At 31.7% G+C, this 72,089-nt stretch overlaps 2 protein-coding genes across 2 annotated transcripts; one reads left to right on the top strand and one right to left on the bottom strand.

Moving 5' to 3' along the window:
• The first annotated feature begins 11,895 nt into the window (after positions 1-11,895).
• On the top strand, positions 11,896-13,140 carry LOC110101356 (uncharacterized mitochondrial protein AtMg00810-like). The gene has a single exon (XM_020829218.1). It carries the CDS (start codon positions 11,896-11,898, stop codon positions 13,138-13,140), a length of 1,245 nt encoding a protein of 414 aa, XP_020684877.1.
• A 5,825-nt stretch (positions 13,141-18,965) lies between these two features.
• LOC110101357 (serine carboxypeptidase-like 16) lies at positions 18,966-43,692 on the bottom strand. Its single transcript, XM_028697037.1, has 16 exons — positions 43,562-43,692; positions 38,706-38,827; positions 38,550-38,610; positions 37,607-37,752; positions 36,823-36,899; positions 36,174-36,296; positions 35,969-36,071; positions 33,798-33,835; positions 33,090-33,194; positions 32,880-32,963; positions 32,404-32,553; positions 27,722-27,793; positions 20,186-20,310; positions 19,627-19,740; positions 19,435-19,480; positions 18,966-19,049 (listed from the first exon to the last, which is right to left on the bottom strand). The coding sequence occupies exons 1-16, from the start codon at positions 43,690-43,692 to the stop codon at positions 18,966-18,968; spliced, it is 1,581 nt and encodes a 526-aa protein (XP_028552870.1).
• Between the last annotated feature and the right edge of the window lie 28,397 nt (positions 43,693-72,089).

The raw sequence follows: 72,089 nt of genomic DNA, 5'->3' as shown, positions 1-72,089 counted from the left end.
GAAAATAGGAATATCTGAATAAAGTGGGGTATTAAGTGCGGACAATTGATTTTATATTGTGGATAAGAAATAAGAAAATTAATTTTTAAATTTTAAATAAGTAAAAAATTTAAATATAAGAAATTAAATTTAAAAAAATCATAAAATATTTAAGAAACGCATGTTGGACACGTGTGTCCAATTTTTATTTAATTTTTTTTTAATCAGACACATTTTGAACGTGTCTGACACGTGTCAAAGAAGTGTCGGACGCGTGTCGTGTTTAATATGTGTCAGACACTGAACATCTCTTTGAGGAGAAGTGTTTGTGCATCATAAGATAGTCCTAGAAAGCTTAGTTAGAAAATATTAGAAATAACTTTTCTTTATTAGATTTAAATGATAATTTGACTCTTAAAAGGACAATGGAGAAAATGGATTCATGTAGTTGACCCCATGTAGTGGGACAAATGTTTCATATTGTTGTTGTTTGCTGTTGTAAATACCCCATCTGTGACAATAAAAATTTATTTGGATGTCCCATTGAACCTAGAAGGAAGATTATATGAGGGATATGTAAATGAATGAATTTAAAGATTATGGAAAATTAATGTTACCCGTTAGTTGTCTCCTCTTGAAACCTGTACACGAAAAAATATATTTCTCAAGTCTATAAAACTAGTCAAAGACTAATACATGATTAATCTAATTGAATCAATATATTCAGTCCAATTTTTAAAGCCCCTGATAAATATAAAATAATAAAATAATAGACCACTTGAAGTGATTACCACTGACTAGTACACCTTGATGTCAACTCACTTGTAAAGTGATAAAAATTGATTGTTGTTAACTGCATTTTCTTAGATTACTTCATCTAAATGTTGAGTAGTTAAATAAGGAAAAATAAAATTAAATTACTTTTATAGAAAAGATCTTCCAAAGAGTAATCACAATTTACTCTATTTTGTAGTAGGGCTTCTTAAAACTATAAAAATAAATATATAATTCATAAACGGAACTCTATTTCAATGTGAATGCTATATGTGACAAGTACAAAATTCTCAATTCTCAGGGATAAAATTTTCTTTCTTTTCATAATAGGAAATGTAAATACAGAATGTTAGTACCAATTTACGAGATCAAAATTTATTCAAAAATCAGAAATTGAAGTGATAGGTTTTTTATAATCAATAAACAATCACAGAAACCAGGTGGAAATTCTCTCAAAGCTTTCTTAATAATAACTATCCGTTGTAATATTGCAACATAGTGTATACAGTCTTAATTATTGTTAAAGCGAAGAGAAGCAAATCTCCGAGTAGTGAGGTGAAGACCCTAAGCTTTTTAAGATATGTTCCATCAAAATTTTCTCTCCACCGGTGCATTCTCTTCTTACAATAGGTATTGAGCTTGCTGTTTTCACCGATTATGCCATCTGAGACACCCGCTAGTGTCGCTTCCTTGGTAATCTTGTTAACCATTTTGGAAATATTTCCATCATTTCTTAATAGAGATACATTATCCGCAGTATTGATGAGGCCATCCATAAAATAAAGACGGTGTCACTTCGTTACTTGTAGTCGCATATAAATACTCGAAAGTCTTGAGATTGAGCAATGATGATTCAATGATGTCATCAACTTTTGGTTGGGTAAGAGATAGAATGTCGCCATCGTCTAATTATAATTACTCGACTACGATCCATTCGATATTTTCTGCTCAATTATAGTTTTTTGTACCATAATCATCCACCTACAATCCATTAACCTACAATCTTCTAATCATTATTGCATAACTACTATGACATTTATAGACTTCATCATCTACTATCACTAATAATGTCAACACACATCGTCACTCATAAGACTGATGCATGTCATCAATATTAACTCTGAATTCTAACTTCAACACTTTGTTTTATGTTAAATTCTTTCCTAAGAGCTCTTCCAACCTCAATATTATAGTATATACTTTATTATTCTCTTCCCTTAATGGATGGAGCACTTGTAATCAAACACAAACGATATTGGAACATTTTTATTGTTTTTTTTTTCTTTTTTGAGTTTTTCATATAAAAATTTTGATTTCCCTTGCAATCATTGCACTTCTCTTTTTATCTCTGTATATACTAAATTTTTGTAGAAAGATAAAACATTAAACTCTTTATATCTCTACAACCATGATCGTTCTAGTACGTAACAGTTCTAAATAAAAATGAGATATGATATTTTGATTATTTTCACGATACTGTGTATAACTATACGGTTATACAAATATTTGCAAAAATATTTAAAGCCCTAACATTAAAATATAATGTCAATGAAAATAAACTTTAGAAAAAATTTTACCACCATGACTTCCTCTACTTAAAAGCTATTGAAGTTCATAGTGTTGATAGTTTAGAAATTTGGGTATATAAATTTTAGTAAGTTTTTCATCTAAACATTTCATTTTTAATTTTTTTTTATCAAAATCAAATGAACAAATTAAGCAATATTAGGAGTGAGTGATTCATAAAAAAATCAATCAATTCACTAATTCTCCATTTCAACTATTAGATCTAACTGATTTGAATCAATTGCATGTAAAAATAGTTCTAGGATTGGACCAAACTTGTCAAAAAATTAATCCACTATTAATCCGGTTGAATTGATTTATTCAGTCCAATTTTCAAAGTCTTATGATTAATATAAAATAATAAAATTATAGGTCAGTTGAAGTGGTTATCACTGACCAGTACATCTTGATATTAACTTATTTATAAACTGATAAAAATTGATTATTGTCAGCTGTCTTTTCTTAGATTCCTTTCTCTAAATATTGAGTAGCTAAATAAGGAAAAACAAAATTGAATTCATTTCTATAAGAAATATCTTCCAAAGATTAATTACAACTTACCCTATTTTGCTATAGAGCTTTTTAAAACTATAACACTAGCCATGTAATACATAAAAGGAACTCTTTTCGAATGTGAATAATATCGCAACAAGTATAAAATTCTCAATTATTTAAGAATTTTTTTTTCACAATAGGAAATGCAAAGATATAACATAGTACCAATCTATAAGATCAAATTTTATTTAAAAATAAAAAATTGAAGCGATAAATTTTAGATAATCAACTAATAAGTACTGAAACTAAGTAAAAAAATTTTTAATGTTTTCTTAATAATAACTACACGTTGTAATATTGCAGCTTGTACACAGTCTTAATTATTATGAGAGCCAAAAGAAGAAAACCTCCGAGTAGTGAGATGAAGACCAAATGATTTTTAAGATATGTCTCAACAAAATTTACTGTCTACCAGTGCATTTTATTCTTAAAATAATATTAACCTTTTAAATTACACCGACTTATATCTTTTCTTGGAAACCCGCCAGTATCACTTCCTTGATAATCTTTTTAAATATTTTGAAAATATTTTCATCACTCCTATCAAGCCCTTAATAATATCTTCATTTTTCAATAGATCTACATCATCCACAGTATTGATGAGGCCATCCATAAAGAACACATAGGGTGTCACTTCATTACTTGTAGTCCCATGTAAGATCTCGAAGGCTATGAGATTAAAACCTTGTTGATCAATATAAAATAATAAAATAATAGCCCAGATGAAGTGGTTACTACTGACTAGTACACCTTGATGTCAATTTACTTGTAAATTGATAGAAATTGATTACTGTCAACTACCTTTTCTCAGCTTACTTTTTCATAATGCTGAGTAGCTAAATAATGAAAAATAAAATTGAATTCCTTCCTATAAAAAAATATACTCCAAAGAGTATCCTCAACTTACCCTATTTTGTAGCATAGTTTCTTAAAATTATAACACTAAAAAAAACAATTTTCCAATGTGAATATTATCTCAACAATTACAAAATTCTCAATTTTCTAGAAAAAAAAAAAACTTTCCTTTTTTTCACAATAAAAAAATGTAAAGATAGAATGTTGGTAACATTCAATAAGATCGAACTTTTAAAAATTAGAAATTGAAGTGATAAATTGTATATAATTAATAAACATGCACTAAAACCAAGTGATTAGCTTAGATGTTGGTAACAATTTTCTATGCAGTCCTCGTCATCTTTCTCGACTTGAAGGACATCGTAGGAAGCGATGAGAAAGGTGGAGCCCTTTCTCATCTCTTTCAAAGACAGCTTTCAAGTCGAGGAGGATGATAATGATTGCTTAGAACATGGCTGATTCTTCCGTTGTGATTAGCTTAAGAAAAAAGGATGAGTTCCTCAATATTATTATCGTCGACGGTAGCTTTGCCTTAAAAATTATGCTTGTTGATAAGAGATCCGATGTTGGGGAGCAAGACGAATACAATTCTCACGATCTAATATTTGAAACTGTGAGAATGATTTATGTTGTTTTGGATCTGAAATAAGATATGCTTTTCCTTAAGAATTAGCTCCCATTTTTAGTGCTCACTACATATGTAGTCATCGATGGATCAAGAGAAATATTTTAATTCATTATCTTTATTAATATTCATTTTTAAAGAATAAATCAATCATTTTTATTAAATTTATCACTTCAAATTAGATATGTGAATACTCTAATTGAACTTTTCTATAACCCCTCTTCAATTTCACTAAAAGATTAGATAATCAAAGAATGATTTCACGTTTAGACCTGTATAAAAAAATATTGACATCTGGGAGAGAGTATCTGCCAAGCTACGAGAAGAACATACAGTAAGCTACATAGCTTAAAAATGCTCGAGTATCATTCTGTAAGAACAAAATTAATTCTTTTAGATATATTAGTTTTAATTACGACATTTTATCTCTTCCACAGCTAAAAGTTGATGATACTACTTAGTCATCGTTGCTCAATCTTATAGCCTTCGAGCATTTATATGAGACTGTGTGTAATGAAATGACAGCCTAAGCCTTTTTGGATGATCTCATCAATATTACGAAATATGTAATTCTGTTGGAAAATGAGGAAATTATTAAGGGCTTGGTGGGCAATGATAAAAATATTTCCAATAAATTTAATAAAATTTACAAGGAAGTGACATTGACGGGTTTCATGAATAGCATAAGTTGTGTGAACAGTAAGCTAAATAACTATTGTAAGAAGAATATGCACTAGTCAAGAGTAAATTTTGTTAAGACATATCTTAAGAATATTTAGGTCTTCACCTCATAACTCGGAGGTTTGCTTTACTTAACTCTCATAATAATAAAGATTGTATATACTATGCTGTAATATTACAACACGTAGTTATTATTAAAAGAGGAATGAGATAATTTCTACTTGATTTTAATGCTTGTATATTAATTATCTAAAATTTATCACTTCAGTTTCTACTTTTTGAAAAAGATTTGATCTTGTACACTAATACTAACATTCTATCTTTAAATTTCCTATTGTGAAAAGAATGAAAGTTTTTTTTTTATTTTTTTGTAGAATTAAAAATTCTGTACTTGCCACATACAGTATTCATATTGAAAAAATGTCCTTTTATATTTATGTAACTAGTGTTATAATTTTAAGAAGTTCTATTAAAAAATATCGTAAGTTGTGGTTACTCTTTAGTGGATTTTTTTTATAGAAATGAATTCAATTTTGTTTTTTCTTTTTTAGCTATTCAACATTTGGTGGAAGTAATATAAGGAAAGATAATTTATAGTAATCAATTTCTATCAGTTTACAAGAAAGTTGACATCAAGGTGTATTGACCAGTAATAACAACTTCAATTGATTTATTATTTTATTATGTTATACTGATCAACAAGATTTTAAAAATTGGATAGTATAGATTGATTGCACGGATTTTATCGTGGATCTGTTCTTTGACTAGTTCATTCCATTCCTAAAGCTATTTTTGTATGTAATTAGTTTGAATTGGTTAGATCTCATAGTTAAAATGAGGAATTATGAATTTGTTAGATTTTTGATAAATTATCACTTCTAATATTGCTTAATTTATTCCTTTTCTTTTAATTAAATAAGTAGAAATGAAAGGTTTAAATTAAAAAACTACTGAAATCTATATATCCAAATTTTGTAAACTCTTAACTCTTTAAAGTTAAATAGTAGTTCTTAAGTAAAGGAAGACATGGTGAAATTTGTCTAAATTTTGTTGTCATTGAGATTATATTTTAATGTTAGTGTTTTAAATATTTTTTGCATATATTTGTATAAACGTATAACTATATATAGAATATCATAAAAATAATCAAAATATTATATGTATAGCTCATGTTATGAACATTAATTTAGAAAATATTATGAAAATACGTTACTTAATCTAGTAAAGAATCTTATCTATTATCTCTAAATATTTATAATCGTTGTTTTGGATACATCACTAATTTCATTACATTCAAAATATTTTGTATTGTTTCCTTATAAGACTTAAGTTATAATAAACAATCTTTATTTTAAAATATTATGAAATGTAGCCCATAACTACTTTTAGCCTTTTCCTACTTGTAGCCTTAAAATTTAAAATGTCAGCACTAAACCTTTTCCTACTTGTAGCCCATAACTACTAAGTGGCTAACAAATCATTCTTAATTAGATGAGCCCTCTCTAGTAACTAAGAGAAATCAATAATGTGAAATAGAACTAGTGGCTTACTCGAACTATATCGAAGCTCTCTTAGAAACATGCAACAATTTTCCTTGGATGTGCAAATCAACTATAGAGCATACCTAGCTAGGGTAGAAAACTTTGTTTAATACTGCATAATTTTCTTGCTCCCCCTGAACTAGCCTAACAAAATCTCTTGCATCTATTACCGTGTAGATGGAGGTACAAAACATGTTCAAAAAACATCTATAAACTCATCCTGATTGATAAGGGAGATTAGCCACCCTTGAAAGTTTTTCTTATGCTAGCCCAACTAACAACACTCAGCTTAACCATCAAATAAAAATACATCCAATGACATCTTCCTCTCTGTAAGACATTGCATCAACATTTTCTTTAATCTTATCTACCAGCCCTCTACTGCTCTAGACTTAATTGCTCCCTCAAACCTTCGAGGCTTCTACCTCAAAAGCGTTTGTAAATGCATTTAATTTAATGATTAATTGAAGTTTTTAATAATTTAATAATTTATTGATGATTTGTTATTTTTAAAATGATTTATTAAATTTTTAATTAGCTTATTAAATTGTTAATGATTTATTAAATTTATTATGTTTTTATTTAATTTTTTAATAATTTATTATATATGCATCTTAAATCTAAGTTCTCTAAGACTCATCTTTAATTTTTATCCTTAAGTGTGACTAAAGTTATATGAAATAAAAAATATTATTCCAAACCCATTGGACATAAAAGCACATGTTAATGAATTTTGGGTTCTAAATAATAGAATAAAATCTAAATAACATAACAAAAATAGCTTGCAAGTAATTTTTAATCTAAAATGCTTAATAATAAAACTATGGTTTCTACAGGGCCTTAAGATTGGAAATTCGCAAAACACAATAAGGATTTTGGGCCTTAAAGCTATCTAAGTTTTCAAAATACTCGCATACATTGGAGCCCCTGTAATATCTAGCCATAGCACCTCTACCCAGTGGGATAAAGGTGACAGACACTTTTAGTCTATTTTGATCGGTACCATTCCTCGTAGTTCATGCAAACAAAGAGAATAAAATAGACATTATAAGCATGTTTAATAATAAAAAAGAAAATAATTAAAAATAATAATATTTAAATTAAAACATACCTTTTTTAGGCTTGTACACCGATTTCTTGATTGTCTTGTGAACTTTTCACTTTTGAAAACATACTTTGTATTTTTCTAACATTCACCCCGAGGCACAAGAAAGAAGAAGAAGAAGAAGAGAGAGAGAGGTAGAGAGGGAAAGAGAGCCCATGCTTTTCAATAATTTCACTTTCTAATAAACATTCAACTAACCCACTCTCCAATACAAACCACTTTCACTTCCTTTCCAAAAACTCACATACTTTCCTCTTTCAAGACATACAGTTCTTCCTTTTCCAATACACACTTTACTTTCCTACATTTATATTTCTCAATTCTCAAAATTTATACAAACTCCACAATTCCAATTTTCAAACACACCTACACATGTCACTTTACCTCTCAAAAATCAAACACTTTACTTTTACCTTTCTCACACAATACCTTCCCACCATACATTTTCACCTTTCAAAATGCACAATTCACCATTCAAAGATCACACACTACACCTTACTTTTCACATACACAATTTTCACCATTCCAAAACACACACAAGTTTACTCTCATATGAACTCCACATCACCACCTTCCTAAAACACACACAATTTCTACTTTTCAATGCACACATGCAAGTCACTTTTCCTTAACAAACACATGTTATTTTCCAAGGACACATATACTTTTACTTTTTCATAATATACACTTTTCATTTTACAAAATGTACAAATTCCTCTTTCCCAAAAATTTTCACAATTCACCTTTCAAATCTTTTCAAAGTCACACTTTTCATTATTTAAAATTCATATATTCCACTATTCAACAAACACCCTTCACCACTCAAAGATCACACACTTCACCCTTAGCACTCACATTCACAAATCACCCTTCAAAACATACACCTTTTACCTTTCCAAATCACACAACACCTCTTAAAGCACACACATGTCACTTCTAGATTTGCACGCAAAGAACACTTTTCAAAACACACACACTTTACTTTTCACATACACGCCATTTTTCCAAAACATAAACCTACCACTTTACTTTTCCATATTTACACATTTTCACCTTTTCACATATACTTTCACCTTTCATCCTTTATGCACCCCTTAAGCAAATCAAAGCAAATGCTTTTCTCTAACCCCTTGCTTTTCCCAAAATATGAGAAGAAAATATATATGCATAAAATGAAACACAACTATGTGCACATCTCACTCCCGTAATCAATATTGGCTAAATGCACACATACACTTTTCACCTTCATTACAAATCCAACATACAACGAAAAGAAACCAATGTAGTATAGAAAGATAGGCAATGAGATATTTGAGTGAAAGATAAGATTCATTTTCATTCTCCATATAGGTACGTTTGGAAGGCATCCATATTTACAAAATTCTTTACATAACTCAAAACAACTTGTTTTTCTAATACAGGAATTTAAAAGAAAAGTAAAGAGAAGGAAAAAAATCCACCAGGCACCTTTCTTTTTAAAAAATTTCAACATCGCAACAAAATTATCGCAACGTCTCAAATATCTCTTCAAAACCCAACTAGACATGTTTAGAAAAGAAACTTGGACTAATGCAAGAGAAGCATTACATTTGCTTATATAAACCCAATTGTTGTAATTTCAAACCTTTGTATTTACCAACTAAACAATACATTTAATCTACTAAAAAGTGATCTCCAATCTCTAAGATCACGAAAGAAACCTAATGTAATATATCAAAGAAATAATCTTGGGAAAGCACACTGTGAAGAAAATCCAACGCATGATGTTAACAATGGCAATGAAAATCTGAGATCAAAACACCTCTCTATTCATTGAACCTTTTTTTTTTATAATCCAGAATACTAATCTCCCAAACATAAATAAATAGAAAATATGACAAGAAATCATCCACAAACTCAAGAAACAGATCAGCAATGTGTCACATTATTTCCATGAGTAAGCTTAAACGGATCACTCAATCTTGAAACTAATCCAACAATTATATAGAGAAGATAGGGATATTCGTTGGAGATCAAGAAATCTTTCAAAAAGGAAGATAAATAAGGAGAAGTATACCTGCACAAGTGGAGGACGATCAGAGGGACTTTGCATGCCTGGAATCGAATAATTCGATTAGGGATTGCGAACAAGAGAGGGGGAGAAGGACTGAGCATCGTTCGTTCTCTGCGAATTAGAGAAGGGGAGCTTCGACCTTGGCGTCGTATGAACAGAGAGGCGACGGGATGAGGGCGGTTTCACCTACGTTCGTCGCGCGCGCGCGCGCGCGAGAGAGAGAGAGAGACAGAGAGAGAGGAGGGGCTTGACTGGGATCTTCTGACGTGAACTGTGAGAGGAGTGACAGGGGAAGGGAGGCCTTGGGGTTTTGTTTCTTGCGAATGGAGAGGGAGACCAAGAGCCTGGGGGTTTCGCCTTGGTGTCGCATGAAGAAGAGAGCGAGACGAAGGATTTTGCGAAATGCAGAGCGTGGGAGAGCTTTGGTCCGTGCGAATAATTAGGAAATAGTGGGGTTGGTTTTCCGAATAGAGAGGGGGAGGAGATGGATCGTGGGGGTTCTGTTTAAACCGGTCCAACCGAACTTCACCTTAGGTATAGCCCAAACCACCTCTTAGCCTTCTCTAAACAATTACTTTATTAGTTAACTTTTCATGATATATAAATTTAAATTTTAATGAAATTTATTATTGATTAAAAAATTCAATTTAAATTAATTTGAATTAATTCAATTTATTTGATTAATCTTAATTAGAATTCAAATAACTCACGATGAGTCGGGTTGGGCTTCTCGAGATTGATTCTGGCTATTAGAATTCAAAAGCTCAATAGTGTGCCGATCTGCATCCAATTATGTTCGATTAATGTTAATTTTGATGAGTTTAATTTTTTTATTAACTTTACATGGCGTGATTTGGGTGAAATTAGGAGACTGAGTCAAAGTTACATAAGTGGGCTTCAACCTAAGGGAAATCTTGGAATAATTAATCTAAGAATAATGAGGTCGAAGACCTAAGAGCTAAGAGCTCGAGATTGATTCTGGAGAAATTGACCTCGAATAATGAGGTCAACAATAACCTTAGATATGATAAATATTTTTAGTGAATTTTTTTAACCTCTTTCATACATATTAATATCATCAAATAATATTCTAATAAATAAACTCAATTTGTTCAAAAATTCTTGATGGATTTCTTATTTTTTTCACACACGTTAATATTATTTAGTGATATTTTGACAAATAGCCGCATACTGATAAGGATAAGTCGCCTAAAATCATCATGAAGCCAAACTCCTCACTGCAAAAATTTCATTGAGAAACAACTACAATATCCTATACGCACTCTTAGAACCGATGGTGGTGGAGAATTATTGAACAGCACCTTGCACATTTTTCTCTCCAAAAATGGAATCAATCATCAATATACCTGTCCTCATACTCCTCAGCAAAATGATATTGCGGAACGAAAACATCGTCATCTGCATGATATTGTTCGCACACTTCTCATTGATTCAAATATTTCTGCATCTTTTTGGCTTGATGTTATACTTACAGCAGTATACTTAATCAATCGTTTACCATCACCAACAACCCTCTTGGTATCACCCTACCAGCTTCTATACAAAACATTACCAAATTATCAACATTTACGCAAATTCGACTATCGTTGCTATCCATGGCTTCGCCCATATACTTCTCATAAACTTGCCCCACGATCCGCGGAATGCATCCTTCTTGGCTATGCTACATTGCAAAAAGGTTATATATGTTTCAATCCTCTCACAAACCGCACCCTTGTTTCTAGGCATGTCATTTTTTATGAAGCTTCTATTCCAACTTCTACCCCTGTTTCATCTACTACTACCTACTCTCCTCATACAACGCTTCCACCCTTTCCTCCTCATCCACCACAAAATCTTCAAAATTCTTTACCATTGACTTCTACAAACCTGCCATCTCCACAAATTTCTTGCTCCACAAAATCTACTCCTACTGCTGCATCAAATTAATCCGAGAAGAACAATTCCATTCATGTTTCTTCCTCCACATCACCAACTGTTAGCTCTATCGAACCTACACCGCCTCAACGTCATCCTATGACAACACGTCTCCATACAGGTCATTTGAAACCCCCGTCAAATTTTAGAGCTTTAACACACTATCTCATCTACCCCTACTTGTTATACCACCGCCGCCAAACTTCCTCAATGGCGTGCAGCTATGTCTTCTGAGTTCAATGCTCTTCAATCTCAAGGAACTTGGTCTCTTGTCCCTCCGCCATCAAACCAAATCATAATTGGCTTCAAATGGATCTATAGAATCAAACATCATGCCAACGGGACAATTGCTCGTTACAAAGCTCGATTAGTTGCTCAAGGTTTCAAACAGGAATACGGCATCGACTATCAAGAAACATTCAGCCCTGTGGTCAAATTCTCGACCATCAGAATGTTTCTCCTAGTTGCTTTACATCATGGGTGGTCTATATTACAACTCGATGTTGTTAGTGCTTTTTTACACGGAAATCTCACCGAGACAGTTTATATGGCTCAACCACAAGGTTTCCAAGATCTCCAACATCCCTCTCATGTTTGTAGATTACACAAAGCAATTTATGACCTCAAACAGGCCCTAAGACAGTGGTTTACAACTTTGTCAACATTTCTTCTTTCCAGAAATTTTAAAATCAGCTCTGCCGATCCATCATTCTTCATTTATGATCATAAGCAGAATACAATTTATTTACTAATTTACTTTGACGATATTTTGCTTTGCGAAAATGATTCACATTTTATTTCTAGCTTGCTACAGCAACTTCAACAAAATTTTCATATTAGAAACCTTGGTGAACTGTCTCGCTTCCTTGGCATTGACTTCACCCGAACACCAGGTGGCTACCATTTGTCTCAACAAAGCTATGTTGAACAACTTTTGTCAACCGCAGCCATGTCCAATTGCAAACCACTAGCTACGCCATTACCTGCAAAATGGTCATCCTCACCGGGACTTCAGATTCCTTACAGTCAACTAGACTTCTACCGTCAAATAGCTGGATCATTACAATATTTAACCAATACACGACCGGATCTTGCCTTCGCATTGAACAAACTATGTCAATTTATGCATCAACCATTAATCTGCCATTTTCAGCTTTTAAAGCATATTCTTCGATATCTCAAAGGCACGATATATGTTCGTCTTTTTCTACCCAAGTCTGATCTCACTCTCACTGCATATGCCGACTCTGATTGGGCAGGCGACGTTACCGATCGCAAATCAACTACAGGTTCTTGCATATTTCTTGGTTCAGCACTTCTTTCGTGGTCAGTCAAGAAGCAATCTACCGTAGCTCGCTCCTCCACTGAAGCAGAATATCGCTCTCTCACTGCTCCAGCTATCGTCATTATTTGGGTTTGTCGCTTATGTGCTGATTTCTCCATCAAGCTTTCCTCTACTCCACTTTGATGTGATAATATTTCAGCATTATCCTTAGCCTCAAATCCAATTTTTCATGCATGAACCAAACATATTGAGATTGACCATCACTTCATTAGAGGCTGTGTTCAAGATCAGAGTATCATAGTCCATCTTGTCTCCAGTGTGGATCAGCTTGCTGATGTGTTCACAAAGTCCTTACACTCTCAACGCTTGCATCTCCTATGTTCCAAACTGTTGATTCAACCTCCCATCAGTTTGAGGGGGGCTGATAAGGATAAGCTGCCTGAAATCATCATGAAGCCAAACTCCTCACTGCTCCATTCCGTTGAGACCACAACTGAGGCGGCAGAGGAAGCTGAATATTCAGAACCACTTTACAGCTTTATGTAACTACCTTTGGGTAGTTTAGTAATTCCAAAACAAATGTACACTTGGATAAATAGCCTTGAACTGTATTCACAAAATCATCAATGAAATGACCACATCTCATACACCTTGCTCTACTACTATTCATCTTCTTCCTCTTTACTGTTTTACTGTTTTATTGATCTTACAGTTGCAGAGCATTGTAGCCGTGACTTTCAACACATACAACTTCAAAATATTTGTGGATATCGTTAGATGTTTCCCATCACAAGTTAAGGTTTAGGTTGGTATTCCATTCTAGCAACCAAAGCAAGGTACAATTATTCATTAAAATAGTTGCATTAATAAAGCTTGTCATTACAATAAAAATTTTCAATCAAGCTCAAAGAAATAGGCATCCAAATGGATTATGTCCTCTCCATGGAGCAATTTCCTAGATCATTGGATCACTATTACACAAAAAATTGAGATTTCATTAGTTATTATCGTTAGTTCTAGCCCCTTGCTTGTAAACAATAATTAAACTTGCATAATATATGAAGAAATATATATTTATGGGTTATATAATAATAACTCTTATTTAATAAACACATATAGAATTATTAAATATATATGATATCAACACATTCTTTATCAACATCATAAGTGATTTTAAGAAGTTTCTTCACTCTTCAAGTTCTTATCCTAGTTTTCAAGGCGGCCTCTTCTCCCATAAAACTTGTTGTAGCTTTAAAAAATTTTTGCTTTATCCATAATGTCTCAAATGATTCCAATATTATTAAATATAACACTAATACTTGGTATCATTATTGTCATCACTTTTTTTTTCAATGAAAGATCAAATCATTACCATGAAAATTATGATCCATAACACCTTTATACGCTATTCATCCAATGATGACAATCAAAACCTTTTTCAAGGTAATAAAAGAGCCTCATCATAGTTATTGCAGGCCTTGACTGCCTCTAAACTTGATCCATCTAATGAAGCCTATCAACACATTTTTAAAGGAATCCTAAAGTTTTTATTTATGGACTATATGCCTTGATCACTTGTAAATTTTATTTATCTGATAATGAGCATGAGGCCACTTTCAATAGGGGTGTAAATATTGGATGCGACCCAAAAACTTGACTGAAACCTGACACAAAAATTTTGGGTTCGGGTCAACCCAAACTAGAACTGGGTCGGGCTCAGATTAGAGATTTTTACCCATTTGCAAAAATGGGTTGGGTTCGGGTTGACCCGAAAATCTAAAATCAACATGATATGACCCGTACAATCTGTTTCCTGCTCTTTGTCTGTCCCATCACATCCATAATCCATCCAGTTGTCGTGACGTCTCGTCAAGCAATCGTTTCTGCGTCAGCCTTGCGTCCATCTAGCCATCCTGTCCATCCATGATTCAACGTCAAGCAGTATCACTGCGAGACCTCTTACATCTAACGAATGACATCCCTTTCCCGCTCATAGGGTTGTCAATTGTCGCCTCTCTATTCATGCCATCCTCGTCATCCCACTACCAAGCACCGCGACAACGGTCCCCAATTGCTGGCTCAGCTGTTCACCAGCCGGTCAACGATCGAAGGTCGCTATCTTCTTGAGCTTCTTCAGCCAAATCCCCAAATCCATGTCGAGACGGGTTGAACCAAACCCGAAGCATGTTTTGTTTGGATCCCAAAAATCGACATGTTTTCAAAAATGGGTTGGGTTAGGGTTGACTCGAATAGTGCCAGGTTGGTTTTGGGTTCGACCCAAATCTGACTTGTGACCGGAAATTGTCTCCCCTAATTTTCAAGCGAATGTTATAGTCTCACCAAAGGGACTATGAGCCTTGACCGCCTCCGCACACTATCCATTCAATGAGGATAGTTAACATCTTTTTAAAGGGATAATAGAGCCTTTCTGTAGTGTCTACTATCCTTGTCCACATCTAAACCTAATTTCTCTGATGAGGACAATCAACACCTTTTTTAAGGGACAATCATATCCTCATAATAAGGATTGTTGACCATGATCACTTCTGAACTTGATTTCTCTAAGGAAAACTGACAACACATTTTTAAAAGGAAGAGTTGAGTCTAACCATAAGGATTATAAGCATTGGTCACCTCTGATAGCTTTTAAACTTTGTAGGATAATTTTCCCTTCCTGCATAAAAAAAAAATTGCCTACTAAGAGAGCCATGGCTCTTATCTAGCCCCAAGTGGGATATTTATAAACTCAAGAGGGAGATTTTTTTTAATAATTTCTTAGATTTTTAAAATGTTTTTGAAGTAAGAAATATTTTTTTTTCTTTTGTTATGCAATTTAAAAATAATTAAATTAAGAATCTTCTCTTCATTTGCTTGAAGATGTGCACCACACTTCTGAACATGCCTATAAAAGGAGTAGGGAAAAAAACTAGCGCCGATTTGGTGATGTACAAATGCCTAATGAGCACAATTTTGATGCCACATGATTCAAATGAGCCGCTATAACCAACTTAAAGTAATTTTTAAGAATTTGGCAGTAACATTTTACCAATCTTTGCTCCTATCAATGCATCAACATTAACAAATGCTAAGATTATAGTTTGAGATATATCACTTAGTTGATGCCACTAAGTGGAGGTCTACACCAACATTTAATGAGTGATCTAAACGTATATTTTAAGATGACAAAAGCTTTAACATTCAGATATTGGGGGCAATTCATATATCATAAAATTTATTTTTGATTATGCATGAATTTTGATGTCTATTTGAGTTAGAAACTTTTGAAATTAAATTGGTGATTCATTGAAATCTAATTTGGGCAAACTTATTGTTTAACTAAACTTCTCGATGTGATGAAGCTATTGACACTAAAAGCTGTTTGACTTGATTCCAAATGAGTCTAAATCAATTATTTTTAGCATATTCAAAACTTTTGAAAATAAATTAAAGAACCTAACTACCTCCAAATCTCACATGCATATGATCAAATCGAGCTTCTCAATGAGTTGAATTCAACAAGTTTAAAATTTGCTTAATCTCAACCACATCAAGACACTAACTGTTGATGGAATGATTTATGATCGAGGGAATCAATATGGACTATTTGATGGGTGATTGGGATTTTGGATATATTTATGGGGCATGATACTTCAAACATTTATAAATAGGATTCTACACTATACTTGAACTGGGTATGATACTATAATCACCTAAATAAAGACCTTTGATTGTTGTCTCTTGATTATGACCCTCTGACTAATATTGCCCAAATAAACTTATATGGTCATTATTGCCTGACTAAGGTCCTTGGACCTCCATCGTCTGATTACTGCTCTTTAAACACTATTACCATATTAAGATTCTCTGATAATCATCACATAACTACGGGTCTCCGACCATCATATCCCGAATATGTTCCTCTGATCACCACCATCGAAATATGTTCCTCTAATTATCATTACATGGCTATGATCCTTTGACAACTATCTCCCAAATACGATTATCCAATTATTGTTGTTATACTACAATCCACCCACTATTTTTACCTCAAAAAATAAAATTGTTAGCCACCAAATATTTCCCTCTCTCTCTCTCTCGAAGCCTTCTTTAACATTATGTTCTTTATTTTTATAGGAAGAAAAGGAATTAATTATTATGCCAATAACGATAGGGATTGAGTCCTAAGTAGTAGAAAGAGTAAGAAAAAGAAAGAAGGGGATGGTGCCATATCCTAAAGGTATATTTCTCAAGTCAACAATTATTTTAGTTTAGGTCTTCATTAATGTTTAAAATTGCGTATTCGGGTAATGAGGCGTTTTTCATTTGTGAGGTGAGGCGTAAGCCTCAAGGCGTTTTGATGCATAAGCCTCAAAATCAAAATAATGCGTAAACATAAAATGATAAAAATTTTTATATACTAATGAGTGAATAATATAAAACATAAAAAAGCATAAGATATGAAGTGAAATCAAAATATCCCAATAATAAGACAACATGAAATATAGTTCAACTCAAAATTCTATATTTCCCAAATCCTAGTATTCTTTTTATTAACATATAATTCCAATTTCTAAAAATAAATAGCAATGACATATCATTAAAAAAAACAAATAACAATGACATATCACATAAGAACTCATAAGTCATCAACACTGTCATCACTAAGGGGTTCTTCATTTGAATCATCATTATGATGAACTGCTCTCTCCCCTTCCTCCTCTCCTATAGAGTCCAATGTCTGGCATTTACTTCAAGATTTATGTAAGTTTTAATATATATAGCGTGAGGCATAAGCTTCATGCCAGTGAGGCGAGGCGGGCCTCAACCAAGTTGAGGCACAAACCTCATAAGAAAAACTCGAGGAGTAAGCATCGAGGTATTTTGTACTGGAATTGCGCAAAAGCGGGCCTCAAGGCGAGCCTCGTATTGCATAATTTTAAACAGACCATAGTCTATTTCTCTCTTAGAAGTATAATATCACAGTTCTCAATTAATAAATGGTTTTTTGATTGAATCATAAAAGGAGCCTAATTTGATTAAAGCTTGAAGATCTAAGTCTTATATCTACTGAAGATCCAAGACAAGACTCTAAAGGCACACATCTATACAATTATTCTACACACACTATTTTCAATCTCCACTCAAGGTTTAAAAATAATTTTTATTAAATATTAATTTCAAATCATTTTGCATATTTTTTATTGAAATTATGAATATCATATTGGTGATATACTCAACTAATCAATGAATATAGTGATTATATGTTCGACAAAAGGATGTTAAAATCCTTCCTAGTAAGATAATCATAGACTATGCATTGTAATTTTTTTTTAGTGAAGTTGCTAACATTTATAACCGACAAGATCAAATTATTGTGTCCTAAAATAAGTCTTGGATGTTAAGAAAGACTCAAGCTTATATTTACCATAAAAAATACATTCTTTTATATGAAAATTTAAAAGGAAAAAAATCATAGGATTTAACCCATATGACCAACTTGCAAGACAAGAAAACTATTCAAATGATCTGAAGACCAAAAAAGGGATACTTTATATTGCTTATAACAATTTCAGCTTCACGCAGCTTGCCTTGGTTTATTGGTTGTGAGATTTGGTTGCCAACCAAAAGTCCTTGGCTTGAGTCTTGCACATGTGATGTGTGTATAAATTTCTCTTAATTGGCCTAAATGCCCTCCCCCCCAATTGGCCCAAATGCCCCCCCCCCCCCCCCAAACAAACAAAAAAGAAGCTACAACAACGATGGTAGTATTGGCCTATACAAAATGTTGGATTAATGGAGGGAAAATTAATTTTGTGATAAATGTTGCACACACAAATGTTATGATGTTACAAAGTAATTCTTTATGATAGATAAAAATGTTCAAATACAAACAACATTATCAACGTTCATAAAATAAGAAAACTATAATGCAAGTGATAAGTGAAAGTTGCAATTCTTATTCTCCATACAATATATCCTCTTTTACTTGTTACTTAAATCTCACGAAACTACAACGATTCATAAGAAATCCACCTCTTCAAAATCGTCCAACATTCCCTCGGTTTGTCTCGTGGTGCCTCATGACCTCCACCCTACAAATGAGTGAAGGATAAGTTATTAACATACTAAATACTACAACAACAATAACAAGACTTTACTCATTATGTGGGATTGGCTACATGAATCATTTTTTTCATTATGTTCTATTAAGAGTCTATTTTTTACCACTTTTTAAAGTAACTTTTTAGTATAGAATTTTCTGTATTAAAAATTTATTTTAAGAAAATAGTAAGAAAGTTATCCCAAATGAAGCCTAGATCTAATAAAAAAATCATTTTTATACTTTATAACCAAGTCTTTTAGGCTCTAGCTCTATCTTTGTTAACATAGGTTGGATCTAATACAAACATTTTATTGAATTAAAATATTGAATAAATAAATAAAACTTACAAATAATACAAAAGGATAATCTCTTACCATCACGGTAGCAAATGTTAGATTGTTTGAGTAGAGTATTGTATACCTGTGCCAAATTTAAAAAAAAAAAATTAGTTAAGGGCATCTCTGTAAGAAAATTTTACTTTAGAATTAATTTAGGCATCAAAACTGAAAATAGGATTGTAACTGAACCATATATATATATATATATATATATATATAAGAACTTACCCTCCGACTTGGCCGTTTAATTTCCATGATCTCCAGGGCTCAATGACTGAGAAATTAAGATAGTCTATCCAATTCAATGTTCCCTTTGTTGGAAATCGCAAATCATGATCCCCGCTGATTGAAATGTCGATGTTAGCTAAAAGATTCACTTGAAACTGCTTTCTTACTCCTTTTTGAAGCAGTTTTTTTGTAAAAAAATTTCTTTAGACAAAAATAAGAAAGCTATCCATAAAAAAAGGCCAAAATGTTTGTTTAGTAATTACTATTCAGGCTCTTAATTGGTTGTTTGTTAATGGTTAATATGTTTTACAAAGTCTTATATCAATATAAAGTAGATCAAAATATCCTTTCAGATTTTTTACCCTTTTATGAAGAGAAGTTTTAGTTCTCTAAATTGTTTTTGTGTACAAGAATGTTTGCATTAAACTAGATTAAGTTAAAGTTAATCAAATCACAGAATCTTCCAAATGTTTGCATTGCTTTAATTTAAAACATATTTTCATAATAAATAAAGAATTATATAGGTTCTGGTAAAGTTTAGAAGATTAGCTTGTCTTACCTGTAAACTAAAGCTCGATAACCTCGTGTTAGCAGACTATGGTGGTGATCCAAACTGCTATGGATGTTCTCAATATAAATCTTCTTCAGTTGTAAGTTGCATGCCAACCATATTTTAACGGATCCCTGTCACAATTTTCAATATTTTAAGAAAGTAATATGAAGGGTATTAATTTATAGAGGGATATACAACTGTTTTTGATCTACTGGTCGGGAGCTTTGATTACTTATTAAGAGGTCATAAATTTGATGTTTGCGTATGTGATATGTGTGAGTTTTTTTAATAGTTTAAATGTCTTAAAAAACATTATAAAGGGATTTAAATGCATACCATTTTAGAAGAAGAAAGAGGGTCGATAGGGAGAAGTATCTTGTGTAGTGCTTGTAGGAGAGCCACAAAAGAGAAAAGAGAGGTCTTGAGGAGAGAGAAGGGAAGATAATTATCTGAGCCAAAGAAGGAAGAAAGATGATAATGTTAGATACCCTAAAAATCCAAAAAATCTACCACGACAACCACCAAACTCCAAAATAAGAGAGTTAATGCTACAAACTCTTTCCCTAAATAATACTAAAAGATTTCTTCCAAAGACAATCTATAGTACAACTATTGCAAGAAAAAAAGACATAAGAAAAAATGTTGGAAACTCCACATAAGCTCTTAGGTTAAAGTGGGAAAATAGGTTACCAAAAAGGACATGCATGTCATTAAATGCTACAACTATAAGGTAGCAATTTTCAATAATCATTGTGTATTTTCGGACCTCACTATAGGGAAGATAATTGAGGAAGGTAGATAAAATGACGAGCAATATATTCTTGACTATGGAAAATCTCTTGTCGTGCACTTTTATTTTCACCCTCATTACATTAGTTATTCTGGAACATCATTGTAGGATAATAATTCTCTCAACCTGGACACTATATCACTTCAAGTCATTTTCAAAAAATTTCTCCTACCCATAATGTAAGAACCGGCTTGGATGGTTTAGTTAAATTAGCCTTAATTACAGAGCTGACAAAGCAATGGAGACATGATGGAGAAAGACTTATCTTGGTCTAGCAAAGAAGGAAAGAAAGATTATCGAGGTATTTTGATTTAGTTTAAATTAATTCAAGATGAATCAACTTTCATTTATTTTTAAAAATTATTTGTCGACTAATGCAATATTTTGCATAAAAAGGTTTGTTTAGTCCGTTTGGAGGAGTAGAAAGTAATGAAGAAGAAGAAGAAGAGTGTTCAACTATCTTATTATTGGTGAAAAGTAAGTAAATTTCTTTTATGTTAAAATGAAGGAATTTAATAATTATAATGAAATATTTTGAAATTTAGTATGTAACCTTAGGTGTTGCATTAAGAAAGGTTATATCAAAGTTTAATTGAGTAATGGAAGAAATTAAACCATGAAAATAATTAAAGTGGGTAGTTACAATTATTTTGTACTAATTAAAATTCTCTAAAATTTCTTTTCGATAAATACTGTAGCACATATGGAGGCTAAATATTTAATGTATAAGATGAATAAAATTAAGAAAAAAGCAATAAATGATTATGTTTATTTTATAGCAATTTTACTTTTCTTTTACTTCATTATAATTATTGAATATTGTATCATGTAAGTATACTGATTTGTCTCCTTGCACTAGTCTCAAAAATTTATCTTGCATTTGCCTTCTTACAGAAATAAACAAACAAATCTCTGAACTCCTTAGTAAACTCATCCATTTGATCTGAATACAAGATATCCCTCCAAACATATCTTGATGTTGCCATCTCCACCACCTTTTAGCCTCACCATCTAATACAAATATTGCCAGTGAAACCTTTCTTTATTATGGGCAGAGCATACCTTATAATATCTTCTCAGTCCTTAATAACCTTTTTTCTATCTCTATCGATCCTTATACTCCCTTAAATAATGACATTCTCATATCCTAAAAAAAAAAATTAAATATTTATCCATTGGCATACTACTACCAATATTTCTTGATAGCTAAGATATTGAATCTTGAATTAAATAAGTCATTGTTATCATCATTTGGGTCAATGCATCAGTATTAACAACAACACTTGGTACAACCTATTTATAACCTGTTTAGGATCATTCTTAGTTTAATAAAATAAAACATATAATTAAAATTCATAATTATATCAGGATAATTTTTTTAGACTTAATAATCAACCTAATGGCTCTTTTAGTACGATTTATATCCTAACTTAATTCTGATAGCACTTTTGTCAAGACCCAGTCTGGTGACTCAAATTAATGAGGTATGAATAGATGATAAGATGGTAAGTATAATTTTTCATATAATATAAAACACTTAATAGAATAACAACCAATATATAACTAAAGATCCACTAAAACAAATTGTTTAATTTGAACATATAAAAAACCAAATTATCTATTAAAATTTGATTCTCTTCTTATATTAAAAATTTCTTCTCTTTCATCCATTTAATTTATAGGAGATTTATGTGACATTTTAAATTTAACAATTTAAGTTTTGTAAAAATGCAGTAGATTATTACAGCTTACAATATAACAATTAAACTACAAAAAATAGTCATGTTCCTTTATCATTTTTTTCATTTAATATATACATAAACATTTATTATAAGGAGGATAAAAAACCAAATTATCTATTAAAATTTGATCCTCTTCTTCTATTAAAAAATTCTTCTCTTTCATCCATTTAATATATAGGAGATTTATGTGACATTTTAAATTTAACAATTTAAGTGTTGTAAAAATGCAGTAGATTATTACAGCTTACAATATAACAATTAAACTAAAAAAAATAGTCATGTTCCTTTATCATTTTTTTCATTTAATATATACATAAACATTTATTATAAGGAGGATTTACATACATAACAAATTGAAACATGCCTATTTACATATCTAACACCTAAGACTTTTAAAATATATTTATAAAACATATATCTTCCCTATCAAACCATTTCTACCATTGTGTTTCATCCCCATGAGGCGCACGTGAGAACTCTTTCCCTTATGACATTCTAATATATGATCTTTTCCATCGTTGTGAAACTGACGATCACTCTTTCCCAATTCAAGTCATTCTTCTTCATCGTCTAGAGCAGAAGCTCCTGCCCCCCATGAAAGTTGCATGCTCCAACTCCGGTGGTATTCCTCATACCCTAAATCTTTTTCTGCTATTTGTCAAGAGTTACCCATATAAGGTTTTTTTGGTTCTCTACCTTATCAATCAAGCTATGGAAGGATGTATTATTAACACATTATTTTTTGGTAGATTTTTACTAAATTAAAGTAAAGTTAAATGAATATTATGGTGAATGAGAGTGAATGGCTTCTTGTTACATTTATGTTTGGGGGATATTGAAGTAAAGTTAAAAGTCAACATAAAAGAAGATATGAAAGTGGTAAAAAAATAAAAAACAATTAAACTTAGAGAAGGATTTATTTAGCTATTTTGTCCTTAGAGAAAAGTTTGAAATGATTTGTAAGTGGCTTATTAGCCATGACTTCAAGTTACACTATCATATATGTGCTACTTCTTCTAATGTCTATAAGACTATATGGAGTGATGTCACCCAAGGTCATACAATTGATAGAACAATTTAATAAAGTTAGTGGGTTGAAGTTGTGGTTACATTACAATATGACAAAGAGGTTGATATGATCTCAAGAAGGTTTTGAGCAATGTCACTGAAGTTCAATTAATGTTGCTTCAAACAATATTATTTTTCAAAGCTTAAAGAGTATTTATCTTATAACTCAAGTTGATGATGATAAAGCATTCATATAGTCCACCACCATCACTAATAACTTTGAGATAAAGATCAAGGCTAATGATAAGACTAGAGTTATAGCAACATGCTCACATCGAGGATGTCTTTGAAGGTACTACATCACTATGTAAAGGTGGTCAGTCCTTTGAAGATAGAAAGTTAGATGATGCACATCTATGTCTTGGTGTCAATATAATTGGAAATAAACTTGCACATCTAACAGAGTTACTTTTGATATACAAGAAATTATAAAGGAACATTTGTACATACCACCAAAACACATTAATGATAGTTTGAAGTCAATGTATAGATTATCATTACCATATATGAAATTGTGGTGCTCTAGAGAAGCGGCACAAAATATAAAATTTGGGATTGTGGATGATAACTACAAATGGGTTTCTACTCTAAGATGTGAGCTTATTGCTAGAAATTTGGGCTCTCATAGCACATACACACATGATATTGATGATTACTCATTCGAGAAATTTTATGTAAGCTTTGAAGTTTGCATTGTTGGCTTCATTGTAGGTTTCATACCTTTAATTGCTCTTGATACTTGCCATCTTAAATCAAAGTATTTGGGTGTTTTGCTATTTTCAAATTAACTTGATGGAAGCAACAATCTCTTTACTTTAGCTTATGTATTGGTTGAAACATAATCTAGGGATACATGGAAATAGCATATTGTTAATTGGAATATTTATTTAGCTATGAGTTGAATATTTAGAAAGGTCTAGGAGAAGCATTAAAAAATGTGTACCCTGAAATAGAACATAGAGTGTGTATTTGTTATTTATGGAAAAACATGAAGAAGTGCTTTCATTTTTTTGATAGTCCCTGGTTGTGAAACTTAGTACGCTCAGTTTCTAATGCTTACAAAAGATATGATTTTGAATCCAAGTTAATGGAGATAAATAATGTTATTCCAACAATTCATTTATATTTAATTTATTTACCGTATAACTGGTTAAAAAGTATGTTTTCATTTTAAATAAAGAATTACACAAACACAAATAATATGGCCGAATCTTTCAATTCTTGGATTGGAGAAGTAAGATGCATAACTTTAGTTGACCTCATTATATAATCAAGGTCATGATAATGGAGGAAAGGTCCAAGAGAAGACTTATTGTAGGAGGGTGGTAAGGAGAACTAGTTTCGTATGTTGAGGAGTGTGTTAGAGAAATTACAGCATATGAGTGCTTTGTCATTATGCAGTCAACATCATCTAAGTTTGAGGTTGAAGGTCAGAAAAAGAGATATGAAGTCAACAATGATACTAGAAAATATACTTGCAACCTTTGGCAAATGAGTGGCCTAGCATGTATTCACACAGTTGCAATAATTAGTAACGAGGAACATCCACTTTGGCATGTTTATGTTGATCAATTCTATCATATTAGTAGGTATGAAAGATTTATTTTATAAATCTTATACTATGTTTATGTTATTTTTTGTTGACTAAATTGAGTTAATTTCAGGTATAAATAAGATTACGAAGATGCAATAGTAATGCTTCATGACAAGGATCAATGGTGTGTCACTGGAGATGATATTCATATCGGTGTGCCAAAAACTTTAAGACCAAGAGGACAACCTAAGAAAATAAAATTTATGAACTTTTAGAGTTAAGCACAAACAAGAAAATAATTAAACTTAAAGTAGCCATTGTGGTCTTTGGGGTCACCACAAAACAACTTGCAAAAATTCAATAGGACAACCTATCTTTGGTTACATTAAACATGGTTAACCTAGTTCAAGAGTTAAACAATCGAAATGGAAAAAATGAATTGTTTAAATTGCAATTTCTTGGGGAGATTTAAGTATACATGCAATTTTTTGTGGGGATCATAAATGTAACAAATAAATTAAGAATTTTTTGGGGAGATTAAAGTATACTGACAGTCTTTCATAGGGTTCATAAATATACCAAACAATTCAAGAATTATATGGAAATATTTTTCAGAGCCTTCTGGGTTCATACGTATAACTGTGCAGTTTTCAAATTTTTTATTAACTGTCTTTCTACATTTCTGCTTATTTTCATTTATACATTTTAGTTTTAAATTCCGACTTCTTAAAATTCATTCATTACAAATCCCTGGAAATTGCTTCCCGTTGCGAATAATTTTGAGAAGGTCAACTAATGCAGTGAATTGAATCAATCTCTCATCCGTAATAGTGTGCATTTGAATTGATTTATGCTTACATAATAATAAATATGTATAATGCAAAATGGTTGATTAAAATAAATAATTAAGACAAGTAATGAAAATAAACATGGCACAATTATTTATATACTGATTTCTTGTAGATTCAATTGAATATCTTGAACTCATACTTTCAAATAGCTTGATACTTGAAATAAATGCATGGATCCAATGAAATTGAATATTTCAAAAGAAAGGAATATCAATGAACAAAACTAATGTAACATAAACTTCATAAAATACTTATTTCATCTTGTGATGAATGCTAACATCTCAACCCATGTTATAATAGATAATATTTTTTTCTTTCCACAAAGATTAATTTACTAATATGTTTACATACCCCAAGAAGCCCAATTTTATTCCGAAAGAGAACATACCATGAGGGTTGGGGAGAAACTCCCATAATACTCAATAAAATGTTCTACTCGCTGCATAAATTATGGTCATTAGGACAAAAGAGATCTTTGGTAGCATTCTTATCTATAATACTTATGAATAAATGACTGCATAATGAAAAAATCTCATCCCTTGATTCATCCAGCAATTTAATAAATTCACTAAAAACTCATCCCTTGAATCATCTAGCTGTGTGGTAGATTCATAAAAAATCTCATACATTAATTCATCCACCAATGTGACTGGATAGAATATGGTCATTTTTTACTGTAACAACGGCATCTGAATAAATTTTTTGTTCAGGACAAAAGAGATCTTTGGCGGCATTCTTATCTATAAACAACTTTTGAATTTATAATAGGCAATTTTTTTTTAAAAGAAAAAATGATTTTAGCTTTGATCAATGAGGTCGAGAAAAAAAAAAACAAACTTAGATCGTTTACTCTTGACATAAGATTTGAACGAGATAAGTTTATGACATAAGAAACAACAAAAACATATTAAGGCGTGAGGATTTCTCACTGAAATATGGTAGTAGAGTTTGTGAGTAAAGCATGAGTTCTCACCGTCGTAGGAGTTATCCAAGTGATGCAGAAGATCATAGTAAAGAATGTCACTAGAGAAAGAGTTCTCCCGAAGTTACTAACAATAGAGAAAGATTTAGGGTAGGAGGAGTTCTCATCAGAATAGGGCGAGTGAAGTTCATGATTAAGGCAGGAAGTGTGATGGAGAAGATTGTAGATTAGAACGTCATTAGGGCAGGAGTTCTCACTCCCGCCCATGGAGATGGAACAAATTGATAGAAATGATTCAATAGGGAAGAAGGTTTTATAAGTGTATTTTAAAAGTTTTAGATGTTAGATATATAAATGAGCAAGTTTCAAATATTATGTATGTAAATCCCCCTAAATTAATTTGCATTTTTAAAGAAAATAATAATATTTTTCAATTATAATTGGGGTGGTTTGTTCCTGTTTGAACATGTAAGTATTATCATGATATTATGACAATAATCTAATGAGAATATTTACTTCATACAATAAGAAATAGAATAACTAAAGTTTAATAATTTATTTGGTTATTAGCTATTTTAAATTTACATTTTATTTATCTAAATTAATTAAATAATTACTTGGAGCAAAACTCATACCTTTTTCACACCAAGAGCTTCTCTAATGGGATAATAATCAAACCAGCGCGACGCAAGATATGAAGTATAATCCTGAAATATAAATTAAATTGGGTGTGAGGCAGGTTTAACAATGCAAATAAACTCAATTTTGATTTCCATTCATTTGTAAAATTCTTTGTTTCATCTATTGTTTCAATAACTTTGTTAATTTTGAAATTCAATCTTGCATATAGTTTTGATATATATATCAACTAAAACAAACCTTTATGCATATGCAACATTAATGTTGATTATTAATGGCTTAGTTATATGTGAAATGTTGTATGGGTATACATTTTCTTATCCTTATTATGTTGAAATTACATTAATAGCATGAAATTATTGTATATAGACCATTAGTGATTGGTGCTTGAAACTCACACATTTCAATAAAAGCACTATTTTGATGGCATAGATGAAGTCAATTTCATGCTAGGGAGCTAATAATGTTGCACGAAGGTGTAAAGTTTTTCATATTAATGGATTTAACTTTCTTTACAATGGCTTATGATGAAAATAAGAAGGCTTAAAATTTTAGTATTATTAACACTATAAATTTGGAAACTTTAATAACTATGAAAGATTAGATGATATTATTGAGATAAACTATTATGCTTCTTTTTTAGTTTTGTTATTTAAGTTTGATTAGGCGAATATCATTGTTACTAGTAAGAAATGTAATATGTTTGGGCATACACTTGTGAACTTCTATCAATTGATATATATTGAAGAAAAATTATAGCATGGTCTTTTTTTTCCTGTCCTAAATATATAAATTGGAATTTTTTTGGTGAAAAGCTAAAAATAAGACATTTATTTGACATGGGGCAAAATTTTGAATAATGAGAAGACTATTATGATATCATTTATAATGGAGAACTTAATTGATAATGAACACCAACATAACTTTTAAAAAGCTTCATTGGATGATGATATTAGTGAAAGATAAATTGATGTAAGTTCATTTTCATTTAAATGCAACATATCTTAAATTTTATAAACTACCTTCTTCTTTATTGTGCAAAGAGGGCATAACATGGAGTCAGTAATTATTAATTTATATTAAGAAAGTGGTACATATGGGCATGTCTATTTATTGTTACCATGCTATTGTTTCCTTGTAACATTTTATTTGTCCTACACCATATCATGGACAGTTTTGGCTTGTGAGGTAGGAAGCATGACAACTAAGAAAAGTGCTCAAGGAAATATTTTCATGTAGAGATGTAGTGAGTATAAAGAAAGAGAGAGCGAGAAAAAGGTAGAGGTTGAAGGACATTGTTGACAAGCATATGGTGATAGCCAAATGCCAGTTATTAACTTCATGTGTCTTATTAGGAAACTCATTTTTCATTCATTGGAAGGAAATACCCTTAAGATTAAGTCCCCGGGTTGCAACCAATTTTAAAAAATTGACTTGATCTGGTCCAATCGGATTTGAATCGCCCTAAATTAATCAAAATCTAGCTTGATTCAGACTCAATTTTAATTCAATTGATTAAATATGAGTCAATTAGATCTTTCTAAATCAGAATTTTGAAATAAAAGGCTTTGTTTTTTTTTTTTCTCAAAATCCCAATTTTGTCGCAGTCCTAGTGCCCAGGCCATGTGATAGCCTTATTTGAAAGCAAATATGGGTGACTTTAGCACATCTGAGCGGAGGATATCATATTATGTAGTAAGCATCTTCAATTGCTGGGATATACAAAATCGAGAAGAAATGATTATGTGAGAAAGTGAATGAGGAGGCGCCATGGCAATCGGTCGTACAGACTTCAAATTTTCTCTAAATGAAGGTGAAATTATTCTGTGTAGACATCGTCCGGAGGTAAATCCGAATATGAAACATCACTTTTTTAATGTGTACCAGTTCTGTGTACCAGATAATATCACACATTTTAATTTGCCTTTGGACCGTTCGGTCTGCACATAATAATTTATCCAAATCGAGAGGGGGTAGGGCCACATTTGTGTTCTTCCATACAGTGTGAGAGACAGAGGGAAAGGTCTTCTTTGTGCTTTTAGTAGAGTGAGGTGGGAGAGCGAAGCTTCAGATTTTGATTCCTTGGCGTTGTTTGTTAGATCTGAGTGAAAGAGGAGGAGGAAGGTTCGGCGGGAGCTCTCGTGTGTGTGTGTGTGTGTCTAGGGGATTCGACCGTGTGGCTCTAGGGGATCCGACCATGCGGCTCTCTCGTGCATACATTTCTTCCTGGTCAAGCTGAACGACTTCCGCATAAGGTTCGTACGTCCAACCTGAGCAAGAGATGGAAGCCAACCGAGTGGGAGAGCAGGAGGTTAGGTAGTATTTGCGAGCAAGACAGGGCGTATGTTTCTTTATGTTCGTGTGTTTCTGGATTTTAGATCGAGAGGCCAAAGCCTCTCAATACTTACGGTTGAGCCCTTCCTTGTGCATGACTTGAAAAGATTAGAAGAATAAAGCAAGTATTCTTGTTTTGAGTCTGGCCGAGAGCTGCTGCTATCTCCTTCTCCTTTTAGTTGAGAGAAAGGAGTCTCTTCCTGCTATTATTATTATTCCAAATAGAAGGTGTGGTTTTTGTTTCTCCTACCTTTCAAAATTCAAGTGAAGACCAGTTACTTGTGAGCTCGTGACAACGACAGTGATGTCCGAAGCAGTTTGGACAACCATCATGCCATTCATCCTTGGGCTTTCTTGCCTTTGCAAGGCGAGTGGATGCCCAGCAGCGCCGTGACTTTACCCGGCTAGGCAAAACCCCTCAAAACTTAGAAAAGTTCTAGGCCTTTAAGCCGGTAATATATGGTTGATGCTCTCAAGCCTTAGGACCTTAGCAACCCTGTATTTTGTTGTCTAAATCTCAAAGAAGAAATCCCATGTTTGCTGCCCCCTTAACAAACTCATGAAAATCTGGTAATTTTCACTGAATTGCTCTCATATGAGAACCATAAGGGTATGCAGGTGCGCGAAGCATGTTGGGATTGGTGTCCAATACCCTCCAAATGCATGTTTTAGCATTCATGTTGCTTTCCAATCCGTCACCAACAAGCAAACCATAGGTTAGGTGATGCTTTCATTTCTATGTAGACTTCCTTACATTGCTAGTTGTATTTTCTCTTTTCCACATATGTCATGACAAAATTTACTTAGGACATTAAACTTGCACTTGTTGGGATTATTGTTCACCTAAGATTTGTAAAATGTGTACATGTGCTCATTCAATTTCAATGTTGGTTAAACTCATGTATATGGAATATCCTATGGATTCTCAAGGCTCTCAGGTTATATTCCATCTCATATTGAAATTGAGTAAACTAATTTAAATAATTACCTAAATTAAATGGTGTGTATGATTAAATAATATCCTAAATTAAATGGTGCATATGAGGAAATCCCTAAACTTGTAACTTCTTCAAATTAATTATATGCATATTTCATTCATGTATAAACCACCAAAAGTGGTTTATAAGCATATGAATGTGCATATGTTTAAGTTTATGAATTTCGTTGAAGTCTTGCAAATGTTTGAGGATGAATTTAATCAACTTCGAAACAATTAATTGAAGCTTTGTCCCTACAGACAAAGGCTGGTAGATAACATGAGGAATGAGAAGCTGACCCCAATGTACTTTGGTCCCTATGAGATACTGAAGAGGATTGGAGTAGTAGCTTATCAATTGATGTTACTCCTGGCCGCTACCATACATCTGGTTTTTCAAGGGTCACAATTGAGAAGGGCTATTGGTGATCAAGCATCCATCTCAGAGTTATCCACAACACTAACAGAGGTTTTGGAGGTGGTGTTTGAACCATTAGAGCTAAAGGGGTATGAGATGGACAGGGAGGAACCAAGTGCTAATAAAATGGAGAAAATACCAGACTATGACGTACGCCACATGGGAGCCGTACAAGATAATGGAGTAACAACTAACGTCTTTCCACTTTGAGGAGAACCTGAGTCTTTGGGAGGGGTATTGATGGAACAAACCCTCTTGGACTAGTCAAATATGGGCTGGTCAATCCTTGACATGCCAAGGTTTACGCTAGGTGGCGGAACAAGGTTCCGCCTAGCTGATTTTTCCGCCCCATGGGGTGGGGCCCAAGAGAGGATTCAAATAAGGAGAAAAAGTGGTAAGAGGGAAATTTATTATGTGAATGACTAAATTTAAAAAAATAGAAAGTTTGATGAAAGGGATAAAGCTCCCAAGCAATCCTTAACTATGGATCGATAATTTTTCATGTATGAGGTTTTCTACTCCAACGAGCACTTAGAAGCTTCCTACAATTTTTGATAAGCTGTCAACAAATTATTATATTGAGAAGGTTAAAAAAAGAATCATAATCAAGCATTCAAACTCTATTATTGAATAAAATGAAATATTTTTCATAGTATAGGATCACAGTATTATAATCATAGATTATAGTATCTATAAAATATAATTAAATATTTCGTAGTATAGAATTCTAACATTTTCTCTCTTTTTTTAATCATATCTCATTTATCATATCATTATTTCATATTATTTTTTTAATAAAATCATAAAACTATATAGCTATTTCTAAAGGAGAAAAGATACATTGAAATTAATGATATATAAGAATAATTTAATCAACTAAAATTTGAGGAAATATATTTTTTATTTTTTTGAAATAAAAGAGACCATGAAATTAATGATATGAACTTAACTGGGCAGTTGAGATCAGACTTTGAAATTGGTGGCTCCTCATCGTCTTCTTCATAGAGACTCCTTAAGATACCTTCGTTTTGCTCTAAGGTTGAATTGTCTTGAATGCATTTCGGAATCAATATATTATCAATCACAATTTCATCAAGGAACTGCAAGTGTAATAATAGACTATTTAATATTCCACAAATTAATTATCTGTAGGTGATGTGCTAATCTTCATTAACAATATATATGCTAATGACTGTTAATATCCTATCAGACATTTGTTAAGATGATAATAATAATAATTAGGGATATAGGTGAGTCAAGCCGACTCATGAGCTGGCTCGAGTTCGACTCGATAAATGGTATGTAAGCCAAGCTTGATAAACAAACGAGTCAATTTTGAGCCAATGACAACTCGACTCGTTAGTTAAAAAAAACTATATATTTAATAATGTAAAAAAAAATGATTTATGAAGTATTTTCATATCACCTTCTGAAAGATTTTGAGGTGTGCAGTACAAAGAGCAGTCCTGGGGAGCATATAATCTTCTCCAACACAATGTCTGTCTATCAACTAAGACAAAAAAGAAAAATAAAAATGTAAAGAGAAATTATTTGTATGAAGGAAAGGTTTATATAAACAACAATTAATAGTGTATTAAATATAGAAAATTCAGTCTTGAAATTTTAAGTGAATTACCTCCTTGAATTCATGTGAAATGATGCCCAATTCATATGCATGAGCGACTCTTGGATTGATATCAAATTCATCAATTCCTGTTCTTGGGTTTCCAATTAAATACCCCTAAAGTCATTTTGATTCAGAAGAAAATAAAATATGTAAATGTGGTATATCAAATATATAATTATTTTAACTAAAGAGAATGAGGTATTTTATCCTTCATTATTTATTTTCATGTTTTTAGTAACAAAGATAATTTAAGGGTCATTTGATTGACTGAAAAAAGAATACAGAGTGAGAGGAAAATAGTATAAAAAGAATGTAATATATTTGAAATGTTTGAGAGGTGTTTAATAAATAGTGGTGACAGGTGGTAGTGGTAGCAGAAGATGACAGCACGTGGTGGAGGCTGGCAAACAAGGTAGGCCACAACAACGATTAGTGGGAGCAGTGGGCAGTAGGCGGTGACTGGTGGTTGCTGATGGGACAAGTGGTGGTTAGCGGCGATTATGACCGCAATGATAGAGAATTTTCGATGTATTTGAACATGGCATAATCTAATGGTTTCGAAACAAAACAAAATTTTACTAGACGGCGAATTTTAAATTAATACTTCAAAATTTTACTCTACATTCCTTTTACTTCAAATCAAATATCAATATTTTGAACTCTTCCACATTTTAAATAAATAAACAACTATATTGTTTTCTTTCAAAGATAATTTACCTTGAAATTGATTAATGGCGGGTCAAATGCTTCGATTCCTGGCATTCAAAAAGGTTGACAACTCATTAACAGCTATTTATTTTTAAAGGTTAAAATTTATATTTTTTTAATGAAACATTCATTTAAATTATTAAATAATCATCAAATTTCCATAAAAATTGCACCAATCAGGCCTTATTAAATTTATTTTTTGTTACAAATTAAATCAGAATTGGATAATTCTCTACATTTAATTTATATCTAATATGTAAATATATTATATAATATTTTATCATTTAATTATAATAAAACAATAATTAAAATAATAATTGAAGCTGAATCCCGAAATAGATGAAACTATTAAAACTATAAGTGCCGAAATTAATTTGCTTTTCAAAAGTTTGCTTAAAAAATTTAAAAAAATCATATGAATTCCTAATTTAACAATAAATCAGTAATATTCAATAAAAAGAAATTCTTTCTTTTTTAGATATCAATCAAGTTCTTTTTGAAAAAGTTTTACAGATGGGGTGAATGTGGTTAGAGAGGGATTCCAAGGGAGAGAGCTCTAGAGAAATTCTTGAGCGTTGAGAGAGGAAGGAGGAGGTGAGCGTTGTAAGGGAGAAGAGGTGTGAGGGAGATCACACGGTTGCTCCAAGCTTGCTTCATCTTGCTCCTCATGTGGCCCTAGAAGGATTTGAGGGAGGATCTCCAAGGGAAAGGCTCGTCTACATCCGTTACCTCGAGGTTCTCTGTTCCCCCCCCCCCCCTCTTGTCGTTTAGTAATTTCAAATGCTGTTATTAATGGTACTAGACTTTCGGTGGCTCGAATACTTGTTGAGTTAGATATTACTAAATAGTATCATAATCAAGTGTGGCTCGGCTCTGATTCTGTGGCGTATTTTCAGTCTATGGAGATGGAACTATTTCCCCCGTATTGCTCCCATTATAAATATTTGGGTCATTTCAGAGATGTTTGCCTAGTTTTATTTCCTAATTTCGGTGGTTTTCCTCCTATGGGGGAGGGAGTTTCGGTTGGTGCTCATTCTTCTCATGAGGTTGGTGTTAATCTGGCATTGATTGGGGTGGATCAGTGTGGTGATGGTGTCCACTAATGCTGATGGGTGTGATCTCGCTGGTATTAATGCTGGGGAATAAGAGAATATGGCTACATTGGTTGAGGGTGATGATGTTTGCCTTAATACATATAATTTGGTTTCTCCTAAAGTGGATCTCCTTGATAATGTTGATGCTAATTTGATTAGTGAGGGTGTGATGGAGGATTGTATTGTTGCTTTGGCTCATAGCGAGGAGGGTATTGTTGGTGGAGTAGAGAAGGTGCTTTGTCAAGATCTTGAGTTGGTGGTTAAGGATACATCTGGTGATTTAGAAAGCTATGTTGGCCACTTGAATCCTAATGCACCAATTTTTCTTCCCCTTGTTGTGGGGAGTGTTGGTGGTGAAGCTCTGAATGATGTTCCTATTGATATTGTCTCACCTAATGTTCTTTCTCAAGTTATGTTGAGGTCGGGGAAGACCTGTTTGGGTGGTGGTGCAATTGTTAAGGCACAAATGGATTGGCTTGAGTGTTCTTCATCTTCACCTTCTGAAGGTGATGAAGAGGTAGTGTTTGAAAAGGTTTGTGGTTAGCGTGATACTTTTGTTCGGGTGGGTAATCGAAGGAAGAGGAAAATCCAAGAAATAGTGTTTTGTATTTGGCTTAATGGCTGTTGCTTTGGGCCTTGGGGTGTTAGGTTGTATGGAAGTGCAGGTTGCTGTTGTGGTGCCATTCAAATTTGGATGGCAATTTACTGTTGGGCTTATGGTGGGTTTTCTGCTTGTTATGGATCTCCTTGGATCTGTTGGATGCGGGTTGCTGCCATTTTGGCTGGTTTGGTCTTTGGGTTGGCTTTCATTTTTTGTTTATTCTCTTCTTTAATTGTTATTAGTAGATTTAATAGCTCTTAGGTTTATTTTAAAAGGTTGTATTTTTAGATGAGCTTATGGATCTGTAAGGACTTGTATTTCCCCTTTTATTCTACGTGTAGGCCCCTCTGCAGGTTTTATCCAAAAAAAATAGTGTTCATCAATAGTTCAATGGTCAAATACTTTTAAAATTAAGTTGATTTATTTACAAAAAAAAAAAGATTATATAAATATAAATATTTATTAAAAATAAAATACATGCATACCTTGGGCTATCTTATGAGAAACAAGTGCGGCCATCTTGCCACCATAAGAGTCCCCTCCAACATAGAAAGGATTCAAGAGGAAATTTGGATGGTCAACAAACCACTGAAACACAAATATTTTTGAAAAATAGAAAGAACATAACGGTAACTTTCATCATTGCTTGCTCTAATAACTCTAATTATGAAACAATAAGCAAATACCCACCTGTTTAAGGAAGGTGTGAATTTGATTAATTGATTGGTAATCATCTAACATTTGGTACTCAAAGTGTTCTGAGAATGAAAATCCAGTACCAGCAGGCCAATCCAAGAAGATTATGTTGAATATCTGTGATCCATAAATCAAATTTGTTTATTCATAACTTGAATGGTGCTAAAATAGCAAAAATTAATTAAAAAAACTCTATTTAAAAATCCCTCCATAACTAAATGAGCTTAGGGGTGTTCAATAAATGATCTGACTCGACATCCTGATCCAACATTGATAGAAAAAATGTAGCTATATATGGGTTGTCCCATTTAATAAATTGATAGGATTCAGGTCCAGAATAAACCCGTTCAAAAAGTGACGTTTTTTTTTCATAAATCTTTTGCTTGTTGATTTGCTCTTCTTATTTTGTAATCAATAAATCTAAACTCTAAGTTGACAGGTTATAATTTTTTTTAATCAAAATAGGTTATTGGGTCGGGTTCAAGCCCACCTCTTTTATCCTTTTATTAAATATGTTTGATTCACATCAATTGAATTCAAATCAAATCAATTTCATATCGGATCAAAAAACGACCCGTTAACCGCTTTGACAGCTCTAAATGAGCACTAAATGTTCATTTTAAATAATTAAGTTGATGATCACCTTCGTCCATGTGTAAGGATGATAATTTAAAGTTGGCAAAGTTCCATTATAGCGAATACGATTGAATCTCATAGGACCTGCAAGCAAGAGAAAATAAAAATTTAGATAAATCTTCAAAATGGAAATAAAGATAATCTCTTTCGAAAAATTTTAATTTTGTTCTTCTTCGTTTAGGTCACAAAATAGGCGTAATAATTGTTGTGTGCTATAATATTTATGATATTAGAGAAAAAAATTAATTGTCTTAATATAATATAAAAATCTTGTATATGCATAGATATAATAAGTCAAGGACAATTTATATGAGAAGCAATAATTTTTTACATCAAAATTCAAATATGATAAATAAAATCATGAGATTTAGCGTAAACTTTTTAGAAATACTTCACCATCGAAGAGGAAAGGAATTCATTCAATAAATTTGAAGAATAATTTTAAACAAGGTCTAAGTAAAATTTTATCAAAGATGGAATCGAAAAAAATCAACTTTAAGCTATCCATTGGTCAACTTCGATACTTGACCTCTCAGAAATTTAAATAATTATTTAAAAATATTTTCATATTCTCTTATTAATTTTATAGTAAACTTCCAAAAATATAAAACAATCATAGAACTAAATTTTCATTCAAATATCAAAAAAATCTAATTCAAGTTAAATTCATTCAGTAAAGTCAGATCAAGTTGTTTTGTCCGGTCTCATTCTCTCGAAGACTAGTGAGTCTTCGAGAGAACTTGACTCAAACAAGATTTATTATTATAATTATTATTATTATGAAAGCTTACCGATCTCTTCATACAAGCCATAGAAAGAGCTACAGCCTGGACCTCCGGTGAGCCAAAGGAGGAGAGGGTCTTTGCCAGGGTCGCTCTCAGACTCTACGAAATAGTAGAAGAGCTCTGTTCCTGTCCTTTTATCCACCATTACGTACCTTTATACATACACAGAGATATATAAAGTTTAAGTTTACTAATATGACAAAGTTAAAAATATTTTGCATATATAGCTATACTATGGGTGTAAACGAGCCGCGTTGAGCTCGAGTCATGCTTATTTGAGCTTGAATTTGAATAATTAATCGAGTTCGAAATTGAATTTGAGCTTAAATATATGAGTTCAAGGTGGCTCATGGACGTGATTGTTTATTATTAAAAAGAAAAAATGATTATGCATGATCCGAGTAATTTTAATGACAAAATCATAAAAATAAGACAACGGATATGAGCTAATAAAAAATTACTTGATATAAGAAAATAGGATAGAATTATTAAATATTTTTAATTTTTTTTTATTTAAATTCATGAATTTTAATATATTTTATATGCTTTTTTGTTTTGATAAGCTGGCTCGCAAACTAATGAGCTAAGTTGAGATTATTTTTTAGTTTATTAAATTATATTTCAAAAATGTAAAAGATCTGCCTATCAAGCTTGTTTTCTCGAAATTATATACTAACATCTTGATATTTTTATTAAATTTTTTCATCCCATAAGTCATTTTGATCCAATTTGATGATTCAAGTTTATTCTCAGTGTTCATGCATTAGTATCTTTTCGCCAGATTTCTTCTAAACAAGATTTCAAATTAGTACCGTTTTAATTATTTTATATGTTTTTAATTATTATTAAATTAACTTACAGTATTTAAAATCACTGAGAATTTTACATTATATTTTTTTTTCAAGTCAATTAAATATAAAAAAAATGAAATGAAATAAAAAACACTCACCCAGTCTCTAGACGAAAGGGAAGAAGGCCTGGGAAACCAGGGAGCTCATTAACAATGGTGGCTGCGGTGTGAAGGCAGGGCCAGCGGCTTACGTAAAAAAAAACCAGACAAAAAAATTTAATATTGAAAGAAGGAGACATCATTGGCTGTGGAGACAGCAGGAACGAGAGGAGGTAGGTTTAACAGGCGGAGAGCATTCGGAAACTTTATATGCACCGGCAGAGCATGTGAACAACGTGCGACCATCTGAAAAACCAACAAACATTCGACTGCTGTACCTACTTCAAAAAGAAATTTGCAAATTCAACCCAAATACAATTAATTAAGTTATGAAAGTATTAAGAGGTGATTTGATTTGAAAAAAAAATAAACTGTTGAAAAATATTTGTGTGAAATTAAAATAATATATTTGAAAATTTTAAATTATTTGGTTGAAAAAAAAAATTACTATTTGATATTTGTTTTGGTGTAAATTTATCAAATGGGCTGATCATTGAGTTCACTAAAAATGAACTAAGAGTGTGTTTCAAGTTTTGAAATATTGCGCATTTCTTTTTCATCAAATTAGATTCTAATATTTTTAAACTTTTTATTAACAATATTTTTTTAAAATAAATGACCTTAATTTATTTTATAAATACTTACCAAATCTAAAATATAAATCACGATGAAAGAATTTGTGCCATGTTAGTTAGAGATCGTGATTGTATCTTTAATATTACGAGTTTGAGTGATATATTTTATGTAAATACATCTCATTGGCCGGTAAATTCAATCTTATTAAAACTGTTTTGTTGTCATATACCATCTTTCATAGTACTCATTCCTTGATCCCCAAAGGCACACTTGAGGAGATGGACAAGTTGTGTAGAAGCTTTATTTGGAATAAATCATTTGATAATCAGGGAATGCTATTTGTTAATTGAAAAACTTTATGTTATCTGACCAAATGGGGAGGGAGAGGTCTTCATTCTTGTCATGACAAAATTGGGCCTTTGAGAGCAAAAATTGGTTGGAGATATACCCAAGAGGAGAATTCCTTGTTGCATAAAGCTTTATTTCCAAAATATGGATCATGTTTTGAAAATCACTTCTCAAAATAGAAAGGATCTATAGCTTGGGCTATTATCAAAAATGGTGGAGAGTTCTTAAGGTCGATTCTTAGATGGAATGTAGCAAATGGGAGTTCCATTAATAATCTCAATGATATCCGGATTTCAGATAAAAATCTTAACAAATGGCCTACTTATCTCAATCCCCAAGATCTTGAAGGTGCATTACTTGATAAATTAATTTTTATTGGAAGATGGGATCAAGATGTGCTGAGGAAAAATTTTGGCCCAAATCTTGTTAATCTGATTCAGCAAATAAATCTCACTGGTAGTAATTCCAAAGATGAAGTAGAACTTTTGTATAGCAAATATGGGAAGTCGATTTCTGCATTGGCTTATGAATCTTCAATCCAAGTTTTTCAGCAAGAAAACTATTGGAATTGGATAAAAAAGGCGAAGCTGTCTCCTAGAATTGAAGTCTTCTGATGGAGAATATTTAACAAAACTATCCCAACATTCCAGTTTTTATGCTATAGAAGATTGCAAATGCTTTTTGAATGTCCTAGAGGATGTAAAATGGTGGAAGACATTGAACATATTGCGGTTAAATGCAGTAAACTGGGAGATGTTTTCCATCATTTAAATAGATGGGGATTTGGTATTCCCAAATGCAGTTCTTTCACAGATTGTATATTATGGTTATCTGTTCAAAATGGTTGGTTAATCAGTTTGTATTGCAATGCTGTTTATTACAATTGGAAAGCTAGGAACAATTTTGTTCACACTGAAAGGAAACGGGTGCCTTATTCATTGCATTAGAATCAATCTCTATGGCTTCTATGTCTTTCTCAAATGCAGTGGCTACCTCGGGTAAATGGGGTTCTAATAAGCTTTATAAGCATTGGAAATTCATCGGCATCCCCCTCCACCCGGTTGGATCAAGTTTAATTTTGATGCTTCTCTACTTCAATCTTACAAAGGAGGTATTGGAGGAGTTTGTAGGGATTCCAAATGCAGCTTTTTGTTAGCATTCAGATATTCCATTACTCATTGGGATGTTTCTATGCTAGAAATGCTTACTGCCCTATCCGTTCAAAATGTTTTTAAAGATGGTATGATGAATTTTGATGGCAACATCATTGAAGGAGATAATGCAAATGTAATCATCATTGAATTATGATATTGCAAGATAATATTATTCACAAGAATGATGATTTGAGAGGTATGTTCAAAGACTATAGAAATATCATTTTTAATTGTATAGATAGGAAGTGTAATAAGTTAGCGGATCTATGTGCTAACTATGCTATTGTTTCTTCCTTTATTTGGGACTATTTAGTTATTAATAAGGTTCATCCTACATTTATTGCTTTGTTAAAGGAGGAATCTTATGGACAACTTAAGCTTTTTTGCTTTTAGCTTTCAATAATATTTAAATGCACTGGTTGCATTTTCTTAAAAAAAAAAAAAAAAGAGTGATATATTTTATGATTTGTTTTTCATCATTCTTAAAAAAAATTAAATCATACCCCTACTTCCCTATCTGACCGCTCAACTATTTTAATAATGGCTCTGGCAAATTTTAACGTAAGCATTATTAGAAACGTAATTAGCAGATATTAAGCACATTTTAAAAAAAAATTAAACTAGCCTTAATCGTCTGTTCAACGGGCAATTAGATATGCACAAACAAATTGCCCATTTAACGGGGGATTAACCATGCATAAACAAATCACCCGTTGAACGAGCGACTAGCTCTGATTACACCTTTTTCTTTTGAAAATTGATCTGAAGCCTTAGTCCCCTTCCTTTTCCTGCTTTCGTGTTCTCTCGGTCCCGATCGAAGAATCTGCGCACAAATCGTCTGACTGAGGTTAGTTGGGTATTTTATTTATATATTTTGCTAATTTTTTAAATTAATTTTCATAATGCTAACTTAGATCTGACAAAAAATTAAATAAAAAAAAATCAACCATTTATAATTGAAGAATGAAGAGGTTTTTTGTTAGTTCTATATTTTGTTTTTAAGAAACGATAGATTCTATGTTTTCCTAAAATGGAAGTTTTGAGTCATACTTTAATCGTAGTTTTGAGTCATGCTTTAAGTTTTTTTCAACCACAGTATGATTTTTTTTTTTCAATATAATAATAAGTAATATTTTAAAAAATAGATATCATTCAATATAACTCATAAGCCTCATTTTAAATATAATATAAATATCAATAATAAATTTGATAATGACTTACTAAAAAGTCAAAAAATTAATATCAATATTTTAAATTCTTAAAAATAATGTATTTATATACAAAATTTTCGTGAGGTATTTATACAAACTTATTGCTTATAATGTTTTATTAAATAATAAATAAAATTATTATTTCTTAGTTTTTTACCATTTTTTAAAATTTATAACTATTAGATCGATCAAGTTCTTAATTTTCATAATATTTTTAAATTAACTATATTATTTTCAAATATGTTATGGTCAAAAGAATAAACCTGTTTTTATGGAAATAATATATTTGGCTCAATAATTTATTTTAAAAGAATTTTTCTTTTAAACTTAGTAACTATTCATTATGAATTGGCCATTTCCTTTCCTTTGACTGTAATGAAATTTTAATAAGGACTCTTTTAAATTACTCTTTTTTTAGTATACATTTATTTAGAAGTTTTAATACAGAATAAATATTAAAATTTTAAATTTTATCGAGACACTCATATCGATGAAACAAATTTAATGAGTGTCCTAACTACATAATTAGGCATGATTTTTGTAGTTTTCACAAATTTGAAGTAATGTAATTATAAATATTATAAATATTTTTAATGAAAATCGCTTCACTATATGGTTGAAAAGACTTTAGCTAAATTTGAGTCGGCTTCTAATCGATCAGTTTGAGTCATGTTTTGATTTGACATTTCCATTTTTATGTAAATATAAGTATTCATAATGACTACGTGTCCACCATTTTTCATACTACTATACGATGGAGAGTTATCTTTAGATACGAATTTTTCGCATATATATAGTGGTGGTACCTGTCACCTCTTATAAGTTTCATTTAAGTCAACTTTAAAGCAACTAAAGGATAGGGTTCTTAGAGCGCTCAAGTACGATCTGTCAAAGTTCACAACAACCATTGTGGGTCATTTTTCGGTGGGGGAGCGAATTCATCACCTCAAAAGTTGAGGACGATGAAGCATGTGAGTTTGCATTGTTATTGATTCTTGCTAAAGTTTTGATTTTGTATGTAGAGGTTGAGCAAATTCCAGTAGATAGTAATTTTGACGAAAACCTTTTTGGTTCAAATTCGTGATTCAGTCATGCTTGAACATAGAGATGAGGTGCAAGATGCTTCTGAAAGGCATGCCTAATTTCTACAAAAATCCTTTTGGCATGCAAGATGCTTCCAAAAGGCATGCCTAATTTTTGTTGAATATCTTTTGTTTCAAATTTACGATTCAGTTGGTCGATTCAGTCGTACTTAACCGGTATGTTAGGAGTCGAAGAAACTATTAATTATGTTAGTTCTAGTAATGTATTATTGCTTGTTTTCTAATGTTAAGTAAATGCAATGCAGATCCACATGAAACTCATGCGAAATGAATTTACCTGGTCCTTCAACACTTCTATTTTTGATCAGCTTCTACAATCAATGAAGGATACGAGACAATGAGCAGTGGTTCAAGTGATGATATTGATGAAGAAATTGATGAAATGGTCATAATCTAAGTGTTAGCAATAATATTATTCAGGAAAATATCAATGAGATTATTCATGAATATTGTGTAAGGACTGGTAATACAGAGGAAGGCGTGACAGCTAATAATGAATATGCTAAAATTTCTATGAGTACCCATTAGTGGAATGCAAAGGTTGCATCTAACAGTAGTACTCTATTTGGCTTAACGAATGAGGAATTTGTCATTCCAAATGAATTAGCAAAAATACACACCTTTTATGCAATAACCATGCTATATCATTCAGCGTCACAGCGAAGCCAACATCACAATGTTGAGGCACTGGTTCATTTTTCAACTCCACTGTGCCATACTGTCTAGCTCTGCGGTGCTTGAGCTCAATCATGTACTTGTTATAAATTGTTTTTAATTCATTTGTTTGAAGAGTTTAGTAACTTGATTGAAATCTTTTTATTTCTTTCAGTATGTGTCTTTAGTACCGCCTTAGAGTAAAGTCTTAGTGAGACTATGGAAGTGCAAGATACTTTCTTTAGGAGATCTTAGCCTGTGTTTGTATAAGAAACTCTGTAAGTTGTGGAAGGAGTATGGAGAAGATCTTTAGATCCTTCTTGATGATAAACTTTTTACCACTTCTCTTGTATTTTATTCTTTTATGGATAAAATAAATATAAGTTTGCTTATTATTTTATTCATGTACGATTAATTCTCTTATTTTGGTTTGATGAAGTAAAGTGCATATCAAGTACTAGTATATACTCTTATGCTTCAATGAAAGTATTGATGTTTTGAATATATCTCGTTCTTTATTTAATGCATATAATGATAATGCATGTAGTTAAAATCTAGTATGATGTAGAACCTCGATGGAGGAATGCTGGAATAATTAGAAATATTGTAATGGAATATTAGCATGCCGATAGGAGGTTTAAATATTCTAGGTTCTATGGAGATAGAAAAATTGTAGGAAGGTCATAAACCTTTCACTTTACATCTACAAGCTCGACAAAAATCTAAAGATGCACATGCTAAGAGTCTCATTAGGAAAGATATGTAATTTACATCCATCAGTCCAAAACACCTTATCTCATAAGTATCAACTCTTTTTAGTCATATTTTCATTTAATGATAAGAACTCAAAAACATCATTTTTAATTTCAATAGGATAAATTCATGCAATTAGAGTACGTAATAGTAGTGTTATTATAATTTAGTAGAACACTTTCTAGTGGGTTCGACACTATACTATATTACTTGATTCAGCACATATACTTGCATACATCAATGAGATATTTTTAAATTTTTATTAAAAAAAGTTAAGCATATTTCAAAACTTGTGAGTTTCACATTATCTCACCATAAGCCTAACGAAACATCATCATAAGTTGCCTAAAACTAACTTTTCTCTCTCTAACTAGCTACATCTAAGGGATGATATGAATCAATTTAGTGGAAAATGATATTTTTAATATTAAAATTAGGTTGAGCACTAGAATGCCAGATTTCGCGTGCTAAAGAGCTTCCTTTGGGAGCTACAACATTGTAGTATGAATTAATTGATACAAAGATAGAGTACTTAAAGTTGTAGTGCCGCTAGACCCAATGTCGTGGAGCCCCGAGGATTTTTTTTTTTTTAGATTTTTAAAAAATTAACACAAATCCCCTGAGACCCGCTTCAGAATACATGTAAACCTTCACATTTATACCAAACATTTCTCGATACGTGCAGAAGGGTTCAAAATGAGAAAATTTAGTGGATTACCTTGAATTAAATCGAGACTGATCAGTTGGAGTAGTGCACTGATCTGTAGGTGTTACACTTAAGCCTTAAAGCTCTCTTGAATCTCAAACCTAAGTTCAAGCTCAAGTCCTCTTTCAGGTAGAGAGTATAGATCTATTTATAGATTTTTTAGAATGATATTTCCCATAAATATGAAAAAAATTATGAGCACTACTTTAGATAGTATATATTTATTCTCTTGATTATAAAATATTTTTTCAACATTTAAGTTCCTTCCCTTTATCAAAGAGCATTTTTTTTAGCAATTTTAAGTTTTTTAGTGTTGTTGCATTAAGCAATTATGCAATTTTAGATTCGTCTTATAAAGTTGCCCAATTTGAAAATAGTTTGATTATGAAATTTTAAATTATAATTCAAGTGCTTAATCTAGGCTCAATTGAACTCAGATGGGACTATTTTTTATATCGTCGGGTTCGTCTAATTATGATGCTCAGATCTATTACAAGTTTATTTAAATTGGAGTTCAGATTATCCAAAATTTAAATTTATAAATTTTTAATTAAAATATGCATTGAGATTCTTACTAAATAACAAGGATATTTTTAAAGCCATATCGACGAAGTAATTTATATCACCAATAAAAAAGAACTCAAGAAATTGATTTATATGAACCTTCAAGTATCTCTTGAAAAACTTTCATTTGATATAATAATTTAAACTCTCAAATAAAATTTTCAACATCCTTCAACTCAATAAAATATCTAATATGCATGCCCTCTATAAATAGAACTTTTATTTTATCCAGTGAACGTACGCTCCTCTACGTTCGGTTTACGCAAAAAAGCGCCTGTACCGAGTACCGAGTACCGAGTTGTACCGAGTTTTTTATTTTGAAAAAACTCGGTACAGACGCTTTTTTGCCTAAACCGAACCTAAAGAAGCGTACGTTCACTGGATGTAATAAAAGTTCCTATAAATATATCCCAAATATAAAAAAAAATCTTCCTAAAATATCCTTATGATGACCAATCAAAAGGGCAACCAACAATTCTCCCATGACAAGCTAGCTTTTGGAGAAAGGACATAAATGATTAGAAAATTTAAAATAAATTTAATTTTAATAAAAATTTTCATATAAGCAGCGGTGCTTTCGGCGGGGTAAGGGTGCTGATCATTCTCTTTCTTCTCTGAATCAGTCAGACTGACAGTTCTTGTGCGCCCTCTTCTCCTCCGCCTCAACTACTTTCTGTTGCTCGATCCTTGAGCGACCTCTTCAGAAGTCCGTCTTCAGCGAACAAATTTTTTTTTTTGGGACATTTAGGCCAATTAAGGCAAACTCATACACACAACGCATACACATAAATTCGAATCTTAAACCTCTTAGTTGGAAGCCTAAGCTCTCAACCAATAGGCCAAGGAGAGTTGTGTTCAGTGAACAATAAAAGAAGCCTCATATACATCTTCCATTTTGGTGTGTTTTTTCTTAGGGGATGAGAAATGGCCGCGGCATATTTTAACCCGGCTCTTGCTTTGCTTATCCTTCTCCTTGTGGGATCTCTTCTGCAGGCTGTGGCTTACATTGGTGCGAACTGGGGGATTCTTTCTACCCACCTGCTGTCTCCTCCCATAGTTGTAGATCTCTTGAAGGAAAATAGGATTGGGAAAGTGAAGCTCTTCGATACTTACCCTTCCATCCTTAGGGCGCTGATGGGTAGCAACATCGAAGTAATGGCTGGGATCCCGAACGAAATGCTGGAACTTCTTAGCTCCCTTCTGTTGCTGCGAACGTTTGGATTTGCCAGAATGTCTCGAGATACGTGGTTAAAGGTGGAGTGAATATGAGGTATTTTTCATCTTTTATCTTTCTTTCATTGCTAATTAATACGCTTTAGATGATCTGGTTGTTTGCTGGATTATTATTATTTTCAGAGGATTTCCTTTTCCTCTTGTTTTACCGTTTTCAATCTTTTATTTGAATCTTTGGAATTAGATAACCATACGTGGAAGCAAGCAATGCTTACATTTTTAGGAACTAGTTCTTATGCTTATAAGCTTTTAAGATTATCAAACGAAACATCTACTTTCTAATAGATTCACAATTCGCAGGCTGTTGAAACACTTCAATTCTTAGGAAATGCAAGGCTGATTGAACAGGATACTATGTAGATGAAATGGCCTCCATTTCCCTGATTTCAAACATCTATTGGATCCATAAACTGAACAAAGTAGTTTCATCTGTGTGCTGATGTGTTTACATAAAAGAGGTTGTGCGTACATTTTTGAGCTTCTAACAGCTTGTAAATATTCTTTAAATCGTTTTTTCTTAGGGAATGCAAGAAATTTTGATGTGTGCTTTTCTGATACCTTTTGGATCCTGTTTTCCTTTTCACAGATCTTAACAAAAGCATTGTTATTTAATAAAATATCTATCTTTTAGATGAAAATTATTGTATGTTACATGGGGTACTTATATATATGTATTTAAGCATTGTGGTTTGAGTAACTTCTGGTGAAAGTTATAATTTCATCAACATGATACAGAACATTTTGACCTGCATTCTTGCCGGGTCAGAAGGCTTAGGTAGATAAAGGGTCAATTATAGAAGGAAAAAAAAAAAGAAAAAAAAAATAAATGAAAGACGATGAGCTTGTTGAAATTTAAGAAGCAGGGAACATTAATGTTACAAGTATTGTTGTTTTTCACCTCAAAAATATGTATTGTTGTATTGGAGTGATGTCTGAATTGAATACTTATCCATGAATAAAGAAATCTATGTTCATTTAATGAAGAACGACCTTGCTTAAAAGTGCTCTATGATTTGTTCTAGCCCTGGTGATTTAACCCACCCTTCCAAGTTGTAACATTAGATTCGGTATCAATGGTTTAGGCACAATGGAATACTAAGAATTTCTTTTAAAGGATTTTGATAAGAATTGAGGGGACATTGAAATAATGACGTAGGAGTTCATGCTAAGTGTTTCTTACATTCAATAACATAAACAAGGTTAGCAAACTTCATTTTTGATAAACATGATCTACGATTTTTTCCTCAGTGATTAACTTCATTTTGGCAATGCATTGTTCTAATTGGTTTACCTCAAATTGAGTGCCTTTTACATTGGTTGGCATGTAATTTGTATATAGAGAGAGAAAGATGTGATGCAAAGAGGGAAGGCCTAGGCAATGGAAGGTTTACAAGTTAGAGAGAGTAATAGTGATTGATTGAGTGGTATTTAAGTGCATAGTAACTTTCAATTCGATTCCCTTATGCCTTGAAATAAAATTATAAATATCTTTTAGTATAGCTGATAAAACATTATCCCAAATCCTTGAAAAAATTATTTATTAAAACTAAATAAAAGATAGATATAAAGATGCTTTGATGGGATTTGAGGAGCAAAATAAAGAGATGGGTAATGATCTTATCCCTACTACTCCCATCATGGCTATCCTTTATTGGGAATGAAGAAAGCCATTTCATTTAACGAGATGTCAAAAGTGTGCTCATCATTATAATGTAACTCCTTGGTGTGTAAACTTCTTATGGATATAGATCCCTTTTGGCTCAATGCATGCTCATATGTATTCATAAGCTTCTTTTTAACTCACCTAATTGGATTAATTGTATGGGCTTAAGTTGTATTGACTTACATGTCAAGACAAAGATCCAAGTAAACCCTACCATTGGAGGTTTAATTATCAGATAACATTGATATGCATGTTAACACATTAGTGAATTCAAGGGACAAGAATACATCCCCAATAGTGCAAACATCATATGTTCTGCAATGTTTGGTATGACCTTGATGCACCTCTAAGCACATAAATCTATTCAAAATATGCCAACTATAAATAGCTATCAAACAACATTGGCCTTAGTGCCACAATTTGGCCAAACATTCTAAAATCAATCCATGCATGTCTTGCCCATCATTTATAGGTGTTAGCCAAAGTTCGACCATATGGAACTCGTTTCACTATGCAATGCCTTTGAGCCACTATTGGTTATGTTGAGAAATACTCTTAAACTCAACTTTTCATTTGTTATGCCTTTGAGCCATTTAGTTTACATGGTATGGTATGTCTTATGCTAACAGTATTAGCCAAGAATTTGCCACAAAAAATTGTGCTTTTTAACCAAAACGTCACCTCTGGTCCTTAGGGAATTGCCCTGAGTGACATAACTATATTATATTTTGCTCTCCACACTTCCCATTAGTATAAATATTGAAACAATTGCACCGAAAGGCCAATCTCTTCATTAAGTCTGCAGAGCCAAGGTCTCTATCAAGGACTCTCTCTTGAGCTAACTAAGTCTATCCATTGAATCGTTTGCTTTAATATGAATTTTTGGCATATTGTATGTAGAACTTTGGGCTAAGGTCTTATACAAAGTTAACAAATTTAATGTCCTAATTTGTTTGCTATTTGTTTCAGTTTATTTGTCAAACCTATCTAAAGATTCATGAAATTTGAATACGCATTTCATAAAAAAATAAAAAATAAATACAATAAAAAAATAAAAAAATGCATTTCATGACATTCTGTATGAACTCGGGTAAAAATTTTATCAATTTTTTTTATATGGAAACTAATTATCCAACATTTCCTTCATCTTTTAGATTTCTATTTTGCACTGTCTCAATATTTTCCAATTTTTTCACATATTTTTTTGGTTAAATTTCATGATGTTTGACTTGTTTGCATCATTTATAGGTCTTTTTTAAGAAGATTAAACACCCCATCTAGTAATTCCCACTTTAGAGCCTATGGATACAACAAAACCTAAGTCTACCAAACCTAGCTAGTTATGATCTTAGTTTAACATCTTAATTAACTTCCTCAACTGCCTTTCCTTAGCTTTCTTCCTCCAAATGCTGAGCTAAATAAGGAAAAACAATATTGAATTCCTTTCTGCCTAACCATAACTTACCATTTTTGCAGTAGAGCTTTTTAAAATTGAATGATAGCCAAGTAAAATATGAAAGTAACTCTTTTCCAATATAAATATTATGTGCGACAAGTATAGAATTCTCAATCCTCTAAGAAAAAAAAAACTTTATTTCTTTTTACAACAGAAAATGCAAAGACACTATGTTAGTACCAATATATAAGATCAAACTGTCTTTAAAAATTAGAAACTGAAGCGATAAACTTTAGATAATCAATAAATAAGCACTGAAACCAAATAGAAATTCTCTCAATGCTTTCTTAATAATAACTACGAATTGTAATATTGCAGCATGGAGTACACAGTCTGAATTACTGTGAGAACTAAGAGAAATAAACCTCCGAGTAGTCAGGTGAAGACCCAATGATTCTTAAGATATGTCTTAACAAAACTTGCTTTCCACTGGTGCATCCTCTTCTTACATTAGGTATTCAGCTTATTCACATCAACTTGTATGTCATCCTTGAAAACCACTAGTGTCACTTTCTTAGTAATCTTGTTAAACATGCTGGTCATATTTCCATCATTACCCACCCAACCCATAATGATCTCAGTTCTCAACAGAGCTACATCATCCATATCATTGATGAGGCCATCCTTAAAGAAGGCATAGGTTGTCACTTCGTTACTTGCAGTCGCATGTAAGCATTCGAAGGCCATGAGATTGAGCAATAATGACTCAGTGGTGTCATCAATTTCTAGCAACGGTAAAGATAGAATGCTGACATTGAAATTAATGTCTCTAAAGGTCATAGTGTTGCTCTTACAATATGATACTCCGACATTTCTGAGCTCTATGACTGACTGTACGTTGTCTACATAGCTCAACAAGTACTCTCCCTTAGATGTCAATATCTTTCTATATAGATCTAAGATGTGAAAGCTTCGTTTTGCTAGGCCCTTCAAGCCTTCGTTGATTATCCTATCTTCTGTTGAAGCTGAAGAGAGGTTGTAGAATGCTTTGATTAAAGTATTCACATCTCTAATATGATTTGGTAAAATTAAGAGAAAAGATTGATTGATCCAATAAAAATAAATATTAATTAGGAAAATTAATTAGAATGCTAACCTTGATCCATCAATGACTGCCAATGTAGTGAGTGCTAAAAGGGGAGCTGGTTCTCGAGAAGTATATCTTACTTGAGATTAGGACAAACATAGATCTTTCTCTCCGTTCCAAAAATCGAATTGTGAGAGTCATATTCATTCTGCTCCCCAGCAGCGGTTCTCTTATCAATGAGAATGATTTCTAAGGTGAAGCAGCCATCAACGATCATAAGCTTGAGGAACTCATCCTTCTTCTTAAGCCAATCACGGTGGTAGAAGTGTCCACGTTCTAAACAATCCTCATCATCCTCCTCGGCTTGAAGGCTATTATAGGAAGCGATGAGGTAGGTCCACCTTTCTCATGGTGATGAGGACATCATCAGGGGTTTTGGAGGCTTTAGTGATGCGGTGAAGGAATTGAATGAGGGCGTGGTGTTTGTGCTGCTCCACGGGGCGGAGATGGCAGCAGTTGTGGTGGTAAGGGCCAAAGGAGGCGAGTTTGGGCTCGTACGCTTGCTTGTTGACGTTGGTGAGGATTTTGGGAATATGATCAATGGATTTTGAACATAGTTCCTGAGTGGGCAAGTTTTGTGGAAGTTGGAGCTCCTTGGTCAGATCTAAAATACATTGCTCTATCATAATGGAGCTTCTTATTTCGCCAGCGAGCAAAGCAGCTCAGGCTGATTTGCGAAGGGCTCCCTTCTTTTTGGGCTGGATGGTAATAATGCTGATAGGCTAATGGCAATAATAATTGCTTTGCGGTTTAAAATTTTCTAATTTAAACAATAAAAAGCTTTTTGCTTGGAGATGAGTGAGGTGAAGTGCCTGGCAATGAGTGGCTGGTCTTAACCACTATATTTGTTTTATAGAACATGCTTGCACATTGCACCTCATTTAGCTACAGTAAAATAAATAAATAAAAATACAAGTAACTTATGTTAACTATAGGAGTAATGATTAGGCGTTTAGTTTATTATGATGAATATATGTGATTTGTAATATTCTAGTCTGAATCATAACATAATCATATAAGTCAATATGTAGTCCAAGTTTTATTTTGTGATATATAGTTTAGACTCATATGCATCACATACATGCCTCTTATTCATCTATCCAACTCTATATTGCTTTTCACTCTCTTTCATTAGAGTTTTGGCAGACCTCTCATATTCATTTAAATATGTGACTAGATAAGTTAGTGACATTCTTGACTAGGCCAAATGTAGACTAAGTGCTACAACGATTCAGAACAACGGACAATCAAGGGACTTTAACCATGATCTTCCTCCTATCCCTTAGTTTAGTTAGCTCATTCATTAGGGTAGGTCTTCTCCCTTTAGGATAGCCATCCATTTTTTTAGTACTAAGACCTTCCTTAGGATTAGGATTTTTTTAAAAGGATGGAAACCTTCTTCTTTATAGTGTACTTCTTTTCTTAGGATGGTTCCCTTCTTTAGGTCACCATCCCTTAGGATCATTTATCTCTATCCCACTATTTTTTGCAACCTTATGGGTTCTAAAGATTCCATTCTTTGATAGCCTCCATAAGTTGTAGTTTGAGAATTTTGTTATGATGTAAACTTTTTATTATTCTAGAATAAAAGTCCCATCATTTTTGAAGCTATCTTTCCTAGCTTTCATTCCCTTAAGTTCTCCAATGTCAGGGTTATGTTTCTAAAAATTAAAATAAATAGAATCAAATGATTCGTTAAAAAATTATTATTATCTTTTAAATTACACAATATATTAAAACATTCTTGTCATGAATATTTGACAAGTTTCATTAGCCATCAATTATTTAATGCAACCCTCCATTTTTCTCATCCAGACTTTATGACCTAGCAACGACAATATTATTAAGATTTTTTCTATGCATGAGAAATCTAATATTGTGTGGGAAAGAGTAGCTAGTGATATTAAGAATATTGTAAATAATGTGCTTAGAGTATTAATGGGAAAAAGCTCCAAATAATAAAAATAATTGATGGTAGAATTAAAATTTGAAAGAAAATATTAAAAATAAGAATCTTTGTTTTATAAATTGATTTAGATATAAAAACTAAAAAAAAAATAGGAAAGATATAAAGAGGCTCATAAGAAGTCTAAGAAAGCGATATGTGATGCAAAGATTTTAGCTTTTAATTACTTATATAATAGATTAGGTACTAAGGTGGGCGAAAAATATATGTATAAGTTAGCCAAACAAAAATATATGAGTAATAAGGATTTAGTTCAAGTAAAATGCATTAAGGATAAAGATCAAAAGTGTTTTTATTAGAAAAAGATATTTAACAAAGGTTGATGAGCTATTTTGCTAAGCTTTTTGATGAAGATTATGCGAATATAATTTATCTTAGCACTCAAAATGAAAAAAATATATTTTATTTTTATCAGCGCATTAGTAGAACCAAAGTAAGAGAGGATTTAAAGAAAATGAAGTGTGAAAATGCTGTTGGACTTGACGATGTTCTAATAAAGTTATGGAAATATCTAATGAAGGAATATCTTGGCTTATTAAACTTTTTAATATTATTTTGAAAATTAAAAATATATCAGTTGAGTGGAGAATGAGTGTGTTGATTTCTTGTTTTAAGAATAAAGGTGATGCACATGATTATTTGAATTGTAGAGGAATTAAGATGTGATATACTTTAAAACTATATGAGAGAATTATGGAGCATAGGTCTCAAAATCAATTTAGATTCATGCTAGGTAAGTATACTATGGGAGTTATACAATTATTGTGAGGTTTGTTGGAGAAGTATAGAGAAAATAAGCAGGATCTACATATGATGTTTATTGATTTATAGAAGTCATATAATAAGTTCTAAGAGAAGTTTTATGGATACTTCTAGAAAGAAAGGGGTTAATAATGTTTATATTCAAGTCATTACGGATATGTATGTGGTGATTTGACCAAATATTTTCCTATTTCTGTTGGACGACATCTAGAATCAGCCTTAAGCTCATATCTATTTGCTTTAGTCATCGATGTATTTATTAGATATTTGCAAGAGGTTGCACCTGAGTGTATGTTTTTTGTTGGTGATATTCTTCTTATTGATAATACTATAGAGGGAGTTGAAAGCAAACTTGAATTGTGAAGGTCAACCTAAGAGCCTAAAGGTTTTAGTTTGAGTAGATTTAAAATTGAATATATAGAATGTAATTTTAATAGTAATAGATCTAGTGAGGAAATTGTAACATTGGACAATCAAGTCATTAATAAGAGTACACGTTTTAGATATCTTATGTCTATTGTTCAGAGTGATGGTGAAATAGGTTAGAAAACTATAAGTATAATTCAAGTTGGATGGTTGAAGTGGAGGAATGCGTCAGACTTTTTGTGTGATAGAAAAGTCTCCCTCAAACTTAAGGGAAAATTCTATAAGATGATGGTGAGATCTGTAATATTTTATGACACAAAATGTTAGACATTAAAAGAGAAGCATAATATTAAGTTAAATGTTGTAGAGATGAGGATGCTTGGGTGGATGAGTAGCTTTACTCTTAGAGACAGGATGCGAAACGATCACATACGTGAAAATGTTGGAATAACTCCAATGGAAGATAAGATTAGAGAGAGTCACGTTAGATGGGTTGGTCACATAAAATGGCGTCTTTCTAATGACCCGGTTATGAGAGTAGATGTATTAGATTTGACTTTTGTTAAGAAAGTTTGAGGCAAACCTAAAAATACATAGTTAGAAAATATTAGAAATGACTTTGCTTCATTAGTTTTAAATGAGAATTTGTCTCTTAACATGAAATAATACGAAAAGAAGATTTATGTAGCTGACACACCCAGTGGGATTGATGTTATTGTTGTTATTGTTTGTTTTTTTAAATTGTATCATTATATTCAAGTTAAAATGCATCTCTTTTTTTATTTATTTATAGATTATTATAAAACATTTTTAAATATTTTTTTATTTAAATTAAATATGAAAAGTTACATGAACATGTCATTATGTTTGTAATTTATCTTTTTATAATAATAATAATTCCAATAATTTTTTTCTTAAAACAAATTATGGTGCATGGTCTCAATTCCAAATAAAAAAATTGAAGTTATAAAAATCAATAATTTGTACCATCATAAAATATGTGACTAGATAAGTTAGTGACATTCTTGACTAGGCCAAATGTAGACTAAGTGCTACAACGATTCAGAACAACGGACAATCAAGGGACTTTAACCATGATCTTCCTCCTATCCCTTAGTTTAGTTAGCTCGTTCATTAGGGTAGGTCTTCTCCCTTTAGGATAGCCATCCATTTTTTTAGTACTAAGACCTTCCTTAGGATTAGGATTTTTTTAAAAGGATGGAAACCTTCTTCTTTATAGTGTACTTCTTTTCTTAGGATGGTTCCCTTCTTTAGGTCACCATCCCTTAGGATCATTTATCTCTATCCCACTATTTTTTGCAACCTTATGGGTTCTAAAGATTCCATTCTTTGATAGCCTCTATAAGTTGTAGTTTGAGAACTTTGTTATGATCTAAACTTTTTATTATTCTAGAATAAAAGTCCCATCATTTTTGAAGCTATCTTTCCTAGCTTTCATTCCCTTAAGTTCTCCAATGTCAGGGTTATATTTCTAAAATTTAAAATAAAGAAATTCTTATAAGAATAAGGATTCATTCATACTGAACATTCAGGTTATTATGATTATATATCCCGAATCCCAAGAGCTTACCCATATATTTTATCACCTCATAAATCAACATCCACTCTACATCTTGAGTCATGGCATGCCTTTAACTCCTTTATAGAAATTCATTTCCAAATCCTTACCCCTCTTCCCACTTCCCATATAAATAAAATAAAAATAAAAAGTTCATACCTAAAACAATAAAACCATTATGTAATATAATCATTAGTGGGTTTATAGTGGGGACCATAAGGGCATGATACCCCATTGGTCCGTCAACTCAAAAATGTACTTTTTTATTTATGAAAGTATAAAACGCTACAAAGTTGGTTTGGAATTGTATAAAAATCAAATAATCTAATAAAATTCTATCTCTTTATATCTTTTGAGAATTATCAGTTCCTCTTTAGCACTCTTTCTCATCTCTCTCTCTATATATTTTCTTAAGCACCCTCCAACTCTCTCTCTCTCTCCCCGGCTCTCTTAGTTTTTTTTTTAAAAAACTAAAAATCTCTTTTATATAAAGCTAGCAAATTAGAGTATATTAAATTGTCGAGAGTAGAATTACAATCTTAAATTTAAGTAATTTAAAATAATCATATTAAGACTGTAATATTATTATTTTTGAATATGTTGTTATATAAATAAAATCAAATGATTCATTTAAATTTTATTATTATCTTTTAAATTACACAATATATTAAAACATTCTTGTCATGACTATTTGATAAGTTTCATTGGCCATCGATTACTTAATGCAACCCTCCATTTTTCTCATCCAGACTTTATGACCTAGCAACGACAACATTATTAAGATTTTTTCTATGCATGAGAAAGCTAATATTATGTGGGAAAGAGTAGCTAGTGATATTAAGAATATTGTAAATGATGGCTTAGAGTATTAATGGGAAAAAGCTCCAAATAATAAAAATAATTGATGGTAGAATTAAAATTCGAAAGAAAATATTAAAAATAAGAAGCCTTGTTTTATAAATTGATTTAGATATAAAAACTCAAAAAAATTAGGAAAGATATAAAGAGGCTCATAAGAAGTCTAATAAAACGATATGTGATGCAAAGATTTTAGCTTTTAATTACTTATATAATAGATTAGGTACTAAGGAGGGCGAAAAATATATGTATAAGTTAGCCAAACAAAAAGATATGAATAATAAGGATTTAGTTCAAGTAAAATGCATTAAGGATAAAGATCAAAAGTGTTTTTATTAGAAAAGGATATTTAACAAAGGTTGATGAGCTATTTGCTAAGCTTTTTGATGAAGATTATGCGAATATAATTGATTTTAGTGACCTTAGCACTCAAAATGAAAATATATATTTTGTTTTTATCAGCGCATTAGTAGAATCAAAGTAAGAGAGGATTTAAAGAAAATGAAGTGTGAAAATGCTGTTGGACTTGACGATGTTCTAATAAAGTTATGGAAATACCTAATGAAGGAATATCTTGGCTTATTAAACTTTTTAATGTTATTTTGAAAATTAAAAAGATATCAGCTGAGTGGAGAATGAGTGTGTGATTTCTTGTTTTAAGAATAAAGGTGATGCACAAGATTATGCGAATTGTAGAGGAATTAAGATGTGATATACTTTATAACTATATGATAGAGTTATGGAGCATAGGTCTCAAAATCAATTTAGATTCATGCTAGGTAAGTATACTATGGGAGTATACAATTATTGTGAGGTTTGCTTGAAAAGTATAGAGAAAATAAGCAGGATCTACATATGATGTTTATTGATTTAGAGAAATCATATAATAAGTTCTAAGAGAAGTTTTATGGATACTTCTTGAAAGAAAGGGGTTAATAATGCTTATATTCAAGTCATTACGGATATGTGTGCAGGAGTTGTTACTTATTTTCAAACACAAGGGATTTGACCAAATATTTTTCTATTTCTGTTGGACGACATCTAGAATCAGCCTTAAGCTCATATTTTTTTGCTTTAATCATCGATGTACTTATTAGATATTTGCAAGAGGTTGCACCTGAGTGTATGTTTTTTGTTTGTGATATTCTTCTTATTGATAATACTATAGAGGGAGTTGAAAGTAAACTTGAATTATGAAGGTCAACCTAAGAGTCTAAAGGTTTTAGTTTGAGTAGATTTAAAAATTGAATATATAGAGTGTAATTTTAGTAGTAATAGATCTAGTGAGGAAATTGTAACATTGGACAATCTAGTCATTAATATGAGTACACGTTTTAGATATCTTATGTCTATTGTTCAGAGTGATGGTGAAATAGGTTAGAAAATTATAAATATAATTCAAGTTGGATGGTTGAATGTGTTAGACTTTTTGTGTGATAGAAAATTCTCCCTCAAACTTAAGGGAAAATTCTATAAGATGATGGTGAGATCTGCAATATTTTATGACACAAAATGTTAGGCATTAAAAGAGAAGCATAATATTAAGTTAAGTGTTGTATAGATGAGGATGCTTGGGTGGATGAGTAGCTTTACTCTTAGAGACAGGATGCGAAACGATCACATACGTGAAAATGTTGGAATAACTCCAATGGAAGATAATATTAGAGAGAGTCACGTTAGATGGGTTGGTCACATAAAACGGCGGCTTTCTAATGACCCGGTTATGAGAGTAGATGTATTAGATTTGACTTTTGTTAAGATAGGTAGAGGCAAACCTAAAAGTACATAGTTAGAAAATATTAGAAATGACTTTGCTTCATTAGTTTTAAATGAGAATTTGACTCTTAACATGAAATAATAGGAAAAGAAGATTTATGTAGCTGACCCACCTAGTGAGCTTGATGTTATTGTTGTTATTGTTTATTTTTTTTAAATTGTATCATTATATTCAAGTTAAAATGCATCTCTTTTTTTATTTATTTATAGAATATTATAAAACATTTTTAAATATTTTTTTATTTAAATTAAATATGAAAAGTTACATGAACATGTCATTATGTTTGTAATTTATCTTTTTATAATAATAATAATTCCAATAATTTTTTTCTTAAAACAAATAATGGTGCATGGTCTCAATTCCAAGTTATAAAAATCAATAATTTGTACCATCATAAAGGGAAAAAATCTTGGCTCCGCCATCGGATGTAATATGCATATTGTAAATCATTCAATGAAGCAATGTGTTTAACATGAAGATTTAAGCTTATAGCCCTCAAATATAAGCCGAATTTCCATAGGCAATGAATTCTAGCATTTAAAGCAATCTAACATAATGATTTGATATATCATTCTTCTCATGAAATATTCCTCAAGGAAGCAATATGCGACATAAAAAAATAAATTTATCATACAATTTCAATTAATGAAACAATTTTCAGCATCAGATTAATTTTAGCAAATGAAATTTAACGTGTGTATATTCAAACTAAAATTTTCTTAACTAAACTTTAACAAAATACTCCTTAACTAAATAAATAATTTCATGGAAATTCATCCCAGTAAAAATTATTTTCAATAAAATAGCTTTGACACAGTTATAAATCCGTATGAATGAAGCTTTAGGCTTCATTTTGGGCTATTTTCTAAAGCAGTATTTTAATACAAAAAATTCTAGTACAAAAAAAATTGTACTAAAAAGTTATTTTAGAAAATAAAAAGAAAACTGTCTCAAACGAAGCCTTAGTTTGATAGATCAACATGAATAAACTTTCAGTGCATATATAAAATTTAGCAATGATGAACTACTTAAAAATTAAAATCTTGTTGCTGGAAAATTATGCAATTAAGGCTTCATTTTAGATAGTTTTTGTACTTTTTTTTTTCCAGATCGCAAATCATAGTTTTTGTTTATCCACTATTTTTTTGTGGCTTTCAAAAAATATTTTTACTAGAAAGCTGCATTTTATAACAACTTTCAAAAAAGTTGCTTTCTTCATAGCAATTTTACAATCACATTTACCAAAAACTCTAATCGTCCCAAACCTACCCTATATCTTCTTTAAAAAAACTTGAAGCCACGATAGGATCAATCAGCTTATGTATTATATGTTGAAATCATATGAGTTTGATGGTGTTCACCTTACTAATTACTGGGCAGAAACAAAAAATTAGACAGGAGTTAAAGTGTATATATTATGAATGGTGGAGATGTGTAGAGTTACAAGCAGGAGTCATGAAATGAGCTGTGGATTATTATTTATCGGTGAGCTAAAACATTTTGTGTGGCGTGTGGGCATGTAGTAGGATGTACAGCATGGCTGGTATATGTCAACTCCAACGGGTGGCATGGCTAGATGGGTTTTGTACGTGAGTTCTACAAGCATGAGATGTGTGGATTATGTGTTGATGATCACTTGAAATAAGTATACTCAAGAAAAATATTGTCATTTTTATTAGACAAACATTATAACACAGTCTGTATCATGAAATGAGATCCATATAAAAAAAATTATATGAGTGAAGTGTTAGTTCTATTTGGAATATAATTATGTTGATTAATCAAGTTGTATTATTGCCTCTAATCTCAATTCAGTTTGTTGAGATCGCTGGAGGTTGCAGGGATCCTTCCCATTTTTTTTCGTACAATCGTACAGTGCTGTGGCGTTGTGTACTCAAGGGCCACAGCGCTGCATAGTTTACATGGAGAAAGATAGAGAGTGGAGCGCTGCAATTCTCCAAACCTTAGCATTATGAAGGGGTGCCCTGACGCTGTCAAGCAGATTGGAGATAGAGAGTTGAGCGTCATAGCTAGCACTCCAAACTAGAGTCGTAGCGTTGCGATACTGGTTAATAGTTTTCTTTCTAATTTTTCATTAAGGATTGTGTTCCATGGTAGTTTTATATGTTCTAGTGTGAGAATGGTACAAGAGGGAGGAGATTGAGAAAGAAGGTAGATCTGTACTATTTATCCCAAATTTTCATAGTGAATTTCCTTGTGTGGTGTGGCTCCAATTTTTTTTCCCTTATTTCAGATTTTTCTATATTAAATCCTAGTTCTCTTTATTTTCCACTAAATTTATTATTATTATTTTTTTTCGTTGCATGTTTTAATTCCCCAAAATGAAGAAGTTTTGCATGAAACATTAATATATTTATGATTTCATATGAAATTTTTTTCATTTTGTTATTTCTCTCATTGCATGCATCATTAATTGTGATAATGAATATAATGCAAGTCAAAGTACCATTCCATGATCAATGAAAACGTCAAAGTGGGCTCATAGATGAATGAAATATGCACTCATTTAGGGGCTATTTGACTTGCTGCATTTAGGATGTAGAGTAATCCAATTGCAGGGGTTTTGATAATTTGGGTGTTTGATAGGAATGAAAAATAAATTCAAGGTAAAGTAAAGCAAATGCAATGTATTTCATTCTAGTTCATTTTTGGTGTATTTGGAATTCCTTCAAATTGGGGGATTTTCAAATACACCGCAAACTCAAGGGCATTGCCACACCTTGCCAACAATCTCTGCCCACCGGTAGCCACCACCAGCCAGCTGCCACCGTCGGCCGCCTCCTCTAGCCATCACTGTTGGCCGCCACCGTCGTTGCCACCATTTGCCATTGTCGGCCGGCCATCGCCATCCACCGCCACCGCTTCCTTCGCCATTGCCACCGCCAGCCACCCCCGCCGTCGCCTCTCTCCACCACCGCCATCGCCTCTACCTATCACTATTCACTCTACATTGCAATCACTTTACTTCAATCCAAACATAAAAATGTTATGTCACCCTAAACCCTTTACATTCATCTAAATAATTTTAAAGTATTCATTTTACATTGCATTTCTTTTAGACTGCATTTGTTTTTCAATCAACCAAACAGCCCCTCAGAGAAAGATCATGAGTGAAAATTTAGGTCAACCATAAGATATGGTTCATGGATCCACAAATAATAAAGCAAATAAACAGGAAGGCTTTTGGGGTAGAGTTAAGATCCAAAGTAGTAATGTCTACTCAAGAAAATGAGGCAGTAGAGAGGCTTAGAATCTTATATAATGCAGTATGAAGCATTATCTGCTTAAACAAAATAAAAGGACTTTTCGACATTAGCCACATCGTAATAGTGGACTGGAAAAGAAGAAATTGATGTTTGGTTGAACTCATGATCAAAATGATAAATGTAGAACAACAAAAAGGCTCTACAAACCATATGTATATATAGGGTCCAATATGCTAATGCATACAACAACAACATCAAGCCTTTGCCCCACTACGTGGGGTCAGCTACAAGAATCCTTTTTCTCCATTGTGTACTGTTAAAAGTCAAATTGTCATTTAAATCTAATAAAGAAAAATCATTTCTAATATTTTCTAACCAAGTCTTTTTAAGTCTACCTCTACCTTTCTTAACATAAGTCAAATCTAATGCATCAACTTTCCTAACTAGGTCATCAGAAGACCTCCGTTTAATGTGACCAAACCATATAAGGTGACTTTCTCTAATCTTATCTTCCACTGGAGCTACTCTAACCTTTTCACGTATATGCTCATTTTATATCTTATCTCTAAGGGTAAAGCCACTCATCCACCTATGCATCCTCATCTCTGTAACACTTAACTTAGTATAGTCTTCTCTTTTAATGGCCAACATTCGACATCATAAAGCATTGCATGTCTCACTACCATCTTATAGAATTTTCCCTTAAGTTTGAGGATGACTTTTCTATCACACAACAAGCCCAATGCATTCCTTCACTTCAACCATCCAACTTGAATTCTACTAATATCCCCATCTATTTCACCATCACTCTAAACAATATATCCAAGATATCTAAAACATATACTCTTATTAATGACTTGATCGTCCAAAGTCTTAATTCCTTCACTAGGTCTATTGCTACTAAAATTACACTCCATATATTCAATTTTAGATCTACTCAAATAAAAACCTTTAGACTCTATGGTTGACCTCCCTAAACCCAATACACTAATGCATGATATAATAAAATAAGGGCTTTTCAATGCTCACCAAATTATATCACAATAATGAAGTAGAGGGAAAAAGTTCAACATATCACAGAGATAAATAAAGAATAAGGGACTTTTCAATGCTCATTGCTTTGTCTCCAGTCTTCCTGACTACGCCGCAGCGCCAAATCTTAAGAGCTGCAGCTCACTGCTCTTTGTCTTTTCTCTAAGCACACTTTGCATTGTTGGGGCGTTGTATTGAAAAAAAGTTTCTAAGTGCTTTGCACCCAAACCCATGCAAGGGGAGGACCAGTCACACTAAACCCTAAAGCATGATAAATTGAGTTGAGATCCGTGACAAGTGACAATAATACAACCAATTGATCGATACAATCAGATTCCACACAGACTAACATAATTAGAGTTTGATCAAATAAATTTTACTCGATCAAACTAAGAATAATATCAATGATAATATTTCTCACATTAATACTATAGGTATAAATAATATAATTAAAATAAATCAAACTGCAACAAAAACAAACCTATAGAAATTTATGGATATCAAGATATTTATATGGTTCAGCTAATCCCAAGGCCTATATCCATTCCTTGCCAACATGCGTTCTAGGATTTCTCTATCCAGAATTTATTATTAAAACTTTCTCCTTAACAGCATAGAAAGCTAATACTAACACACTCTCCTTTCAAGGCAAGTGTGACCCAACATGTTCTCTTATATTAGGTGAGTACAACCCCTCTTTTTTATAAGAAAATATTCTAAATAAAGTTTTCTGAAACCTTGAGGTGGATCAAACACTTTCACCTTTTAATCATCTCATATATAATACCCAAACAATTTGATTGAAAATATACAATAAAAATTTTAAAATAAGCAAAGCATTTGGAAGAAGATTCTTATAAGATTGTTATGTCAAAATATTCATGGCAGAAGGGAGATAGAGAGTTTTTGTCTTAGTATTTACATGAAAGATTCAGCATACACATAGATAAAAGAGAAGTGTAAGAATTATAAGAGACAACGAAGTCTTTACGTGAAAAATCTAAGAAAATGAAAAAATCATAAGGCCAAGCCCAATTAAAATAATTTAACTAGAATTTATTACTGGTTACACATGATGACCTTCTTTGGGGGAAGATATTGATTCAATGTAGTAAATATATAATATATAGAATATATTATGTGGTTGATGTTGGAAGTGCCATTTGATATGAGAGCTATCTTTAAGAGATTGTTAACTTATTTGCTTAGTTGTACTCCTTAAATAATAGAAGACCAGAATAAAGAAGTCCTGCAAGAATCTCAATTCTAACGTCGAGAGTCAGAGTTGGTGTTAATGACATACATCAATCTTATAAACATTGATGTACATTGACATTATCAGTGATGGAAGGTGATGGGGTCAATAGGCATCAAATTAGCTAGCATTAATGGTCAAAATATTTTAGATCAAGTGATGGAAGTCAGAAGACTGTAGTCAATTGATGGTGATCTAACTATAATGGTCTGGTAGTGGTACAAAGATGATAGTTAAATAATGGCCCAATGGTGGAACTCAAGTGGAGCTTTGAGATTCTTAGTGTCGCAACCTAATCTGAGAAGGCCAACAAATGGAATTGGTCCTATCGTGTTGACTTGCAATAGGCCAACCGAAGATTAGAGTTTTGTAAAACTTTTCAAATTTTCTTTCTTCAGGTAAACTTAAATAAACAATATATTACAGAGTTGCTAATAACTTTTAGTATATATAAAATAAATCATCATAAAAAACTTCTATTTATTTCTCCTTAAAATGTATATATAATATTTACGCTATAATGCATGGCTACAAATGAAAATATCAAACATAAACATTTAATTTACTAGCCATGATTAGGGGTGTAAGTGAGCCGAGCCAGCTCGAGCTGGCTCGAGCTCGACTCGTTAACGAGCTCGCGAGCCGTGCTTATCGAGCCACGAGCTCGAGCTCGAGCTCAAACTCGAGCTCATTTATCAAACGAACTCGAGTTCGAGCTTGACGAGGCTCAGCTCGCAAGCCGGCTCGAAATTATAATATTTAGGGTATTTTAAAGAAACTAATGGCAGACGGCTTATAATATGAGATTCAAACGTTGCTTTTAATGTCAAATTCTTGTTTTTAATGTTAATTCATATAATTTCATTTGTATTTACAAAAAAAAATAATAATTTCATTGCCTCGTTTCAAGAGAAGGCAGCTTTTTATTAATGAAAAGTGTCCTTTAAAGCTGGTCATTATGATAGCTTTTTAAGATGACAGTCATTTCCCACAAAGAAGAAGAGATGGCAGCCATTCATGGGCAGGAAAAAATAAAAATTTTGGACGAATGCCAGGCGAAAAATTAAGAAGTGGGCGGGAAAAATAAAAAAATTAGATGGATGTGAAATCGAGCAGCTCGCGAGCCGGCTCGAGCTCTTTTATAGTTTGCCGAGCTCGAGTTCGAGCTCGTTTTCTGAGCTCGAGCTCGAGGTCAAGCTCGTTCTCCGAGTAACGAGCTGAGCTCGATAATGCTAAAACTCGACTCGTTTACACCCCTAGCCTTGATTGTTCAAAAATAAAAAAGAGAAATACTTAATAGACTAAGACATATCAGATCTTGACTCGGCTACTCAACGGGATCTTTCCCTTTCATAGACCGTGAAATAGAATGCAGATAAACGGTAAGTCAACACATTTCAGAAGGTCACACTTATCGATCTAAAATTTAAAATAAATTAATTATTATGCATTTAACTAAATCTAAGAGCAGTTCATAAGAAGTGCAAATGATTGAGCATAACATGACTTGAAGATATCTAAATTAAAATAGACTGTGTATTGAGAATAAATAAACAAGCACTTAATATATCTAAAAAGAAAATAAACTTTCTTCAAAAATCAGAAATTAAAATGTTAAACTTTAGATAATCAATAAACAACGCTAAAACTAAGTAGAAATTTTCTTAACGCTTTCTTAATAATAACTACACGTTGTAATATTGCAGCATGTACACAGTCTTAATTATTGTGAGATCTAAGAGAAGTAAACCTCCGAGTAGTGAGATCAAGACCCAAGGATTTTAAGATATGTCTCAATAAAATTTACTCTCCACCAGTGCATCCTCTTCTTACAATAAGTATTAAGCTTTTAAATTACATCGACTCATATCTTTTCCTGGAAACTCTCTTGTGTAACTTTCTTGGTAATCTTGTTAAATATTTTGGAAATCTTTTCATCACAGCCTATCAAGCCCTTAATAATTTTCTCATTTCTCAATAGAGATAAATTATTTGTAGTATTGATGAGGCCATCCATAAAGAAGACATATGATGTAATTTCGTTACCTGTAGTCCCATGTAAGCACTCGAATGTAATGAGATTAAGCAACGATGACTCAGTGGTGTCATCAACTTTTGGCTGGGGAAGAGAAGAATGCTGCCATTGTCTAATTACAGTTATTCGACCACTATCATCGGCTATGATTCATCTGACATTTTTCGCTCAATTATAATCCTTCATATCATGATCATCCACCAACAACCTTCAATCTTCTAATCAATTTTGCATGGCTACTCTGACATTTATATACTTCATCACCTACCATCACTAATAATATCAACACACATCATCACTCATAAGACCGATGCATGTCGTCGATATCAACTCTGAATCCCAACTTTAACACTTAGATTTATGCTAAATTCTTGTTAAAGAGCTCTTCCAACCTCAATATTATAGCATGTACTTTATTATTCCCTTCCCTTGATGGATGGAAGCACTTGTAATCAAACACAAATTATAATAGAACCATTTTAATATTTTTCCCTTTTTGAGTTTTTCACAAAAAAAAATTGATGTCTCTTACTATCATTGCACTTATCTTTTTATCTCTGTATGTGCTAAATTTTCATACAAAGACAAAATATTAAACTCTATATATCTCTACAACTATTAATGTTCTAGCACGCAACAATTTTAAATAAAAATTTTGGGATATGATATTTTGATTATTTTCACAATACTCTGTATATAGCTATATGCTTATACAAATATTTGCAAAAACATTTAAAGCACTAACATTAAATTATATTGTTAATGATAACAAAATTTTGAAAAAATTGCACCTCCATGTCTTCCTCTACTTAAAAGCTATTGAACTTTGAAGAGTTGAGAGTTTAGATATTTGGGTATATAGATTTTAGTAGTTTTTTAATTTAATCCTTTCATTTCTAGTTTTCTGATCAAAAGAAAAAGACAAATTGAATTGAGCGATATTAGAAGTTGATGATTCATCCAAAATCTAACTAATTCACCAATTCCTCATTTCAATTATTAGATCTAACTGATTCTAACCAATGACATGTAAAAATAGTTTTAGGACTGGACCAAACTAGTCAAAGAATTTATCCATGATTAAACCGGTGTAATTGGTCTATATAGTTTAATTTTTAAAACCTCGTTGATCTGTATAAAATAATAAAATATTAGATCAATTGCAGTTGTTACAACTAGCCAGTACACCATGATGTCAACTTACTTGTAAACTGATAGAAATTGATTACTATTAACTACCTTTCCTCAGTTTACTTCCTCCTAATGTAGAGTAGCTAAAAAAAAAAAATGAATTCCTTTCTATAAAAAAGTACTCCAAAGAGTAACCATAACTTAACCTATTTTATAGCAGAGCTTTTTAAAATTATAGCACTAGCCATATAAATCAGAGAAAGAATTTTTTTCCAGTGTGAATACTATATTCAACAAGTATAGAATTCTCAAATTTTCAGTAAAAAATTTTTCATTTTTTTCACAATAAAAATGCAATAACATAATGTTAGTACTAGTCTACAAGATCGAACTTTCTTAAAAAACTAAAAACTAAATTGATAAGCTTTAGATAATTAATAAATAAGCATTGAAACAAAGTATAAAGTCTATCAACGCTTTCTTAATAATAATTATTAATTGTAATATTGCAACATGGTGTACACAGTCTTAATTATTGTGCGAGCCAAGTGAAGCAAACATCCGAGTAGTGAGTTGAAGACCCAAGGATTCTTAAGATATGTCTTAACACAATTTGCTTTCCACCGGCAGATCCTTTGAGTAGCTTACTTTTTATAATGACTATGTCGTTCATGAAACCCTCCATTGTCGCTTCCTTAGTAATCTTGTTAAATATTTTAGAAATATTTCTATCACTACTCACCAAGCCCTTGATAATATCCTTATTTCTCAACAGAGCTATATTATTCGCAATATTGATGAGGTCATCCATAAAGAAGACATAGGGTGTCACTTCGTTACATGTAGTCACATATAAGCGTTCGGAGGTCATGAGATTGAGTAAAGATGACTCAATGGTGTCATCAACTTTTGACTGGAGAAGAGATAAAATGCCGCCATTGTCTAATTACAGTTATTCGACCACTGTCACCAGCTATGATCCATCCAACATTTTTCGCTCAACTATAGTCCTTCATACCATGATCATCCACATATAATCCATCGACATGCAATCTTCTAATCATTATTGTATGACTATTATGATATTTATAGACTTCATCATCTACCATAACTAATAATGTCAACACACATCATCATTCATAAGATCGATGAATGTCATCGATATCAACTTTGAATCTCAACTTCAACACTTAGATCTATGCTAAATTCTTGCCAAAAAGCTCTTCCAACCTCAATATTATATCATGTACTTTATTATTTCCTTCCCTTGATGGATGGAAGCACTTGTAATCAAACACAAATAGTATTGGTACCATTTTAATGTTTTTTTTTTTTTTTTTTTTTTTTTTTTTTTTTTTTTTTTTTTTTGAGTTTTTTCATATAAAATTTTTTATGTATCTTACAATCATTGCACTTCTCTTTTTACCTCTATATGTGCTAAATTTTCGTACAAAGACAAAACATTAAATTATATATATCTCTACAAACATGAACATTCTAGCACACAACAGTTCTAAATAAAAATTATGGGATATGATATTTTGATTAATTTCATAATACTCTATATAGCAATATGCTTATACAAATATTTATAAAAATATTTAAAACACTAACGTTAAATTATAATGTTAAAGACAACAAAATTTCACCATAATGTCTTTCTTTATTTAAAACCTACTATTGAACTTCAAAGAATTGAGAGTTTAAAAATTTGGATATATAGATTTAAGTAGTTTTTTAATCTTAACCATTCATTTCTATTTGTTTAATAAAAAACAAATGGACAAATTGAGTGATATTAGAAGTGGGTGATCCATTAGACACCTGACAAATTCACAAATTTCCCATTTCAACTATCAGATTTAATTGATTCGAATGAATTACATACAAAAATAGTTTTAGGATTAGACCGAACTAGTCAAAGAATCAATCCATGATTAAATCGGGGCAATCGGTCTATACAATCTAATTTTAAAACCTCATTGATCAGTATAAAATAATAAAAAAATAAATCAGTTGAAGTGGTTATCATTGACCAGTACACTTTGATGTCAACTTACATGTAAACTGATATAAATTGATTACTGTCAATTATTTTTTCTCGGATTACTTCCTCCAAATCTTGAGTAGCTAAAAAAGGAAAAAAAAAATCGAATTGCTTTCTATAAAAAAAATCCTCTACAGAGTAATCACAACTTACCCTATTTTGCAATAGAGCTTTTTAAAATTATAACGTTAGTAACAAAAAATATAAAAGAAATTCTTTTTCAATATAAATATTATCCATGACAAGTATATAATTCTCAATTCTCTAATAAAAAACTTTCCTTCTTTTCACAATAGGAAATGCAAAGAAAGAACCTTAGTACCAGTTTACAAGATTGATTTTTTTATAAAAAAAACTAAAAATTGAAGTGATATACTTTAGATAATTAATAAACAAACACTGAAACAAAGCAGAAATTCTCTCAATGCTCTCTTAATATAACTATGCATCGTAATATTGTTGCATGGTGTATACGATCCTAATTATTGTGAGAGCCAAGAGAACTAAACCTCCAAGTAGTGAGGTGAAAACCAAAACATTTTAAGATATGTTTCAACAAAATTTGCTTTTAACTAGTGCATCCTCTTCTTACAATAGATATTAAGCTTATTGTTCACAGTGACTATGCTATCCCTAGAACCCGCCAATGTCGCTTCCTTGGTAATCTTGTTAAATATTTTGAAAATCTTTCCATCACTGCCCACCAAATCTTTAATAATCTCCTCATTTCTCAACAGAGCTACATTATCTACAGTATTGATGATGCCATCCATAAAGAAGACATAAGCTATCACTTCATTACCTACAATTGCATGTAAGCGCTCGAAGGCCATGAGATTGAGCAACGATGACTCAGTGGTGTCATTAATTTTTAGTTAGAGAAGATATAGAATGCCGTCATTATCTTATTATAGTTATTGGACCACTATAATCGGCTATGATCCATCTAACTTTTTTCGTTCAAGTATAGTCCTTTGTACCATGATCATCCACCTACAATTCATTGACATATAATCTTCCAATCATTATTGTATGGCTACTCTATCATTTGTAGATTTCATCACCTACCATTATTAATAATGTCAACATACATCGTCACTCATAAGATCGATGCATGTCATCAGTATCAACTATGAATCCCAACTTCAACACATAGATTTATGCTAAATTCTTACCAAAGAGCTTTTCCAACCTCAATATTATAACATGTACTTTATTATTCCCTTCCCTTGATGGATGGAGCGTTTGTAATCAAACACAAAGAATATTGGAATCATTTTAATGTTTTTCCCTTTCTTGAGTTTTTCACATGAAAATTTTGATTTCTCTTATAATTGTTGCATTTCTCTTTTTATCTCTGCATGCGCTAAATTTTTGTACAAAGACAAAACATTAAACTTTATATATCTTAACAATCATGAACGTTCTAACACATAGCAATTCTAAATAAAAATTTTAGAATGTTATATTTGTATTATTTTTATGATACTATATATATAGCTATACGCACTTATACAAATATTTGTAAAAAAATTTAAAGCACTACCATTAAATTATAAGTTTAATGACATTAAATTATAAGTTTAATGACAACAAAATTTAGACAAAATTTCAATATCATGTATTCCTCTGCTTAAAAGCTCCTATTGAACTTTAAAGAGTTGAGAGTTAAGAAATTTAGGTATATAGATTTATTAGTTTTTTTATCTAAACTTTTAATTTTTATATTTTTGATGAAAAACAAATGGACAAATTGAGTGATATTTGAAGTGGGTGATTCATAAAAAACCTTACCAATTTACCAATTCCCCATTTCGACTATCAGATCTAATCGATTTGAACCAATTACGTGTAAAAACAGCTTTAAGACTGGACCAAACTAGACAAAGAATCGATCCACGATTAAACTAGTATAATCGGTCTATATAGTCCAATTTTTAAAACCTTGTTGATCATTATAAAATAATAAAATAATAGACTAATTGAAGTGGTTACCATTATTCATTATACATTGATAGCAGCTTACTTATAAATTAATAGAAATTGATTATTGTCAACTATCTTTCCTCATATTATTTCCTTCAAATGCTAAGTAACTAAATAATAAAAAATAAAAGTAAATTCATTTCTATAAAAAAATCCTCCAAAGAGTAAACACAATTTTTCATATTTTGTAGTAGAGTTTTTTTAAATTTAAACACTAGACACGTGAAATACAAAAGGAACTATTTTCTAATGTGAATACTATTTGCGACAAATACATAAAAAAAATTTCATTCTTTTCACAATAAGAAATGCAAAGATAGGACATTAGCACCAATCTAAAAGACCAAACTTTTTTCAAAAACTAAAAAATCGAAGTGATAAATTTTAAATAATCAATAAACAAGCATTAAAATCAAGTGGAAATTATCTCAACACTTTCTTAAAAATAACTACGCGTTGTAATATTGCAGCATGATGTACACGATATTAATTATTGTAAAAGCTAAAAAAAGTAAACATCAAAGGAGTGAGGTGAATATCTAAGGATTCTTAATATATGTATTAACAAAATTTTCTCTTCATCGGTGTATTCTCTTTTTATAATAGATATTGAGATTACTGTTTAAACCAACTATGTCGTCTATGAGACCGCCAATGTCGCTTCATTGGTAATCTTGTTAAATATTTTTGAAATATTTTCATCAATTCCTACCAAGGCCTTAATAATGTTTTCATTTCTCAATAGAGCTATATCATTCGCATTATTGACGAGGTCATTAAAAAAAAAGACATGTGGTCACTTCGTTACATATAGTCGCATGCAAGCACTTAAAAACCATGTGATTGAGTAATAGTAACTCAGTGGTATCATCAACTTTAACTTGGGGAAGAGATAAAATGTCGTCATTGAAATTAATGTCTGTAAAAGAATTAGTTTTGCCCTTACAGAACGATTCTCTGACATTTCTGAGTTTTGTGGCAGACTGTATATTCTCCTCGTAATTTAGTAGG

The sequence above is a fragment of the Dendrobium catenatum genome, unplaced genomic scaffold (genome assembly GCF_001605985.2).
Source record: "Dendrobium catenatum unplaced genomic scaffold, ASM160598v2 fragScaff_scaffold_853, whole genome shotgun sequence".
Classification (NCBI taxonomy): domain Eukaryota; kingdom Viridiplantae; phylum Streptophyta; class Magnoliopsida; order Asparagales; family Orchidaceae; genus Dendrobium; species Dendrobium catenatum.
The sequence above is the reverse complement of the archived record's forward strand: the minus strand, read 5'-3'. Positions and strand labels throughout refer to the sequence as shown.

Bases quoted from the DNA above. Each gene is read 5' to 3' on its own strand.
- LOC110101357 (XM_028697037.1), bottom strand. From the start codon at position 43,692: ATGATTGAGCTCAAGCACCGCAGAGCTAGACAGTATGGCACAGTGGAG. The intron at 33,836-35,968 runs GTATGCATGTAT...TTTGAATGCCAG, and splicing joins TTCTCATAAGATAGCCCAAG to GAATCGAAGCATTTGACCCG. The intron at 32,964-33,089 runs GTAATTCACTTA...TTTTTGTCTTAG, and splicing joins TTTCACATGAATTCAAGGAG to TTGATAGACAGACATTGTGT.
- LOC110101356 (XM_020829218.1), top strand. From the start codon at position 11,896: ATGTCTTCTGAGTTCAATGCTCTTCAATCTCAAGGAACTTGGTCTCTT.